At 38.6% G+C, this 72,089-nt stretch overlaps 1 non-coding gene across 1 annotated transcript; it reads left to right on the forward strand.

The window, feature by feature from the left end:
• The first annotated feature begins 25,042 nt into the window (after window positions 1-25,042).
• Window positions 25,043-25,149, forward strand: LOC127117068 (small nucleolar RNA R71). The gene has a single exon (XR_007801830.1). It is a non-coding gene; the product is annotated as a small nucleolar RNA R71 (small nucleolar RNA).
• The last annotated feature ends 46,940 nt before the right edge of the window (window positions 25,150-72,089 follow it).

Consider the following 72,089-nt stretch of genomic DNA (forward strand, 5'->3'; position numbering starts at 1 on the left):
CATATTTGATAATTAGCCTATATTTGTGAATGATATATTGTTATGAATGTGTATATGTACCATTGATGGATAATTCATAGAGTTGAATTATGGTGATATGTGGAATGTTAAGATGGTAGAGATGATCTTAATTGCACATGTGTTGGTATTTGTACATTCATTCATGGCATTGGTCGGCTTCATTGTGGATGCGGTGAAACTGTGGGTTCATATAGACGTTGATCCTTAATTGGAAATAGGCATAGCATACGTTGATCCTTAATTAGAAATAGGCGTAGTAGTGGCTTGGATTCTAGATATTGAATCGGAAAGCGGTGAAATTGTGGGTTCACATAGACGTTGATCCTTAATTGGAAATAGGCGTAGCATACGTTGATCCTTAATTGGAAATAGGCGTAGTAGTGGCTTGGATTCTAGATATTGAATCGGAAAGCGGTGAAACTGTGGGTTCACATAGACGTTGATCCTTAATTGGAAATAGGCGTAGCATACGTTGATCCTTAATTGGAAATAGGCGTAGTAGTGGCTTTGATCTTGTCCAGATCGGAAGCGTGGCTTGGATTCTAGATATTGAATCGGAAAGCGGTGAAACGTTGGGTTCACATTGAGGTACCGCATGCATAGAGTCACATGTCTTGCATTGAGTCACATTAGAGTTATGTGATAATTGAGTGTATGCATTATTGTGATTGTGATGTGTGTATGAGATATGGTAATTGAATTTGGTGATGTTTGAGTACATAACTTGGCAAAATATGTGATTATGTGATAATTGTAGTTATGTGTATTTTTGGGAATATAGTATTGGATTTTAATATTGTACTCCTTGGGTTTTGATGGATGTTTGAAACATGTGAAATAAATGTTGATGAATATTATTTACATGGTTATACGAAGTGTGATGAATTCCTTTAATTGTTGATTTAATCATTGTGCCTTGAAATTCTGGTATAGTCAGAGTTCAGATGTTCTACACGAAGTCATGACATCTGATCCAACATTGTTACTAATATAGTAAGACAATTATAACAATTAGAGTCTAGTACTCATATGCACTCAGTCACAGATGTCAAGACATCTGCTAATATACCACCATGGAAAGAAGAACATCCAGTTTTATCCATCTAGTGCAAAGACACAGTAGAAATCAAACATAGCCCTTATGTTTATTGATCCTGCCCAGTTATCAAAATGATGACACAACATTGATTTGAACATCACCTGTCCCAGCATTACAGATGGGTGAACTGTAACAGACCAACCAGTCTATCAGTATCAGCAGTCAATGATGAATGTCATAACATTCTATTTTGCATTCAGACTGCAGGCTATGTGTTAGGTTTGTTATTCCCTTCATAAACAGACTCAAAACAGACTGAGTTATAACAAACAAAATATAGTGTGCAGAAGGTAAAAACACCAGTAATTGTTAACCTAGTTCGGTACAATGTTACCTACTCTGGGGGCATACCAAGCCAGGAAGAAGATCAACTATTAGCAGTATTAATTCAGAGTTAAACTCCCCGGTTTACAACTCTTCACTTAATCCCTACCCAATGCAATCTATACCTAGGCACTCCTAGATAGAAACCTCCAGTTTCCATTCCTATCATTACAAGTACCATGTAATGTTTAAACAACTTGAACTTGCTTCACAGCTTCGTTCAAGAACATAACCAGTCTTGCCTACAGGCTTTGAGTTAAAAATAATCTCATGCTTTCAAGCACTGAGAAACAGCTGGTAACCTTCCCATAGGTTGGGAGGTTTACCTCACACACACACCTCTAATTTTTACATTGTTTGAGGCTTACAAAACTTAGGTTACAATCTACTATTTATAACCTAATCACCCAACTGGATTTGGGCCTTCATAAATCGCAACAAATCTTCTTCTTTGCTGTTACAGAGCTGGCAGAAATCTTCTGCTCCAATCATGGTCTTCAATCTTTTATTTCCTAAAAGATCTCCATATTTGGGAACTGTATATTCACCAAATATATTACCAAATCTTCTGATTGAATCTTCAAGATCTTCACATACGAGATAGGATATTCACCAGATCTCCTAATTAATCACAAACCAAACCAGAATTAACTGATTCAGTTTGATACACATGTGAGATGTCACAGTCCCGATGTCGTGACATCTTACATGACATGTTGGTCCAGATGTTGAACTTCCTCAACCCAACATATTAAAACAACAAAGGTGATTACATATTATTTGTTTTACAAAATTAATGCCAATCTTAAGGTACTAACAATCTCCCCCTTTGGCAAATTTTAGCTAAAACAAATAACCCAATATGGGTCTGCACTTCCTCTTTGTCCTTGACAGCCCCAATGCCACCACCACTGTTGGTGTACATGAGGAAGAAGATGTACAAGGATCAGCTCCACCATAGCCCTTCCCCTCAGCAGTAGGGCTTCCTGAAGAATATGTAATGCTGAGTACATATGTAATGTAACTCAGATCACAAGACACAACTGTCTTCTTAACTCAGATCACAAGACACAACTGATATACCCAGTTAGTGACTTTTGTGTCTGAATCCATCTTCTCCTTGCTACCAGATATTGCTTGCTTCTGGTGCATCCTCAGGACAATGTATTTCTCCCCCTTTTTAGCTAAACATTTGTATATGACACCTTCACAAAACCAGATCCAGGAGCAGTACGCCCAGATTTTAACAAACCCCATGGTTGGTCAAGAGGAGTGCTGAAACTTCCTTTAAATAGGCCAGACCATGCTTAAGAATTAACGGTAAGAGTAAATGCTTGGTCAAGATTCATATATATTTGCTGAGAATCAGTCAAAGAATCACCACCAATATCCCAGACAATCTTTGAATACCTTTTACAGCTCTTGACTGTTTCCAGAAACAGCAGTTCCAAGATTATTCCATAAATGTTGTCAGACACGTTACAAGCTATGTCTTAACATTTGATACTGCTTTTGTTTGCATTCTCCATATATTCTCCCTGTCACCATTCCCTAAGACCACTTCTCACCTCCAATGATAGCTTGACATCTGGCACCACACATCCATATTTCCTTATATAACTTCCAATAGGAACATAGGATATCTTATGTTAAGACATCACATATGACATCTTGTGAATACTCTGTCCTTTTTGTTCACAAGGCAAACTAGCAGCACTTAAACCACACACCAGTAGTTTAATCACCAGCAGAAGCAGAAAACAAATACTAGCTATGGCTACTAGTAATACACACATGCACAAGGGTACTTTTCCTCCCCCTAAATTTGTGCAACAATCAGAATTACTAGTTATGGATGTAACTAGTTGTCGCGGCGGGATTTTTCACGAGATTAAGTATTGATTGAACTTAACCCGTTTGAAAAATATTTTAAATGCAAGAGTCGCCACCGTCTTTTATTTTATCCAAAAAAGGAAGGGAAAAATAACGATAAATCCCTTTAGAGTTACGGGTTCGGGGGTTGGTTATGCAAAGGGAAGGTATTAGCACCCTCTACATCTGTGGTACTCCACAGGAACCTTTTTGCTTATGTTTATGTGAATGCTTTGCTTTTTTTGCTTTGATCGTTTGATTGGGGAGATGAGAAAAGAACTTGATTTTATTGTTTTTGGACTCGATAAAGTCGTAGACTTCATGCCTACGTATCTCTAAGGCGCAATGGAGAAATCAGAATCCACGTAGTTCTCCCAAAAGAAAAGGGGAAAGTCTGTTTTGTTGATTTTATATTGGCGTGTCTTGCCATCTCTTGCTCGACCTAGGCGGGAGGCTTCGAGACTGACACGTCCTTTTGAAAATGTTTTTGAACTGAAAAGCCAAAGCTGACAAAAGATTTGAATGAGCCTAAACCCTGAAACAATACATAAATGGGCTCATTATAAGGAAGCCCAAGAGTAAGCTTGTGAGTGTGTGAAAAGGGTTTCTTAAACGGCGACCGTTGGAATCGCATCGGGTTTCTCTTTTTTGGATTTTTCGATTTTTTAACATAAAACGTGAACAATACAATTAAACACACAATACAGAACATAAAAAATGCGAGAAAGTAAATTATTACAACACAGTTAGCTATGAATAGTTAGTATTACGAATAGTTAGTGGAGTTAATCAAGCTGAAACTTGTGTGAAGAGGATGAACTTCTGATCGTCCAAATGATCGACCGAAAGCTGGAAACCGTCACCGACGCAGTGCTGGCTGCCTTCGTGAGTACCTGACTTCAACGTCGCTTTTGATCGGTGAAACGACGCCGGAATGAAATGAACCTTGGATATTTGTGACCTGGACTCAACGAACTTCAAAGATATGAAATCGGTTTTGTGTTTCGGTGAATAATCGGGACGATTTTGGGTTACCGAAAATGAAGAACAAGTGAAATACGGTAATGCTTTTGGAAAAATATTTCTTTTCAATTCTCTGTTTCTCTCACCACCCGATTTTTCCTTACTGATCCACCTTTCCTTTTCTTTTCTTACTAACAACATCTATATATATATATATTTAGATTACTTAAACAATAGGAAACCTAAAAAATATCTAACATAAATTAATAATATATATTTAGATTACTTAAACAATAGGAAACCTAAAAAAATATCTAACATAAATTAATAATATAATTTATATATTATATAATAATAATAATAATAAACTAATATAATATTAATCCTAATTAAATAAACTAATTAACAACTAAACACAATTAATATTAAGCACAAATAATATTAAACGGCACACGATTAAAATACGATAAAATCGAGCGACACGAACGCGATAAATACGATGACAATTTGCACAGCAAAACAGACAAATTGATAAAACCAATAAACCAGTAAACCGGTAAACCAGTAAAATCAACAACACGACTCAAACAGACTCGATTAAATCACACGGCACAACACGTAATTAAATAAACAACCCTAGGCAATAATAAAATCAACACGACATCACGAAAACACTGACAAACACAATCACAAATAATCGGACAATACGAAAACTCTAATATATTCGAAATACAGTCAAAATACCGACAAACAAACAATTAAATAGATAAAAATACACAAAACCTAATCGAAGCGATGCCACGCACAAAAGAGATAAGCGAGATAAATACGAGGCAACGATATCGGCCAGGTTTTGCTAAAACAACGAAATACAACACGGTAAGCAACGAAAACACACAAAACCTAATCAAACCAGTTGTCACGCGAAGTTTAAGAAATTGAGATGAATACGAGACAACGAGATTAATCAAGATGTGGTCAACAAAGCCAAAGTCAAATTTTGGGGTGCGACACTAGTAAGACACACAAATGCACAATGCACCAGGGTACTTCTTCTCCCCCTAAATCTGTGCATTCATAAAAAATAGCTACTGAAAACTCCAGCACCTGTACCAGCCAGACTGTCATACTGACATCTGCTTCCATATTTCCTTATGACTGTAAGTTTCAGAAGGAAATAACAGTTTTGTCCAAGGCAATGTCATGACATCCGGTCAGACATTCTTCTGCTCACTCAGCCTTGACACACACCACATCATCCCACTAACTAACAAGGTGCAATAGCTTATTATCTGAGAACACATAGACCACAAGCTTGATGATTACTTGCAGTGCAAAGACAGAACTCCCCCTGTCATGAACAACCAACTCTCCTCTTGAAACTTGGAGATGAACATATCCAACACCCCAAGGTTGGTCCTTTACAAACTTCCTGATTCAAGGAGAACCCAGACCACTTGATGAATGGAAAACATAAGACGCATCTTCATGTCTTCAAGAGCACGCCCTCTGTTCAACCTTCTTGGATGAACACATCCACACTCTGTGACAATCTCTCTTCTAACCAGAACAGAAAATAACATAACACCATCTGATATTCTTCAGATATCACTGAATCACAAGCTTGATCCACAAGAAACCAGACACAAACCTTAGCTCTCTCTCTAAATTTCGCTCAGTCTTGGTTGTGCTTTCAAACAGGTTTTCTAAGTCCCTTTTTATAGAGGCATTGGACATCTTGAAAACCCTCAATATATTTTCCAATCAAATCTTTATAACAGCTGTAAAGATCATCCTGGAAAATAAACAAATCTGGTTGAATACCCTGATAGAATGCGCCAGCTAGCCGTATCTTCAATCAACCAATGATTGCCATTAATTATGCAATCACAAAACACCAAACATTCACACTGAATGTTCTGTGTACAGGATGTCATGACATCGGGAAAAATCCTGCATAATCCAGTTTCCTTTTATAGCAGGTACAGCCATATCAGTTACCATGATAATGAGTATGTCACCTGAAACAATCCTGCAGCATATGTCTTCCATATAAGCTCCAGCAGGTACAACCAATATCAGAAGCCTTAGCATTGTAAGTGGCATTCTGAAACAATCCTGCTTGCATATGTTCTTCAACTCCAGCAACAAGCTCCAAGAGATGACTAGAAAACACCTCCTTTTGTCTTTAACTTACTACTTTTCTGCTCAAAAGTAACTTGTCTCAGACTATCTTCAAGAATAATCAGTTGCCATATGTAGATTATCTTGAATCTTCGAACTCACTTCAGAGATAGACCAATTGCCACTGGTTGATTACCTCCTTCATGAATCCTCATATGAAAAAGTGAAATGCCATTCTTTTGACCTCTCCACGTTTATCAAACTTCTCCCAAAGACATTCTGACCTTCCAAGTGCGACTTGAACTTCAAGCTTTTTGAAGTATCCAATCTACAACCCTGTAGGCCTTTCTATCTCAAGTTGATGTGCCACTTCACCAACTAAGATTCTGAAGTTGAACCAAATGTCATAACATTGTGTTTTGACATCTAGCTGTTGAATTCAACTCCTTCTTCTGCCACTTGAAAGAACTTCCTCCCTTCACAGAACAAGAGTTCAATGTTCTCATAGACTTGATTGTGGAACCAAGTTTGAGTAAACATCCTCCATCCTGCAGGTTTGCAGTTAAGTCATCCAAGCTCACACCTTGATGAATCCCTGCTTCTTCTCCAAAGACATCAGACACTCTGATGCATGAGTCTTCAGAAGGACCAGTTAGAAACTATCCCTTCAGCTATACCAAGGATTCCACTTCCTAAAGCAAAGTTGTTTCCATGATGTCAAGACTGCTGCCACTTGTTCTTGACTCCATAGTGTGCATTAGCTAATGCACTTCCTTACCTAGATCAGAAGTAAACTGATCCAAGTAACCACCATCAGGACTATGATGTTTTCTTCTTCTTGTACACACCAAGGCTGAACATGTTTCTTGCCAGGAAACCTTTTCAGAGATCACATGCTTTTGCTGCCACCAAAGTGATAGATCATAAACCAATGTACTATCCTTCCTGTGATTCTGCACAGGATCTTGAAGATGAGATGTTCCAACATCTTTCAAAACATCATTTATCTTGAGCTCCAAGGATAATCAATTAAATACTTGTACTTGGCACAAGTTGACATTGATCTTAAATCCTTTCCCAATATTCCTTTCAGATACTTACACCATAAGACTACTTTTGAAAATACTCTTCTAGTGTCAACATCTTTTGCTTGCAAGCACCTCAACAGTTTTGAAAATCTTCCCAGATTAAATTCACCCTTAGGAATGAGAGAGATGAATTCTTCCTTGCAAATGTGTCACACAACCGCCAGAACCCATGTGACACAGGTCAACAGCCAACCAGACCCTAGGCTGACCGTCAGTACTAGTGAAAGAAAACAACACCAGTCAATAGTAGATATGCATTGCCAGAGCATACTACCTCAACCAACCTCTGAATCTTCATATTCTTACTCCTTGAAAGAACTGCCACTTCTGAGCGTGGTGTTTGAATAACAAGATTCATGGTCCCAATCCTCTTAAATGAAATAACAATCAGGTTACCCCATTACTGACTTCTAACATCCAGGGAACTTGTCTTCCAACACAACATAGTACTTCAGGGAACAACAATCCAATCCTGATCAATCTATAGGAATAAGACAGACAGCAGGAAATTGCACCGTGTCACATCTCAACCAGCTCCACTTCTAGAGATCAGACGTCTAAAAGTGACCTTCTTGAGCACACAAACAGTTGACCCTACCCTTGTCAACTTAGCACCCACAGATGTCTCCTCTCCCAGGTCAGGAGTAGGTTCCAAACAAGGTATCCCTTTGTTTGACACCTAAGCACATCTGCTCTTCAACCAGTAGTTGCATACTTGTTGAACAACATGTTCTAACATCGCATAGAGCATTAGTTCCACCCCCTTGGAACAAACCCTCCTTGAAACACTTCAAGGTCTTTATATACACTACCCAAGAGAGTAAAAGAATCAGTGATCAGGTGATTCTTACCATCCTGAAGTGAGAACGTCATGATGAGTGGACTTGAGGAGACTCAAGTATCTTTGACATCTTTGGTAGATTATGATGAAATCTTGAATACAGCAGCCTTTCATCCATATGAGGGGAACCTTCATCAGAGTTTGAGTTTAGCCAGGTATTATGCAGCGGAAATCATAATACAACTCAACCTATGACCATGCACTTCACCAGATCAACCTCCAAGAACATACCAAGTTTGAATATGTTTCCATACTAGCACAGTTGTTCCACACAAAGGCCAATTACCAACCTCCAGAGACAGGTACACACAGTTCCTGTCGTGAATAGTCCATCCACCTACTTCAAGGGACCATTCAGGGAAAACACAGAACCTTCCACAGGTTCCAGCATCTGTACTAACATAACTCCTTGCAAGATACCAGAAAGTATCACCCATGGATCTCATCCAGAAACAGAATAGGATGCCTGCTCTGATACCAATTGAAATTCTGGTATAGTCAGAGTTCAGATGCTCTACACGAAGTCATGACATCTGATCCAACATTGTTACTAATACAGCAAGACAGTTATAACAATTAGAGTCTAGTACTCATATGCACTCAGTCACAGATGTCAAGACATCTGCTAATATACCACCATGGAAAGAAGAACATCCAGTTTTACCCATCTAGTGCAAAGACACAGTAGAAATCAAACATAGCCCTTATGTTTATTGATCCTACCCAGTTATCAGAATGATGTCACAACATTGATTTGAACATCACCTGTCCCAGCTTTACAGATGGGTGAACTGTAACAGACCAACCAGTCTATCAGTATCAGCAGTCAATGATGAATGTCATAACATTCTATTTTGCATTCAGACTGCAGGCTATGTGTTAGGTTTGTTATTCCCTTCATAAATAGACTCAAAACAGACTGAGTTATAACAAACAAAATATAGTGTGCAGAAGGTAAAAACACCAGTAATTGTTAACCCAGTTCGGTACAACGTTACCTACTCTGGGGGCATACCAAGCCAGGAAGAAGATCCACTATTAGCAGTATTAATTCAGAGTTAAACTCCCCCGTTTACAACTCTTCACTTAATCCCTACCCAATGCAATCTATACCTAGGCACTCCTAGATAGAAACCTCCAGTTTCCATTCCTATCATTACAAGTACCATGTAATGTTTAAACAACTTGAACTTGCTTCACAGCTTCGTTCAAGAACATAACCACTCTTGCCTACAGGCTTTGAGTTAAAAATAATCTCATGCTTTCAAGCACTGAGAAACACCTGGTAACCTTCCCACAGGTTGGGAGGTTTACCTCACACACACACCTCTAATTTTTACATTGTTTGAGGCTTACAAAACTTAGGTTACAACATACTATTTATAACCTAATCACCCAACTGGATTTGGGCCTTCATAAATCGCAACAAATCTTCTTCTTTGCTGTTACAGAGCTGGCAGAAATCTTCTGCTCCAATCATGGTCTTCAATCTTTTATTTCCTAAAAGATCTCCATATTTGGGAACTGTATATTCACCAAATATATTACCAAATCTTCTGATTGAATCTTCAAGATCTTCACATACGAGATAGAATATTCACCAGATCTCCTAATTAATCACAAACCAAACCAGAATTAACTAATTCAGTTTGATACACATGTGAGATGTCACAGTCCCGATGTCGTGACATCTTACATGACATGTTGGTCCAGATGTTGAACTTCTTCAACCCAACATATTAAAACAACAGAGGTGATTACATATTATTTATTTTACAAAATTAATGCCAATCTTAAGGTACTAACCTGCCTTATTATATTTCTTCATAATGATTTGACTTCTCACCCTTTCTGTTTGAATGTTACCTTTACATGGGTATCGCGTAGATACTCAGGAGTAGTATTGCTGAAGTAAGTAGAAGGTAGCTCATTCGAGATTAGCCGGAGAGTTTCCGTATTTTAGTTTGAAGACTAGGTAATGAGTCAATGCTCTGGTCATGTAACACTGGGTAGATTAGTAGTATTGAACTCATATCTTATTTGGATACGTATTATGTTATTACTTGTGAACATTTTTTATTGCAATTGCTGTTTGAGATGCCATAGTGCCAAATATTCTGGATATGGTTTTATTTTATCTTGAGGAGATTATTGAGAGATGATCATGGTATGGGACGTGGATCATTTTATGAAATACATGAGTATTCGTTATTTTCCGCTGCGAACGCATATTCTTGAATATTCATGATAATTGAAATGTGTTATTTTAAATGACCAGGTGTATTGTGTATTGATGATGAATGATGTTTGGTTTTTGAAAGCTTTTAGTTTTTGAAAACGTCGATGTGATGCCCTTTTGTTTATATGCGTGCTTATTTACTCCGATTATATGTTAAGTATTTTGGGGTAGAAAAAGGGGTGTTACATTAGTGGTATCAGAGCCTGGTTGGTCCGTCCGGCCAGGTTGTTTAGTTATGTTTGTTCCCGAGTATGCGACATGTGTGTGAGAACACTGCTGATGCTTGTTTTATTTTCCATTTGCAGGTTGGGAATGAGATAAGTGGGGGAGAAGCGTCTGCAAGAGTCCAGTGTTGGCTAGTTAACCTATTTGGAGAATGATGTGCTTTTCCTGAACCCGAAGAGAGGTCGAATTCGAGGATGGGGTTGGTTAGAAGTTAATCGGGGGTATATCAACTGTTTCGAGAAGACGGTTATTTTTCCTAAGGTTGGTGCTAAGGAAGATTGGTTTGTGTCTGCTAAGCAAGTTGATGAATCGGTGCAAGATGGTGCCGAGTTGTTTATGTTGTTGGCAACTTTGGATATTCGTGAGAAGAGGACGATTGAAGAATTGCCAATAGTTTGTGAGTTTTGGTTGAGTGAAGTAAGTTTTCTTGGACATGTGATTTCGAGTGGTGGTATTTCTGGGGATCCTACGAAGATTGAAGTTGTATCTCAGTGGGAAGCTCCTAAGTCTGTTGCTAAGATTAGAAGTTTCCTTGGTTTGGCTGGTTATTATAGGAAGTTCATTGAAGGATTTTCTAAGTTGTCGTTACCATTGACGCAGTTGACTAGGAAAGGTCAAGCTTTTATTTGGACTTCGCAGTGTGAAGCGAATTTTCAAGAGCTTAAGAGAAGATTGACTACGACTCCTATTTTGATTTTACCGGATCCGTTAGAAACTTTCGTTGTGTATTGTGATGCTTCTTTGTTGGGTCTATGAGGTGTTTTGATGCAAAAAGGGCATGTGGTAGCTTATGCTTCAAGGCAACTTAAAGTTCATGAGAGGAATTATCTGACGCATGATTTAGAGTTGGCAGCCGTTGTGTTTGTGTTGAAGCTTTGGAGATATTATTTGTTTGGATCGAGATTTGATGTGTTTAGTGATCACAAGAGTTTGAAGTACTTGTTCGATCAGAAAGAATTGAATATGAGGCAAAGGAGATGGTTGGAATTCTTGAAAGATTATGATTTTGGTTTGAATTATCATCCTGGAAAGGGGAATGTTGTAGCTGATGCATTGAGTAGGAAGTCATTGCACATGTCTATGTTGATGATTCGAGAGTTTGAATTGTTGGAGCAATTTAGAGATTTGAGTTTGGTTTGTGAAGCGACGCCTTCGTGTGTTAAGCTTGGTATGTTGAAGCTTACGTGTGGCATTATTGACGAGATTAGAGAAGGTCAGAAGTCAGATTTGAAATTAGTCGATGTTACGACATTGATTAATCAAGGCAAAGGTGGTGACTTTCGGATTGATGAGAATGGTATCATGAGGTGTCGTGATCGAGTTTGTGTTCCGGACGTTGCGGATTTGAGAAAGAGGATTCTTGAGGAAGGGCATAGAAGTGGTCTGAGTATTCACCCTGGTGCTACTAAAATGTATCAAGACTTGAGAAAGATGTTTTGGTGGAAAGGTATGAAGAAGGATGTAGCGGAATTTGTGTATTCATGTTTGACTTGTCAAAAGTCAAAGACTGAACATCAAAAGCCATCTGGTTTGATGCAATCGTTATCTATTCCTGAGTGGAAGTGGGATAGTATCTCTATGGATTTTGTTTCGGGTTTGCCTAGAACATCGAGTAATTGTGAGGAGATTTGGGTCGTTGTGGACAGGTTGACGAAATGTGCTCATTTTATTCCGATGAGGATGGATTATTCGATGGAGAGACTTGCTAAGTTGTAAATCGAAAGGATTGTGTGTTTGCATGGTATTCCGTCGAGCATTGTTTCGGATAGAGATCCGAGGTTCACTTCGAGATTTTGGGAAGGTTTGCAAAGTGCTTTGGGTACGAAGTTGCGTTTGAGTTCGGCATATCATCCGCAAACTGATGGTCAAACGGAGAGGACTATTCAGTCACTTGAAGATCTTTTGAGGTCTTGTGTTTTGGAACAAGGAGGAAATTGGGATAGTTTCTTGCCTTTGATCGAGTTTACCTATAACAACAGTTTCCATTCGAGTATTGGAATGGCACCTTTTGAGGCTCTTATGGTAGAAGGTGTAGAACTCCTTTATGTTGGTACGAATCGGGAGAGAGTGTTGTGGTTGGACCCGAGTTGATTCAAGAGACTACGGATAAGATTAAGATGATTCAGGAGAAGATGAAGGCTTCTCAGAGTCGTCAAAAGAGTTATCATGATAAGAGGAGGAAAGCTCTTGAGTTTGAGAAAGATGAGCATGTGTTCCTTCGAGTTACGCCAATAACGGGTGTTGGTAGAGCTTTGAAGTCGCGTAAGTTGGCGCCGTGTTTCATTGGTCCTTATCAGATTTCCGAGAGGATAGGTGAAGTGGCATATTGGATTGCATTACCACCATCACTTTCTAATCTTCATGATGTGTTCCATGTGTCTCAATTGAGGAGGTACATTGCGGATCCATCGCATGTTATTCCATTAGATGATGTTCAAGTACGGGATAATTTAACGATTGATAAATCACCTATGCAAATTGAGGATCGAGAAGTGAAGAAGTTTCGTGGTAAGGAGATTGCCTTGGTGAAAGTGATATGGGACGGAGTCGTCAATGGCAATATTACTTGGGAACTCGAGGATAAGATGAAGGAATCGTATCCGGAGTTGTTCGTTTGAGGTATTTTTGAGGCCGAATATCTTTTAAGTGAGGGAGAGTTGTAACAACCCAATTTTAGTAATAATTTCTTATATTATTATTATATTATATTTTATTTATTTGGAGTGTTAATTAATTAATTGGTTGTGAGGTAGTATAATAATCGATTATATTAATTAATTTGGTATGTTAATTAATTATTTAGTGGATATGAGATATAATGAATAATTGAATTAATTAACTTGGTATGCATATTGTGTTAGTTAATTTAATTGAACTAAATAGAGATATTTAAATATTAGGTCTTATTGGGCCTATTAATTAAATTATAGGTATCACTCTTTAAGCCCAAAAATAATACTAGTATATAAGAGGTGAGGAGAGTGAGGAGTAAGATTATTTGGATCATTTGACGGTAATAGAGAAAGAGAAGAGGAAAAGTAATGAGAAGAGGGGAAGAACAAGAGAGGAGCTAGGGTTTCCAGAAAATTGAAGAGGTAAGGGGGGAATCCTTATTATTATGGGTTAGTATGACCGGGTCAATGGGTAGATGTATGTTTAGGTTAAAATCCCTAATTTTGTATGGTTGTTTGAAATTGTTAGGTTTGATGAGTATTCTTGATTTGTGGTGATTTGATTGTGTTAAACTGCAAATTAACGTTATATACTTAGAGTAGTGTATGAGTCATAATTTTCTGAACGTTTGGCTTTTTACGGAATCGAAATCGGAGGTGCGAAAGTCCTCCAACGATGAAAAACGCAGAAAATTATGCATTTTGTTTTGTGTTAACGCAGGAATAGCATTCTGTTTTTGCGTTAACCGGTTAACCAAAGGCGTTAACCGGTTAACGCTGTTGAAAATCTGCTAGGAATTTCTTTCTGTTACGTGTTAACCGGTTACCCATATGCGTTAACCGGTTAACACTATTGAAAATTGCCAGGGAGTGCGTTTTGGTTCGCGTTAACCGGTTACCCATATGCGTTAACTGGGTAACACTGTTTGAAAAGTGAAAAATGGAGATATAAATGCTGTATTCGTTTTGGAATGAAATCTGTGTGTGCATATTTGATAATTAGCCTATATTTGTGAATGATATATTGTTATGAATGTGTATATGTACCATTGGTGGATAATTCATAGAGTTGAATTATGGTGATATGTGTGGAATGTTAAGATGGTAGAGATGATCTTAATTGCATATGTGTTGGTATTTGTACATTCATTCATGGCATTGGTCGGCTTCATTGTGGAAGCGGTGAAACTGTGGGTTCACATAGACGTTGATCCTTAATTGGAAATAGGCGTAGCATACGTTGATCCTTAATTGGAAATAGGCGTAGTAGTGGCTTGGATTCTAGATATTGAATTGGAGAGCGGTGAAACTGTGGGTTCACATAGACGTTGATCCTTAATTGGAAATAGGCCTAGCATACGTTGATCCTTAATTTGAAATAGGCGTAGTAGTGGCTTGGATTCTAGATATTGAATCGGAAAGCGGTGAAACTGTGGGTTCACATAGACGTTGATCCTTAATTGGAAATAGGCATAGCATACGTTGATCCTTAATTGGAAATAGGCGTAGTAGTGGCTTTGATCTTGTCCGGATCGGAAGCGTGGCTTGGATTCTAGATATTGAATCGGAAAGCGGTGAAACGTTGGGTTCACATTGAGGTACCGCATGCATAGAGTCACATGTCTTGCATTGAGTCACATTAGAGTTATGTGATAATTGAGTGTATGCATTGTTGTAATTGTGATGTGTGTATGAGATATGGTAATTGAATTTGGTGATGTTTGAGTACATAACTTGGCAAAATATGTGATTATGTGATAATTGTAGTTATGTGTATTTTTGGGAATATAGTATTGGATTTTAATATTGTACTCCTTGGGTTTTGATGGATGTTTGAAACATGTGAAATAAATGTTGATGAATATTATTTACATGGTTATACGAAGTGTGATGAATTCCTTTAATTGTTGATTTAATCATTGTGCCTTATTATACTTCTTCATAATGATTTGAATTCTCACCCTTTCTGTTTGAATGTTACCTTTACATGGGTATCGCGCAGATACTCAGGAGTAATATTGCTGAAGTAAGTGGAAGGTAGCTCATTCGAGATTAGCCGAAGAGTTTCCGTATTTTAGTTTGAAGACTAGGTAATGAGTCAATGCTCTGGTCATGTAACACTGGGTAGATTAGTAGTATGGAACTCATATCTTATTTGGATAAGTATTATGTTATTACTTGTGAACATGTTTGATTGCAATTGTTGTTTGGGATGCCATAGTGCCAAATATTCTGGATATGGTTTTATTTTATCTTGAGGAGATTATTGAGAGATGATCATGGTATGGGACATGGATCATTTTATGAAATACATGAGTATTCGTTATTTTCCGCTGCGAACGCATATTCTTGAATATTCATGATAATTGAAATGTGTTATTTTAAATGACCAGGTGTATTGTGTATTGATGATGAATGATGTTTGGTTTTTGAAAGCTTTTAGTTTTTGAAAACGTCGATGTGACGCCCTTTTGTTCATATGCGTGCTTATTTACTCTGATTATATGTTAAGTATTTTTGGGTAGAAAAAGGGGTGTTACACCAGATACCTCTGAACCAACTAACAGCGGGTGAGTTTTTGTTTTTCTTTTTGTAGCAAATTTTTACAACTCTTTTGGTTTAAATGACTTTGTGAGGGTCACCTATACCATATTTGTCTTTTTACTTTCTTTTATTTATTTCACTGGATCATTCACTTATGTTCATCGGTCCCCTATGTAGAGGATGCGTAGGCCGGAGCTGTCTGCTGGAATAAACTACTAAGGACTTATACTGAAATGATGATTAAGGCCATGGTATATGGGGTTTTGGAAGTGATTCCTATATTTATGAAGTCTATGGTGCTAAAACAATACTGATGTTTCAAAAAGTTCTCCCAAGTCACCGCATCCTTACTCAAACCAGTCTTTAAAACCCAAAAACTTTCAGAATAACACTGTTTTCTTTTGCAAAAAAAATTTGGTAGGGCTAAAGGTATGAGGAGATTAGATTGTACTAAAGATACACTATATTGGTGACTCGTCAGACTCATGCATTATCTAAAACACTAAAAGCAAAATAAGCAACTAAAAAGAAATAAATAAAAATAAACAAACTATCTAAAAACAACAAAGAAAATAAACAAACTAACTGAAAACAGCAAAGAAAAGCGATAAAGAAAAGCGATAAAGTCTCCTCCCACACTTAAATCGAACATTGTCCCCAATGTTTCGAAATAAGATAAGGGGAGAGTCACCTAACATCCTACTGCTGACCACTGGTGCCTTCGCCATCCTGAGGTGGACGACGGGATCGGGTACGACGGCGGTCTCTTTGATCCATCCTGGCCTGTAAGGCATCCTGAGCAGTCCTCACCTCTCTAAGGTTACCCAAAATGGAACCTTGAGTGGCTTCAATGAGTGCAGTATGTTGACGGTGGTATTGCTGCTGACGGGCTTGCGTATTTGTGATCATAAGCAGGGACTGTAAAATAGTGTCATAGGATCTATCTATCCTCTGTTGCGATTCTTGCATGAAGCTCATGTTATCCGCCAGTTGTTGTTGGATGGTAGAGAGTAGGTCATCACGCCTTTGCTCTCTAGCCATGTGGTCATGCCACATCTCCTCTGTAATATAAAAGCCAGGGGCATAACCTGCAAAAGAAGAAGATGGTACGGTGTGTGGTGGTGAAGGATGATGGGGGGACACATGAGGTACGGGAGATCGCTCTCGCTGATCATATTATTCATCAGTGTCGTGTCCCTCCTCATCAGGAACATTAGGAGGAAGTGGACCCAAAACAGGTGGAGCATATAAAATGTAGGTTTAATTCCTTTCATCACGTACATCAGTACGTCTAGTGCATGGTAAGACAACAGATGGGATAGCTACACCATGAACCATAAGCACATAGCCTCCTTCTCTCCTCAATCGACACAATTTCATATCTCTCAGAAATTTTAGGTTGATTGTGCGAGGAGGTAAGGGATCTAGGGTAGCTATCTCATTGTTCAGGTTAAGCGCCCGAGCAATAGACGTAATGAGTCCTCCGAAAACAATCGGTCCCGCTTTGTTAAGAGTTAAAGCCATATGCGCGAGCATAAACGTGACCGAATTAATTTTTCTATTTGTGAGGCTTACTTGCAAAAATAGAAGCTCTCGAGCATTGACCTTGTTTGGATTCTCCCGGCCAAAAATAGTACATGCCAACAGATATCTAAAAACTCTGATGGTAGGGTTATGGATGGTCGAGGCAAGAATTCCTTCAAAAGAATTTATTGAAGTGTTTGACAATCTCTGCCAGAAGGAAAACACCTCGGCCGACCACTCTGAATCCAAAGGGGCCTCACAAATAGCACCGTCCCCATAACGGATTCCTAACAGGCCTGCTAGTGTGTCGGTAATGAATTCATATTCAACAACAAACATTATAAATCGGACAATACCAACAGTGATAGCAGTGCTAGGATTGACAATATAGATTAAAAGAACTTAAAAATTCGATTGTCAATCGCTCAAAGGTAGGTTCTTTGTTTGAAAAAATACTATGCAAACCTAAATTATCTAATAAATAAAAAATGCTATGGTAGATACCCAAATTGTAAAGACAATTTTCATCAAGATACCTTGTCGGGAGGATCTCCCGATTTTGCAACCGTTCGATAATCTTCCTTTGCCTATCTCCCGATTTCCCTTCACGAAGGATGAATCCATTGAACTCCATTATGTAGCTCTTGCAATGTGATGAAGAAGATGAAGATGGGTTGTAAAAAGGTTGGATTTTTATGAAATTCGACGGATGAAAATGAAAATTGGGAAAATGATTTGTATGGTGTGAAGATGAGAAATGTGGGAGCTTTTGTGGGGTTCAAGGACTTTTTCGGAAGGTGAAAAGATGGGTTTTGAAGGTTTTGAAGGTGTGAAAATGGTGAAGAATGGGAGTCTGCCCCGAGCTTATACAGACGCTGTGGCGGGCGCCACAACATCTATGGCAGGCGCCACAAGGAAAAATTCGGCTGGGCCGAATTTTGGTCATTTGGCTTGGGCTTCTCGTTCTCTTTTTGGTTGGGGGTCCGGATAACACTTGCATTGTATTTTCCTAGTAACATAAGGCTTGCATAATTTTATAAAAATAACATTTAAACATTAGACTAAAAAATAAATAAATAATTAATATAATTAAACTATAATAAAAACATAAATATAATAAACAAACATAAAACATATATATAGATAGATAGATGTAGAAATATCAATGTGCTAAACATAGTTAAGAAAAATATCCCAAATGCAATGATATAAAATAAGTTATGTAAATGCAAAAAATATAAGCATAAATGAGACGAAATAAAATAAGATGGTAAGATCATATAGTAGGGGGTTCGTCTTCAGTAGATCCACGGAGCATGGCTATCTCCTGGCGAAGCTCGGCGATCTCCTGGTATAAACAGTCGGCCTCGGTAGCGTGTGTGAGATCAGATACTCCCATCTGTAAGGTGAGGTCAGCCACCTCCTGTCTAAGCCCGACAATCTCTCGACGACACTCTGCGATCTGGGTGCGGATGTCTGGAGTCTGCAATGATAAATTGTTAGAGAATACAGTGATTCTGGGCGAAGGCGGTGTAGGGGTATACTCAGCAATAGGTGGGGATCTCGGCTCCTCGATAGTCTCTCCCTGGCCCTCCAAGGCATAACTCCAGTTAGCTGAATCATGCACACTAGTCATCATAGGATCAGGCAGTGTAAAATAATTAATCGCCTCGCTATCGACCAACAATCTGAATTGACTTTGGTGGAAGGAGGATCTCCTCATCAACCCTCTGGTCAAACAAAAGTCGATATCCATGGTAGTGTAGCCACAGTAGGTCCGAAGATGTAACAACTTGCGAGATAGACATAAAGCGATAGCAATCTGTGTGATGATCTCTCCTACATGAATGACTCCTTCGGTCGATCCTGAAACACCGCTGAGACCACACAACAGAAAGTTCCCACATCCTATTGGGAGAGACTGGGATGCACAAAATAGTAGGAAGATATCCTCCTCACTCAGTAATGTCTCAGCATCCGGTCTTCCTAGGAAGGAATGTGCCAGTATCATCTGGAAGTATCTAAAAGCAGGGTTATGTATAGCCTAGGACAACTGCGTTGAAGGATCCTGACTCCCTCCACCTGATATATCACTCCAGAACTTTTCCACCTCCTTACCCAGAAAGTATCCCATAGGTGTCTCAGGGATAGCATTAGGGGTGGTCTGGAAACCCAATATGTTACTAAACTCTTTCTGGATGAAAGAGTACTCAACTCCAAAGAGCCTGAAAGCAGCATACCCATCTGGTCTAGAATAAGGGTCATAATCAAATGAACTGAGGAACTCCAATGTCAAGTTTCTGTAGGTGTTTCTCAGGTCGTCAGCGAACTCGTCCCAATGGAGCTGGTGGCTCAAAAATCGGATACTCGGCTCGATACCTAGGGCTTTCATGCAGTGCTGATCTGGATAGCGTGTGGGCGCCATAGGGCGCTGGTAAAGAGCTATGTAGCGCTCTCTCTGAGCATCATCTCTATAGGCTACGTGCACATCGTCGAAGTCCTGCATCCTGTAAAAGTTAGGAAAAGGGATCCTGAAAATACAAACCATTCAAATATTTAGTCCTTGTGAAAACATGATAAAAATAAAAATTAAAAATAAAATAAAATAAAGTAAATGCAAAAAAAGCAAAATAAAATAAAAAAACCATGGGTTGCCTCCCAAGCAGCGCTTGTTTAACGTCATTAGCTTGACGATCAGAATTTATACACCTGTAGTAGTAGGAATCGGTGGATCAATCAGAGTGTGGCTTGAGTAGTCTGTTGGAATGTCTCCTCCTTCGTAGAGCTTCAATCTTTGTCCATTTATAATGAATGGACTACAGGTTCCGTTCTTGATTTCTACGGCTCCGGATCTTAGAATCTTGGATACTTCGAAAGGGCCAGTCCATCTTGAGCGCAGCTTCCCTGGGAAGAGTCGTAACCTAGAGTTGAAGAGGAGAACAAGGTCGCCTATATTGAAGTCTTTCTTTACTATTCTTTTGTCGTGCCAGGCTTTTGTTCTCTCTTTGTAAATTTTGGCATTCTCGTAGGCGGATTGCCTAAGTTCTTCTAGTTGGTGAATGTCCAGGATACGCTTTTCACCAGCGGTCAGGTAGTCTAAATTCAAAGTTTTAATGGCCCAATAGGCCTTATGCTCTAATTCAAAAGGTAAGTGACAAGATTTTCCATAGACTAGTTGGTAGGGAGTTGTTCCTATAGGGGTTTTGAAAGCGGTTCGGTAGGCCCATAATGCTTCTTGAAGCTTCTAAGACCAGTCTCTCCTAGAGATAGAAACGGTTTTTTCTAGGATTTGTTTTATCTCCCTATTGGATACTTCTACTTGGCCACTAGTCTGTGGGTGGTATGGTGTTGCTACTCTATGCCTAACTCCATATTTTCTTAAAAGTTTATCAAATATCATCGATATGAAGTGTGATCCTCCATCGCTTATGACTAAACGTGGTGTTCCAAATCTAGGGAAAATATAGTTTTTAAATAGCTTGATCACTACCCTAGTGTCGTTTGTGGGTGCGGCTATAGCTTCAATCCACTTAGACACGTAGTCTATAGCTACTAAGATATACTTGTTTCCTAAGAATTGTGGGAAAGGTCCCATGAAATCTATACCCCATACGTCGAAGAGTTCTACTTCCTGAATGTTTCTTAGAGGCATTTCGTCACGCCTTGAAATGTTTCCAGTGCGTTGGCATCTATCACATTTGACAATGCAAGCATGGACATCGCCACATGGTAGGCCAGAACAGGCCAGCTTGAAGAATCTTGGCGTATGTCTTAGAGGTGCTCGCGTGTCCACCATAGGGTGCAGAGTGACAATGCTCTATTATACTATTTACCTTCTCTTTTGTAACGCAACGGCGAAAAATGCCATCTTTACCCCTTTTGAAAAGGAGCGGTTCGTCCCAATAAAAGTTTCTCACATCGTTGAAGAACTTCTTCTTGCGGTGGTAGTCAAGATCAGGGGGTACGATATCAGTAGCTAGGTAATTAACAAAGTCTGCATACCATGGTACGTTACTTACTGCTAAGGAATTTTGGAAGTGCTCATGAGGGCCTAGGCTATCGTCTTCAATGGTTTCTAGTCTAGCTATTAGTCTATCGTAGGCGAAATCATCATTTATGGGTACTAATCTGGTTTTAGATGTTCTAGCCTAGAAAGGTGATCGGCTACTACATTTTCAGTGCCTTTTTTATCTCTTATGTCTAAATCAAACTCTTGTAGTAATAGAATCCATCGGAGTAACCTGGGCTTGGCATCTTTTTTACTTAATAGGTAACGAATGGCAGCATGATCGGTGTAAACTAAAATTTTGGCTCCTACTAGATAAGATCTAAATTTGTCTATAGCCAAAACTACAGCGAGTAATTCCTTTTCAGTTGTTGCGTCGTTAAGTTGGGCAGCGTCTAGGGTTCTACTGGCATAATAAATTGCATGTAATTTTTTATCTTTCCTTTGTCCTAGAACGGCCCCAACCGCATAATCACTAGCATCGCACATTATCTCAAAAGGTTCTGACCAATCAGGGGGTTTCATAATAGGTGCTGATACTAATGCTTGCTTTAAAAGATTAAATGCGTCATTACATTTTTCATTGAAAATGAATTCAGCATCTTTCATTAAAAGGCCAGTTAAGGGCTTAGTTATTTTGGAGAAGTCCTTGATAAAACTCCGGTAGAATCCAGCGTGTCCAAGAAAACTTCGGACTTCTCTAATAGTTTTGGGTGGTTTTAGGTTTTCTATAACTTCTATCTTAGCTCTATCTACCTCTATACCTTTTTCGGAAACTATATGTCCTAAAACAATTCCTTCGGTCACCATGAAATGACACTTTTCCCAGTTTAGCACGAGGTTCACCTCCACGCATCTCTCCAGGATTTTCTCAAGGTTAGCAAGATAATTGTGGAAATCAAATCCGCAAATCGAGAAATCATCCATAAACACTTCCATGATACCATCTAGGTAATCTGCAAAGATTAACATCATGCAGCGTTGGAAAGTAGCTGGGGCATTACAGAGGCCGAATGGCATTCGTCTGTAGGCAAAAGTTCCATAAGGGCATGTAAAGGTAGTTTTTTCTTGATCTTCGGGGTGGATAGGTATTTGGAAGAATCCAGAGTGTCCATCCAGATAGCAGAAGTAAGAGTGTCTGGCTAGACGCTGCAACATCTGGTCTATAAATGGTAAAGGAAAATGATCCTTCCTGGTTGCTTTATTTAATTTTCTATAATCTATACACATCCGCCATCCTCCTTCTAACCGTTTTGCTACATGTTCGCCTTTATCGTTTTGCACGACTGTGATGTCTCCCTTTTGAGGTACTACATGCACAAGGCTCACCCACTTACTATCTGAGATCTGATAGATTACACCTGCCTCAAGTAACTTAAGAACTTCCTTTTTAACAACATCACTCATTATAGGGTTTATTCTTCTCTGATGTTCTCTGGAGGGTTTTGAATCTTCTTCTAGCGAAATCTGACGCATGCATACGGATGGGCTTATACCTTTCAGGTCAGAGATATTATATCCTAAGGCTGAGGGATATATTCGTAAAACGTCTAAAAGTTGGTTTATTTCCTCTTGGCTCAAGGTAGCACTGACTATAACTGGACGGTTCATCTCTTCATCGAGGAACTCATATCTCAGGTTCTTAGGCAGTTCCTTAAGTTCTAAGGTTGGTTTCTTAGGGCATGACATAGGATTTGGGGTAAGGGATAAACATTCGTAAAGGTTATCATCGATGTAGGGTTTTCTAAAGTCATCATCTTCCATTATGGGGGTTGATGGTAACTTAATTGTTTTTATGATTTCTTCTTGTTCTAATTCCCTAACGCATTCATCAATGATATCTAAGGCATAACATGCGTCTCCCATCACAGGTGCCATAAGAAATTTTGAAAGTATAAATTCTATTTTCTCGTCACCTACCTCAAAGGTCAACTTTCCTCTCTTGACATCTATTATGGCTCCTGCAGTTGATAAGAATGGTCTACCTAGAAGGATTGGTATATCACTCCTCTTTGATGTCCATGACAACAAAATCAGTAGGGATAAATAACTGACCTATCCTAACAGGGACATCTTCTAAAATGCCTATCGGATACTTACCAGATCTATCGGCTAACTGAAGTGACATCTTAGTAGGTTGTAATTCTCCTAAGTTTAACCTCTCACAAACCGCTAAAGGCATTAAGCTCACACTAGCTCCTAAGTCTAGAAAAGCTTTTTCGATGACATGACTTCCCAAAAGACAAGGAATGGACAAATTTCCAGGATCTTTTATCTTTTTTGGCTAATTTATTCTCGGAAATGGAATTACATTCCAAGGGTTTCGGATCGTCAAGTCTACGTTTGTTGGTAAGGATGTCTTTGAGAAACTTTGCATAAGAAGGTATTTGGGTGATGGCTTGTGTGAAAGGGATTTCTACATGAAGTTTTTCTATAACTTTAATAAATTTTTGATATTGGTTATTGATCTAGGTTTGTTTGAGTCTTTGCGGATATGGTATAGGTGGTTTATATGGCGGGGGTGGTAAAAAGTTGTATCTTTAGGTATTTCTCCTCTTTTTTTACCTTTCTGTTTTATAGATTCCTCTGGTTCCTTTACTTCGTCCGTGGGTTCGGTATATTCCTTAGAAGTTTTGGGTTCACTCAATCTTGGGTTTGGTAGCTCATCATAAGCGTTCCCACTTTGTAGGGTAATGGCATTGGCTTGTCCTCTCGGATTCTGTTGAGGTTGTCCAGGGAACTGTCCTCCAGGTGTAGTCTGAGGGGCTTGGTTTACAGCTACCTGAGAGATCTGGGTTTCAAGCATCTTGGTGTGAGTAACTATTTGGTCAACCTTGGTTCCTAAATGATTAATCAGTTCGTTAACATGAATGTTTTGGTTCATGAACTCTTTGTTTTGTTGGGTTTGAGCGGTGATAAAATTTTCCATAATTTTCTCAAGGCTCGGCTTTGGTGGTACAGGTTGCATAGGTTGATTTGGTCTTGGGGCTTGATAACCAGGTTGTCTCGGAGGTGCATTATTTTGGATAGGGTTATTGTTCTTATAAGAGAAGTTCGTGTGATTCCTCCATCCAGGATTATAAGTATTCGAATATGGGTTCCCTTGGGTGTAGTTCACTCGCTCAGAGTGGGTTTCGTTTAATAGACTGCATTCTGTAGATTGGTGTCCTTTGGTTCCACATATCTCACAATCTGACGAAACTGCGGCTGTAGTGTTCGGGTTTATGCACATATGCTTGACCTTGAGGACTAATGCGTCCATTTTAGCTTGCATCATGTCTATAGAGCTTAGTTCATGCACTCCTCCTTGGGCTTCCTTCTTCTCAACTGTCGCTCGTTCGACTCCCCATGATTGATGGTTTTGAGCCATATCTTCGATGAGGGCACTAACTTCAGGATAAGGTTTGTTCATCAGCGCACCGCCTGCGGCAGTGTCGATGGTCATCTTAGTGTTATAGGGAATTCCATTATAGAAGGTTTGAATGATTAACCAATTTTCTAAACCATGATGTGGGCATGCTCTTAACAGCTCTTTATATCTCTCCCAAGCTTCAAACAGCGATTCTCCTTGGTTCTGGGTAAATCTAGTTATATGGTTTCGAAGAACGACGGTCTTACTTGGGGGAAAGTATCTAGCAAGGAATACTCTTCTAAGGTTATCCCAAGTCGTAATGAAATTGGGTGGAAGGGAATCTAACCATGATAGGGCTTTATCTCTGAGGGAAAAAGGGAATAATCTTAAACGTATTGCCTCAGGAGAAGCTCCATTGGTTTTAAAAGTGTCTGTTAATTGGAGAAAGATTTTTAAATGTTGGTTTGGATTCTCATTAGCGAGACCTGCGAATTGTCTCTGTTGTACTAGTTGCAATAGGGAAGGTTTAAGTTAGAAATTATTAGCTGGGATGGTAGGGTTTACTATACTAGAACTAATTTCTTCGTTGGATGGTTGGGCGAAGTCCTTAAGAGGTCTTTGGTTTTGATCTTCGGCCATAACTCTCCTAATTCTATAAAAGAATAAACATGCGCGAGCGTAACGTTCAGGTTCCGCTAGAGGGTATACTAAACTTCCGGTGCTACGAGTTCTTCGCATTGACCGGCGGGTAATAGCCTAAGTCTAAATGATATAACAACAGGGTATGAAATTTGACGAAATTGTTCCTCGGCAACGGCACCAAAATCTTGATGCGTGCTTTTGGCAAGTATACGAACGCGCCAGAGTAATATAAAAGATTGTCGAATCCACAGAGACCAAGTGTCAATCTATCGTTATCTATTGTTATGGTGTTTATCAAAGGTAATCAAAATATGGGTTTTTAGAGTGTGCAATGAAAAGTAAAGTGTTGAATAAAGTTCAATTAATAAAGACAAGCTCGAATGTAATTCACATAATCAATTAATAATCCAAGTACTTGCTAATAAACTACTTATGGGCAGTGTTTCCTACTTTGAAAAGAATCAATTTAACAGGAACTGTCGCTTTCGCGTATTCAGAACCGAGTTTTACTCCCTAATCAAACCCTCTTATTGTCACTTATAAAAAGGCACAAATTGCGTTAGAGTAGTAAACCTATTTTTAAGAAATATAGTATCTTGACTAAGTTGAAAAGTATTTTAACCTGGATTTCTTAACCAAAAGAGGTTCTCACGAACCAGAATCTAAACTTATAAACGCGTCCGAAAATAGTTTTAAAATCTCTTTTCTTCCTAAGTTAAAAACTCCTAATGAACTAAACAAAGCGCTTTCGTTGTATTTGAAATAGTTAAAAACAATTAAGTTTAAATAGACGTTGGACGGCTTTCGATCTTACCCAACAGAAATTAAGTGCGGGAAAACTTGAGTTGAAAGTCAAAATAGCCCTTAAGTGTTTCTACGAAAAATTATACGGATTATCGGTTCAATTACGATCCTTACATTCTAACCTTATAGGTTTAGTTAGACATGGTAAAGTAAAGGTGCATTTAATTTAAATAAAAGTAGTGCGAGTGCGGAAAGTAAATAAAAGTAGTGCGGGTGCGGAAAGTAAATAAAAGTAGTGTGAGTGCGGAAAATAAATGAAAGTAGTGCGAGTGCGGAAAATAAATAAAGTAAAGCGAGTGCGAGAAATAAATAAAGTAAAGCGAGTGCGGGAAATAAATAAAGTAAAGCGAGTGCGAGAAATAAATAATGTAAAGCGAGTGCGAGAAATAAATAAAGTAAAGCGAGTGCGAGAAATAAATAAAGTAAAGCGAGTGCGAGAAATAAATAAGATAGAGACAATGCAGGAAAGTAAAGTAGATAAAGGTAAAGCAATAAAAACCTGCTCCAATCGGAGGGTTGAATAAAATGCGAAGCGGAAATGAAAATGGCGGCAGAATTAACTTCCTTCCAAAGTGCTCCAAACTCGATCACAGACTTGATTACACAATTGTGGTAACACCCCAATGCGAAGTGATTACCACTTTAAAATACTAAATATATGCCTAACTGAAACTAAGTTTTCTCTAAGTTTGCATATGCTATAAGTTTGGATGATTAAACAAATGAAAACGAGTTTGTATTTATAGGCAAGTAAAATAATGGAAATGACAAGGATGCCCTTCAGTTTTAAATTGGGAGGGAAAACTTTTCCTCTTGTGGCGCCCGCCACAAGTCCATGGCGCCCGCATAAGGCCAAATTATGGCGCCTTAGTGGAAGTAGTGGGGAACGTGGCAGTTGAGGGAAGTTGAGCTGTGACACGTCATGGCTGGTCCTATGGCGCCAGCCACAGTGGGAGCCACTAGTGCAAAATGCTGAATTTTAGTCTTTTTAGCTCATTTTCACTCCTTTTCTCGATCGGGGCTCCGATTAAAGTAAAAACCTGAAAACAAAGAGAAACATAGTAATAACACAACAAAATAACAATAAAACCACTAAAATGCATGGGAAATCGGAGTCGAAAATACAGTGAATTTCAGTGTCATCAATAAATTTCAGCAATGCCTTGCGATGAGCCTCAGAACTCAATAGCAAGGACAAAATTGATATTTTGGAGGGAGTCTGATTCACTTGGTTAACGATTTTGAAATCACTTTTCTTGATCAATTTGAGGAATTCTTGGCTTTCCTCAAAAGTGATACTCTTCTTCTGATCTTCAACTTGTTCTTTCTCAACCATCGGCCCTTTACCCTTAGACGTTTCAGATTCTGCAGTTTTATTGTCAACAACCTTCGTCAGCATCGGGGCAGTCGTCACGCTCGGAGTGGCAGGTATAGTTGCCCCTGCTTGCGTAGTCGGCGTAGGAATGTCTTTCTCCTTAGGCGAGATAACTGTGGGTGCTATAGACACCCTAAGAGTGTATTTTGGAGCGAATACACGGCCACTCCGTGTCATGCCTCCCGTTCCAGCAATGTTGATGATTTCTGTGTCAGGAATGCATATTTCTTTTCCTCCTAAATACGATGTAGTCTCATAATTTCAAGGCACTACCTTGGTATTCTGATACAGGAACAGAGTGGGAACACAGAAATGAATCGGCTGGATCCTCTTGGGAGGAGCTTCAATATTCTTCTTTTTGTACACAATTGTTATTGGTTCAAATACTGCCACCTCTTCTGCTGCTTTAGACTTGGAGAACTATATTAAGCCTTGATCCATCAGTTCTTGCATACAACCCCTCAGCTTGTCGCAATTGTCCGGATCAAACTCACATACTACGCAATCATCATGTACACCTTCTAGAAACCCAAATTGTTCAAGCCTTTGTAACACAACTGACATCGGAGTCTTCACCTCTTCGGCCCTTAGTATAGATTCGGCATTTCCTTCTTCGATCACAACATTGACTATTGCGCCACCGTGGTTTGGCAAGGGATTAGTATTCACATTGGGCTTTTCCTCGGAGAAAGACAGAATCTCTTGATCAATTAATTCTTGGATCCCCTCTTTGATAGCCCAAAAGTCCTCGGTAGAGTGTCCTATGTACCCTGCGTGGAAAGCACATATGGCATTAGGATTGTGACTGCGATTAAAGGGAGGAAAGGCTGCTGGGAGTTCTCTTGGTACGATAGCCCCTACGTGGATCAAATATAGCACCAACTCTGCATACGGTACCAAGATCTTATCAAATTGGGGACGATTACCAAAATTTCTCCTATTGTTCTGACCTCGACTTTGTCCTTTGTTGTCACGATTATATTGCTGGTTCGGATTTCTCTGAGCAGGTGTTGATTGTTGATTACCTTTTTGTGGTTGGTACTGGAACGGCGGTTGCTGATATTGAGCTGCGGCGACGTATGGATACGGGTAATATCGCATGGGGGCCATCGAAAATTGATATTGGGGGCGAGCACTCGTCGTCACAGTGTTTTCTTCCCCCTCCTTCTTCTTTGCGAAGCCCCCATACGACCTCTTGTTCGTTGTCTATGGAGCGGTCATGTCTTTGATCTTCCCCAATTTCAGCCCATTCTCTACACGCTCCCCAATAGTTACCATATCAATAAATTTTTTTGATGAACTACCGATCATCTTCTCATAATACAACCCTTGCAGTGTACCCATGAAGATATCTACCAATTCGTTGTCAGATAATGTTGGTCGGACCCTAGATGCCATTTCGCGCCAATGTTGAGCATACTCTTTGAAGGTTTCATTAGATCTCTATGACTGATTATGTAATTGAAGCCTTGTCGGAGCCATGTCAAGGTTGTACTTGTACTGTTTCAAGAGTGCCTCGGGTAGATCCCTCCATGACCGGATCTTTGTGCGTTCCAAACCCATGTACCAATCCAGGGAATCCCCAGACAGGCTATCTTGGAAGCAATGGATCAGGAGGTTGTCATAATCGATGTATCAGGCCATTTTCCGACAGTACATGGTGATGTGGTTGCGAGGACAACTGAGACCTTTGTATTTTGGAAGGTTAGGCACCTTGAATTTCTACAGGAGTACCACATTCGGGACCAAGCAAAGGTCTCGAGCGTCTATGCAGAAGGCGGAGAAACCCTTGATGGCCCTTATTCTGTCGTCCAAGAGATGATAATCTGCAGGTCTGGCCGGATCAGCAGCGGGAGAAGCAACCTGACTGGTTGGTCGAGAGGTTTCTAGAGCGATTTGTGTGGGCATGTTTGGAGTAAACCATATTTGAGACGGGTAGGAGAAACCCGGAGGCACGATTTGGGCAATGTGAACCATCTGAGGATATTGTCCTCCAGCCTGAGCATTGGGGGCCTGAGGTGCCCCTGTCTGCACATGCTAGAGTGCAGGATTGGCAGGTGCGTAAGTCAGCATGGGCGTGGAGGTTACCGCAGGATAGCCAAATGGAACGACCGGGAACTAACTTGTGCTCGCAGGTTGAGCAGTCTGAACGGGGATCTGAAAGTGGAGGCGCAGGCCTCGATTGTCATCCTCATTATCAAGGGTGTCGTCAAGGACCTAGAATTGGTTAGTCTCCAGATTGGCGGCATCGATCAGAGGAGTTTGAACAATGGGGTCACCCCACAGGAAACCAGTATTTCCAATAGCAGCAGAAGCAAAGAGAACCGGGTGAGGGAAGAAAGCCCCCCATTGGCGAGATGAGCAGCAAAGTATGAGGGCATTCCCCAAGGGTAGGGAGCAGTAGGCCTAGTTGAGTCAGCAGGGACCAATTGACGGTTCCTAGTGGTCGGCACCACAGTCTCCACCGGAGTTTTGACGGTAGTGCCAACAGAAGTAGTAGGATTGGTCACCCGAGCAACATGGGTGACATTGGCAGCAGTAGAGGTAGGCCCCCTCTGAGTTTGAGGAATTTCCAGGATGGTCTCCATGTTGCCCCTAAAGAGGTTCATCTCGCCTTGAACTTGGGCGAGGGATTCGCAGACAATAGCATTGTCAGCTTCGTAATCAACCATTATCCTTGACTTGTTAGAGCGTGTGAAGTATTGATGATGAGTCGTCATTGTTGTTGTGGAAAAACAACGAGAGTAAGCATTTTATTTTCTGGTGGCTTATGACAAATAAATGCATGAATGCATGTATGTATGCGAAAAGATTGATGTGTACATATTATTTTTACGTCATGTTCATTTTTTTGTAAAGGAAAATAATTCCAAGGAATCCATGAGTTTGTTTATCTAACATAAGCAAATACAAAGCATAAAGAGAGACAGTTTATGAAGCCAATAGCCGAGAAATTCTTTTATTCAATATCGAGAAGAGGGAATACATGTACATATCAAGGAACTGCCCGTTGGGCTACAAGAGTATCAACATTGACCCTATCAGACATCAACCTAGTGGACAAGAGTGAATTAAAAATCAAACTTAAAGAGTAGTAATTAGAAACATCTTGACAACAGCTCTTCGTAATAAGTCTGAGACTTCAGGGACAGGCGCGAGCCCCATTTTCCTAATATTGCACTCCCTTCAGGTGGTAAGTCATGATCAAGCTCGCTTGGAACACTGCTCATAACTATTTTCTCTCGGTTGGGGAGATCTTCAGGATGCTTATTCACTTGTGGGAGTAGGTTGGTATCTTCCAGGTTCTTATGTGATTGCTCCTTTAGTTCGCGAATCTCCTCTAGTCTATGGTTTAGCTCGTACTGATTCTGGAGAAGAGTGACCCTTAGCTGCTTGGTGCGACTTTGCTCATCCTTCAGCTCTTTCTTGCAAGCTTCTAGCAGACTTCTGAGTTTCTTTGTTTGTTCCATGTGATTGAGATCTGCTTTGCTAGCCCGGTATTGAGTTTCTCTAATTGCTTCTTCTTGGCTGTCAAACTGGCATAAGTCCATTTGAGTGTGTCACCCACTTTGATTCTTTTGAATACCTTTGTTGCACCTCATCATCTGCTTGACGAACCCTATCTCTCTTTTGGTTCAGATTGAACTTCAAAGTTTCTTTCTCCAAGGGGATCTTACCAAGTCTAGATTTGAGATCAGCATTCTCTTTCTCTAGGGTCTTGATAACCTTTTTCAGTTCATCAACTTTAGAATTTTGATGGTTTACTGGTTCAAGAGGCTTGATGTTCGTGGACGGTTCAGGCGGAAACGGAAACAAAATCTCACTAACTCTGTCTTTGACCCATCTGGTGTAAGCTTCATTGGTAATGTAATTTTTCTTACCCATTTCTGCTTTTCCTTGAGGACAAATTGCTCCTCAAGCCTTGACAATCTTCTTGACTAGTTCTAGATCTTCGACCCCTTCATATAAGACGAACCCTTCTACACTCTTGAGATCAGGCTTGTCCACCATAGGGTATCCCAGTTGTCGTAGTGCTAACCTCATATTGTAATTGATTCCCCCTTTTGTACCAAGAAGAGGTACATTAGTAAAATCTCCACAATTGAGGATAAGCTTGATACCGTCGTAGACTCGAGAATACCAAGAAATGTCTTCGACATTCAAGGACATGATCTGCTGGGACCACTTCAAGTTATCTTTGTTCTCAACAAAAGGGCCTTTGCTGGATAGGTGTGAAATAAACCATCTATATAGAAAAAGGGCACAACAGACAATGGTTCCTTTCTTCTTCTGAGTCCTCACGTGGATGGAGTAGTAAGTATCAGCAAGAAGAATAGGAATAGGATTCTAAGTTAGGAAGATATGAATAGCATCTAGATCTACGAATTCTTCCATATTCAGAAACAATACGATCCCATAGATAAGTAGAGCTAGATTGGCGTTGAAGGCCGTCCAACTCCCAGCTTCTGCGAAGGCAATAGCTTTGTCCAATAGAAGCTTCGAGGTGAAGCCATGAATTCCACCCTTAGGTTTCAAGTGTAGTTCCACTTCCTTCATCCCTATGTGTAGAGCTTCAGAAAGGTCTTGATATTTGGGAATTTCCTTACTGTGAACATAAGGCACTTGGTTCTTGATCCTAATACCCAAAATGTGTGAATACTCTTCCAGTATAGGTGCCAATTGGTAATCTCATAATGTAAGACATCTTAGCGGAGGATTGTAGAATTGCACCAGAGTGTGCACAACAGTGATGTTGACTTCGGTGTTCAGAATGCCCAAAAGGTTACCATAAGACGCCTTGAAATCATCTTTGTGTCCCAGATCTAGACGTACCCTAATTCCTCTCAAGACAGCCAACTGAGGTTTCACGAACTTGTAATTGTGAATATTCTTTCTCTCAGGATTCATGCTTCACTTTGAGTGCTTGGTAAATAAACTAGACTCTTGGATTCCTGGAAAAGAAATGCATATGCAAATTTTTTGTCATGATGAATGATAATGTAATGATGGGATGATATAAGTCACATGGATTCAAAGCTCTGGTATGTTTTGAACTATCTGTATATGCCATTTGTTGTAAGTTCAAAGGTTCAATGTAACATGAGTATCAAGGTAGGTAGAGTCTATGGCTTCCTGCAATAAAAACCCATATCCCCCTCACAGGTGTGGACTATGCTCCAAGGTGGTCCCTAGAAGTTCTCCTAGAGTCATCGACTCGAAATGGAAATACCCTTCCGTAGTGAATACTCACAGGACAAAAGTACTTCTAAGTGAATCTAGTCTGGGTGTGGCTCTCGTGACAACCCAACGTGCGAAATGCAGGCGTACATGACTATCCACGAGTCTAACCTATGTGTATACTAAGCTTGGTTACAGAGCTTTCCTCTCTTGTAGTCTATCCCATCCCAACAACAACACAATAGATAATATCCATAATGTAAAGCGAATAAGAAACGCGATAAATAAAAGCGAGTAAATCTATAAAGGTAAACACCTAAAACTAGCGAGGGAACAACCTAAACTAGGCTCGAATCCTTTTAGCGACTAGGAAGTAGTCCAAGCAGCAAAGTATCCCCAACAGAGTCGCCAACTGAAGCTAGCGGAAATATATCTGAATGTATCGCACGCTCGAACATACAACAAAGTCGCCATCGAACTTTATTTATCCCCAAAGGGAAGGGAAAACATCGATAAAACCCAGGGAAAAGAGATATGTTGGGTAAGTAAGTCGGTTATGCAAGGGGAATGTATTAGCACCCCAAACATCTATGATACTCCATGAGAACCGTTTTGATTGTTCTCGCTTGAATATGTGTGATATCTAAGATTGCTCGCAAAAGAATGGGGAAAGGAAAAGAAATAGATAGAGTTCTCGATGAGGATTAAGGCCCTCATGCCTACGTATCCTTATAGTGCCGAGGGGAATTCAGAGCTTCGTAGTTCAAGGAACTAGAGGCGGAAGGTGGAAAGAAGTGGATCAAAGTATGGTTGAACCAAAGAATAATGTTTTGAGCTCCAACAAGGGGTGAAAATGTGAATCCAAGAGTAAACAGGTATGAACCAACAAGTGAGGGCCTACAACGTTGTATCACTATACTGGAACAACCAAAAAAGAGAGGAATTAGGTGTTTGGGTTAAGGGCCAAACAACTCTTGGTTCACAAGGAGGTACAAGATGGAGCACAAAGGTGTAATGTATTTGGCTCAAAGAATAAGGTATATCACATGAAGTGAATGAAGGTAGAATATGAGTGTATCATGGAGATGAACGGGACGAAGTGACCAAAGTCAAAAAATTGAATATTTGGTGATAAGTGGCGGAATAATTATTGTTTGAAATTGAAAGGTGAAAGTGTATTGGAATCCATAAGAGAAATGAGGTTTCTACCATAGAGGGAAACAACTCTAACCGCTACGTGGACTAGCAGGTCACCACTATAAGGTGTTTAGCTAAAAAAAGAATTAAGTGTTTGGGTTAAGGGCCAAACAACTCTTGGTAGAAACACAGACTATTCGTTAGGCGTCCTAAAAGGATGTATTAGAATTCTAAAGAAAGTGTATTTCGATGTCAAAGAGACAGTATGTCACTGGATGTTTAGCTAAAAAAAGAATTAAGTGTTTGGGTTAAGGGCCAAACAACTCTTGGTAGAAACACAGACTATTCGTTAGGCGTCCTAAAAGGATGTATTAGAATTCTAAAGAAAGTGTATTTCGATGTCAAAGAGACAGTATGTCATTGGGTGAATGATTTATGATCGAAGGTAGATAATGAATAGTGAAAGATATGAGTGGTGCCCTAAGGCGAAGGAGGAATAATTAGAAGTATGCTCGCCAAGGATTCACATCCTCGTGCCTATGTATTCTCATTGTGCAATGAGAAAGTCAAAGCAATCGTAGTTCAGAACTATGAGAATAGAAAGCGAGAGATATTTGTCTAAGCAACGAGGACTCACAAGATAAACACCTCGTCAAGGAAGGATTGTAGTACTGGAGTGCAAGGAGTAGTGTATCACTTGCTGGGGAATCAACAATTTGAGATCAAATAAGGGTAGTATCTTGGATTCAAGAGGAGGATAGACTCTTAATCGAAGAGCAAAGTGGCGTCTTAGCCGAAAAAGAATGAATTAAATGTTTGGGTTACCGGCCAAACAACTCTCAATTAAGGAGGTGGACTATTGTTATCGTCCTAAAAGGATAAATAAGGAGTCCAAGGAGAAGTATGATTGATCTAAAAAAGATGGTATAATTGAATAAATGAAGAACGATTGATTCATAAATGGATGAGGTAGATTGATAAATAAGATAGCTCGCGAAGAACTGGGTTCTCCTGCCTACGTATCATTATATTGCAATAAGGAAATTAGAGCTTTCGTAGTTCAGCCCACTAGGGTTAAAAACAAGATGATGGAGGAAAAAGAAATGGATTATTGAAATGATTCAATGAAAATGATTAAGAGAGTTGAATAGAATGGAGAATGGTAGACTTGATTGTTACTCGATGAGAATCACATTAAAGTCTATGAGTAAAGGTGGATACGATAAGCAACGAGCCAAAAGTCTCGCACCCAACGATATCTAGAATGAGTGTAGGAAAGCTCCAGTCTCATTCATTCTTTACCACTTAAGGCTCATGGCATGTAACTATCGTCTTAACTTTCAAGTAGAGAGAGAAGAGTCTTTGTAGTTGTTTCTTGCATTGAAGATGAAGACCTTATCAATCGTTCGATTCAAATTTCACTAAAGTCTATGAATAGAGGTGAATACGATGAGCACTGGATCATACGTCCCATACCCAAAGATACTCAAAATGGAGTAGGAATATTCCAGTTCCACTCCTTCTCTATTTCCGAATGCTCGTATCGTACAAATTGATTCATGATTGATAAGTTGTTGAAGTAGTCCTTGCTTGTTGTATTGCTTTATAAAGAGAGAGAGAGACTTGTCAATCGTATGATTAGAATTGTGCTAAAGTCTATGAATAGAGGTGAATACGATGAGCGTTGGGTCATACGTCCCATACCCAAAGATACTCAGAATGGGGGTAGAAATACTCCAGTCTCACTCCTTCTCCATTACTTAAGGCTCGTGCCACACACTTCTACCTTTGATTTGACAAGCTTTCGTAGTTTCCACCTTTGATGTTCCTGAATAATTTGTTGCTTGGTGTGACTGAGGATGCCTTGATTGATGATCTTGACTTGAGGCCTTGAGCTCTACAGTTTGGAAGAAAAGTCTTTCTAAGTGACCAACGGTCTTTTGGTCACTCAATATAGACTATGGGATTATACAAGGTCAAAGGATTTAATCAATCAAAATTGCTTTTGAACAATTTAATCATGGGTTTTATTTTGGTTATATGGAATTAGGTTAATTATATTTTAGAAATTAGTAATTGTTAGAAACTATCCTAAGGGATCATGCATTGATTGATTAAAATTGATAGAAAATTCCAAGTTATAAACCCTAACGGAGCATGTACGTATTCATCAAAATCTTGATTAAAAATCCTATGTATAATTCCTAAGGGAACCCCCAATTGTTAGGAAATGATTAAAGTTATATGTCAAATCCTATTTTTAATGGGATCATGCCATTCTATAACAAAATAAGCTTATAAGGGAAAATTGGTCATTTACAAAATATGTCCAAAACTTAAGTCTAATCAACCTAATTAGAACCTAAAATGGTAAATTCCTAACAAATGATTTAACCTAATGTTGAAAATGATAGTATTCTAAATTTAATCAAAGGCTAATTATCCCTAACTAAAATCTAATCAAAAGTCCTAATTAAAATCCTAATTAAATCTTAATGAAAATCCTAATTAAAATCCTAATATCCTAAAATCAAGATTTAATTCCTAATTGTCAATTATCAACCTAATTAATCTAATATTGACCTAATATCAATCTAATATTAAAATGCAAAACAATTAAAAAATAAAAAGAATGAGATTGGTAGGGAGGTGTGAATTGAACTGGAGGTGTAAAATGGAATTATCCTAATGGGCTGCAGACAAGCCCAACACAGTTTTTTTTAGTAACAGAATGTAGGTTCCAAAAACGAAATGGGGAGTAAATATGGTACAGGGGTCGCGTCTAAGCCCAATGTCAATTCACTCATTTCCTAGGAGGGGTGTATGTTCAAAACGCAGTGTGAGACGACCAAAAGACCAATGGGCTTTGCTAAGACCAATTCTCATTTCCTTCACCATTCACTGGGGGTGTGTTAGCAATGTTAGTGTGTCCAAAGGAGTTTTGGTGGGCCTGAACAAGCTAAGCCCAAATACTCATCCATGTTGACTTGTCCAAGTCAACAGGTTTGAACTGAACTTTATTGCGCGCTAAACTCTCTTCCTTGGTCTCACCGTCTGTCCGCCTTAGACCACCGCGTCGGCGGCTATCGCCAGCAACGGTGGTGGCCTAACCTAAATTTCCACCACCATCAGATGCACGAAGTCATGCTAGACATGAATATGGTAATGAATTTGGGGAACGGTTGTTGGATTGATCGTATAGAACGAAAAGGTGGAGGAACCATAGCCCCCTAAGTCCAAATTAAATGGCCTTTGGCATGAATCGGTCTCTACCACCATGGGGCTTGCATGCTCTGACCTAGATACTACACTCTGGTAAGCTTAAAGCAGGAAAACATTACAAAAGAGAAACGACTTACCGGAGAAGGCGACCGGAAAATTCAACAGGTGAGTTCTTGAACTTGATCCGTCCTCTTCTTTTTCCTCTTTCTTCTTTTTCTTCTTCTTCTTATGAACTTGGAAATGATGAACTGAGATTATTGTGGCTTAGCTCAAGCAGATTGAAGCTTCAATTTGAAGCTTCAATGGCTTCTAGGAATGAGAGCTTTGAGTAAGGTGAGCGAAGAGAGGTTGCAGTAGTGAGAGTGAAGTTTCAAGCAAATGCTAAGGGTGATTCAATGTGTATGATGAATTTCTTAAATAGAAGTGAGGTTTGGGAATTTGGTTAGGTTTGGATTCAGGTCTGGAGTTAGTTAGGGGATGCTTGGAATTAGTTGGTGTTGACTCACTGAGTTAACTGAAAACTCAATTAGTTAGGAAATGGAAACTCAGTTAATTTAGTTAGTTTATGTTGGTTAATGTATGAATGACTTGAAACTTGAAACTGGCTATTGTAGGTTGTGTTTGAATTGCAGTCATGTGGAATAGGGTTTATAACCTCCTTAGCATGTTGCAGGTTATCATTTAAGTGGCTTTGGCCTTGCACTTTGATCCTTGATTGGCTGAATTGGTGAGTGTTATTTTTGCTTATGGTTTGATCAATGCCACACATGTTTATTCCCACTGCTTGTACTCATTCCTTTGCTTTGCTTCATATAACCTTATTGGTTTTACTGTAGAATTATTGTATAGCAGGGAATTCAATGGGCCAATGGTCACTGTCTGCTCTTACCATTCAGTGGCAAATCATGTTCAAATTTGGGTTTAGTTGTAACTGACAGTGGTGGCATTTTGATGCAGGCTTGGAACAGAGTTTTGCTTTGAGGTGTGTACTTCACTATTATAATGATGCACTACTGCTTCAGGTTCACACTTGGCTTCGCAATGCATATGGGTGAATTATGTTGAATCCTCCTTCCAGTTCAGCCTGTGGTAAGTTGTTATGTCTGGTATTTTATTGAACTGCAAAGTAACAACCATGTGTGCTTGAGTTGGAAATAGGTTAGCTTGGTATGGATTGGTTATGTTCTGGATGTACAGGGTGATGCTTGTGAGCTTATGTTGTGATCTTGTGGCTTGCAGGTCATGTCTTGTTTCTACTTCCATGGTTAGTGGTTTTGCTAGCAGGATTTAGGGACCATCTTAAGTGGCAACAAGTTTTGGTGTTGTGGATTGGTACAAGTCAAGGACCTTTGCAGCAGGTTGGTTTTGGCTTTGGTCAAAGGACTACTGCAGTAGGATGGTTGGAAGCTTGGTTGATTGTGTAAAGATCATGTTGATGTCTTGACTGCTGCAGGATGCAGGACCAATGTATTGCCAATTGTACCTCACTTCTAAATTCCTGCATCATGGTTTTGCAACCCTGTATGATTTTGACTTGGTTGTCTGCAGATTTTATGGCTAATGCAATGGATGCTCAACATGGTAACAGGTCTTGCCAATCCACTGCCCTGGTGTGGTCTTATTTGGATTATTGCAGCATAATATGGTGTTGCATAGTATACAGGACATTAATGCTTTGATGGCCATTTTGGTAACAGGTGAGAAGGTTCATAGGCTCATTGGTATATTTATGCAACATGCTGTTACTCAAGTTTTAGCTCAGCTGGTGCTTGATGAGGCTTGGTGCTAATGTACATTGCAGGGTCCTTTGTCAGTCCCTCATGACCTTGTTTAGTGGCAACAAAGCAAGGTAATGGTGTGCTGCAAAATGTTGAATGGTTTGCTGCAACACCAGGGCCAGAACTACAGTACCATGGATTCTCCAATAGTGAAATCGTGTACTCCCTTGGCTTGTCCCGTTGTCTTTGGCTTGATCAATGAATGGTGGATCGTAAGGGATAATGTTGTACTGCGTTAGAGCTTTTTGGACTTGGTTTGGGGCAGACCAAGACCAAGGGTTAGTGAGCCAAAATGTCAAGATAAGCATGGTGTACACAAGACCATTTACTTGGAATTGAAGCAATAAAAAAAAACACAACCAAACATGAAGATTTGGTGAAACATCAAAGAAAAAGGCTAGGTTAAGTTTGGATGATCAAGAGCATGTGAGAGTTGACTTTGGTCAAAGTTGACCAAAAAGTCAACTATTGACCAAAGTCAACAAATGATCCAAATTCAATTTTCTTTGTATTTTTTCTTGTAAATGGACATTGCAAAGATGATTATGTGTGATTTTAGGGTTTAGGGATTTTGGGTTAACTTTGGTCAAAATTGACCAAAAAGTCAACTATTGACCAAAGTCAACAATTGGTCAAAATTATCAAGACTTGTAACTTTTCATGTAAAATCAAATGTGATGGATTAGAATGGTGTGAAATGGATTGACATGGATTGAAAAATGGTTTGAAATTGGTTTTCCAATTGTTTTATTTCATGACTTAAATGCTTGACTTTGAAAAGAACATGACTTGACTGGTAATATATATTATCATGGTTTATGAACAAAATTATGAATTGAGGGCATAGGATTAGGGTTTGAATGAAACATCCATGAATAAATGGGCATGACTTACAACTAGGTTGTGACACAAGAGGTTTGGTTGTTTGGATGACCAAGGCCAAAGATATACCAACATTCAACTGGACAACAATAGGTCATTGAGACCAAGATGGATTAGACCAAGTACATTGATAATGGTTGAAAATTGGGTGTCATGGATGCAAAGTCAAGCTACCATGTCCATCATATCCATTATCTCCTTGATTAGGGTTTTCCTGAGGCTTGCCCCTCAAGCAAGTCTTTTGGATCAAGCCATATGCTCCAACTATCAGTCTTCCAGTTTGTGAGTCTGCATTAGGGTTTTGAAGGCCAAGACAAGGCCTGGGAAGCTCCATGAGACCCTATTATCACACCTTGAGGAATTAGGGTTTTGAAGACCCTAGAGGATTGGCTGGACAAATCCTTATTGAATCCAAGCCTCTACCATCACAATTAGGGTTTCACATCCCCTATGCTTGATGGGATAATCAGGCCAAGCTTTTGAAGCTTGATCTCCACACAAACCCTAGCTTCACAAGCCCAAGGTTTTGAATCCATGATAATCCATTAGTGAAGGAATGATGTAGATGAATGAATTATGAACGTATGCAAGTGATTCCCAGACCAAGTGGTTGGATAAATAATTAGGAAAAAGGGGAGGGAAAATTTTGGGGTACAACAGTCAGCAAGATGAAACTGGAAAGAAAGAATATTCTATTTACTACCTCAGTAAGAAATTCACCGACTATGAGACTCGATATTCTATGCTTGAAAAGACTTATTGAGCATTGGCTTGGGCTGCTAGGCGTTTGCGTCAGTATATGTTGAATCATACTACTTGGTTGATATCCAAAATGGGTCCAATCAAGTATATTTTTGAGAAGCCTGCTTTAATTGGGAGGATTGCCCATTGACAGATGTTGTTATCCGAGCATGATATCGAATACCGATCTCAAAAAGCTATCAAAGGTAGTGTCTTGGCTGACCATTTGGCTTACCAACCAATTGAAGATTACCAGTCAGTGCAATATGATTTTCCTGATGAAGAGATTTTGTATCTGAAAATGAAATATTGTGATGAACCATTACTTGAAGAAGGGCCAGAACCTGGTTCCCGTTGAGGCATCGTATTTGATGAAGCTATTAATCAGTATGGTAATGGCATTCGGGCAGTAATTATCACTCCTCAAGGCACTCAATTTCCGTTTACAGCTAGATTGACTTTCAAATGTACAAACAATATGGCTGAGTATGAAGCTTGTATCACGGGGCTTGAAGAGGCCATTGATCTCAGAATCAAATACCTTGACGTCTATGGAGATTCAACTTTGGTTGTGAATCAGATCAAAGGTGAATGGGAGATGAATCAACCCGGTTTGATACCATATAGAGATTATGCGAGGATAATATCAAGTTTCTTTACAAAGGTTGAGTTTCATCATATCCCTCGAGATGAAAATCGGATGGCAGATGCTCTTGTAATGTTGGCTTCAATGATTATGGTAAAATTATGGAATGAAGTTCCTAATTTGACCATGATGCATCTTGATTGGCCAGCTCATGTGTTTGTTGTTGAAGAGGTCAAAGATGAAAAGCCGTGGTATTTTGATATCAAGTATTTTCTCCTAAGTCAGATTTATCCGCCTGGGGCATCTTTGAAAGATAAGAAGACTTTGAGAAGATTAGCTGGCAACTTCTACATGAATGGTGATGTGCTTTACAAGAGAAACTTCGATATGGTTCTGCTTAGATGCATGGATAGACACGAAGCAGACATGTTGATGACTGAAGTCCATGAAGGTTCCTTTGGTACTCATTCCAATGGATATGTTATGGCTAAGAAGATGTTGAGAGAAGGTTACTATTGGCTGACAATGGAGTCCGACTGTTGCAAGTTTGTGAAGAAATGCCACAAGTTTCAAATTTATGCAAATAAGATTCATGTTTCTCCGACACTGTTGAATGTCATTTCCTCTCCATGGCCCTTCTCCATGTGGGAAATTGATTTGATTGGCATGATTGAGCCCAAAGCTTCGAACGGATATCGTTTCATTCTAGTGGCTATTGACTACTTCACAAAGTGGGTTGAAGCGGCATCGTATGCAAATGTAACCAAGCAAGTTGTTGTAAGGTTTATCAAGAATCAGATTATATGCCGTTATGGTGTGCCAAGTAAGATCATTACTGATAATGGATCGAACTTGAATAATAATATGGTAGATGCCCTTTGCAAAGACTTCAAGATTACACATCATAATTCTTCTCCCTACAGGCCCAAGATGAATGGGGTTGTTGAAGTTACGAATAAGAACATCAAGAAGATCATTCAGAAGATGGTTGTGACCTACAAGGATTGGCATGAGATGCTCCAATTTGTTTTGCATGGGTACCGTACATCCATCCGCACTTCAACAGGGGCAACCCCTTTCTCACTTGTTTATGGCATGGAAGTTGTGCTCCCAGTAGAGGCTGAGATCCCATCATTGCGTGTCTTGATGGAAGCCAAGTTGACTGAAGTTGAATGGTGTCAGGCCAAATATGATCAGTTGAATTTGATTGAAGAGAAGAGGTTGACTACCATGTGTCATGGTCAATTATATCAGTAACGAATGAAGATAGCATTTCATAAGAAGGTCAGACCTCGTGTGCTCAGAGAAGGTGACCTTGTGCTCAAGAATATTTTATCGTTCAAACCTAATGCTAGGGGTAAATGGACTCCTAATTATGAAGGCCCATATGTTGTTAAGAGAACCTTTTCAGGTGGTGCTTTGATTCTTACAACTATGGATAGTGAAGAGTTCACTCGTTTTATGAATGCTGATGTAGTCAACAAATACTTCGCCTAAAAAGGAAAATAACAGCTCGATAAGTTGAAAACCCGAAAGGGTGGCTCAGGCGAAAATGAGCTTCTCGGTGGATTGAAAACTCGAAAGGGCGATCCAGGCAAAAGTTAGAGACATAAAACAGAAAAATTTATCCTGATAGACTGAGTACCCCACCTTGGGGAAATTTATGCAAAAATTAGGGATTATGACAAGTAACTGCATTCGGTTGATCTCCAGTCTCGAGCAAGTCAGTCAACTTAGATTCACCATTTTCAACCAAAGCCAAAAGCATAGTGGATATTGAAGTTGGTAGAAGGATTAGTGATCATTGTATTCAATGTATCCATTTTCCATGTAAATTACCATTTTCAGCTTTTGTAAAGATCTATGGAGTCTTGTCATTTACAGGCTACCATTCTATTAAATAAAGTTGAGCTTTTTATCCAATTGTTTCTACTCTTATTTTTCTTTCAGCTAAATAGAATTGAATTTTTATGATGATAATTTTGAAATATTTAAAATAAAAACCATTTTTCTTAAAATAATAAAAGCAATTACTTCTAAAAAGTAATCGACTTCATTCAAGAAATATCAACAGCAACCTGAGAACATGTGAGTCCTAAAGTGCGAAGGATTGTTGGTCCTCCTTAAACATATGGTTTGGCCATCTTTTCTTTGCCAACGGAAATTCAGTTTCTCCAGTCGAGTTTTGTGATCGCCTCCCCAGCTGAGCTATATGCGCGTATTCTCAACAGTTTACTTGATCCTGCACAAAAATTTTATTCCCCTCAGGTCGCCAGCAAAGTTCACTCCTGAACCCCGCCAGCACTGATTCTTGAGCGGTATTTCTGGTCCTCTGCAAGGTTGTCTCCTATGTGGCATGGTGTTGACTTAAAATTCCCCGCAGAGTTGATGATTCAAATCCTCATTAGATCTTTTCTATCTCCCCAGTGAGGGTCGAGTGGTTTGTGATGGATGGTTTATGTTTATCCCTATCTTTTTCTCTAGTTGATGCCTCCATCCTGTCGAGATTAGTCGATTCTTGTAGCGATGATTCATATCAGTGACATTTGTATCCTTTGTGATTATTTTGTCAGCATAATCATCAGTCATATATATATATATATATATATATATACATATACATTCATACATCAAATATTTCATTATGCATTATTATTGCATTTAATTCCTTATTTTTCCGATCCTCTACTATGGTGATATCCTTTCCCCACGCAGATTTGGTGCGTATGTCCTCCCTCAATTGTAGAGTGTCAGCCACTTAAACAGAAAGAATTTAACCTTTCTCACTCCCCACTGAGTTATTTCCTCATGGATGATTATTACTTAAGTTTCCTCCCCAGTTGATTATCTGGATGGAACCACTCCTCTTGAGATATATCCTCAGTGGGTAGAGTCATTTGTTTGACCGTTTCTTTCTAGCTCTTACCTAGATAGATTTCTTTTGGTCCCTCGAAAGTTTGTTACCTAGTAACTGGTAATATTCTTCTCGATTTGCGAGTACCTTACTCTTACCTAATACCTGGTAACAGTAATCTACTTCCTCTTGTTTTTCCCAACAGATTTGTTTTACGTTTCCCCAGGTAGTCTATCCTTGATATGTTCATCCTAACCGATGACAAATATTCTTCCCTTTGTGTCTATCCTTGATATGTTCATCTTAATTGATGACGGATATTATCTCTTTGCGATTTTCTACCTAGTAAAAAGGTAGTTGTAATCCCTATTTCTTTCTCAGAGAATTAATCCTTGATATGTTCATCCTAATCGATGACAGGTTTTCTCCTCTTTGCGGTCTTCTGCCCAGTAACCGGTAGTTGTAAATCCCGCTTTCCCCTGCTGAGTCTATCCTCGATATGTTCATTCTAACCGGTGACGGATATTCTCTTTTCAGTATTCTATCCAGTAACTGATAGATATAATTTCTATTTTCTCCCCGACAGTATATCCTTAATATGTTCATCTTAATCAATGACAGATATTCTTCCCTTTTAGTTTATCCTTGATATGTTCACTTTAACCGGTGAAAAATATTCTCTTTCTTCGGTCTTCTGCCCAGTAACCGGTAGTTGTAAATCCTATTTGGCTTTTCCCCAACAGGTTATTCTTAACCAGTAACCGGTAACGAATACATCTCCTGTGTCCCTCAGCGAGTCATCCTTGATATGTATACCCTAACCGGTAACAGATGCCTCTCTATCAGATTATGTTATCTCCTTACCCAGTAACCGGTAAATAGATAATGTAGTTCTGGTACTCCTTTGTTGAAGTTCATTCTTCCCCAGTTGAGTTTGGGTGTGTATTTCCTCAGTGAAATCTTCGTTCCCTGTTTGGTTAGAGTATTTCAACTTTGTTTTGATTCACCCGTTTCCCTTGCAGACTTTCCCCTTTTTCCCCGACCGAGTCCTTCCATCGATTTATTTTCATGGAATCCTCTTGTGTATCCAGCAGTTTTTAGTCGTAGCCTGACCTACGCACAACCTTTTATCCCCATAGTCTCTGTCTCCCTAGTGAGTTTTCCTTGTGGAATGCATTATTCTCATGCGGACATTCAATCTCTCGGGATTCTTTTTCTTTGTGGCAATATCCCCCCCCCCCCACGCACACAAAGATTCCTTTTAACATTTATATCATATGCATCATGAGGTCTCTTAGGGACTACATTTTGTTTCTATTTGTTGTTATTTAAGTCCATTCTACTGAGTCTATACGAAGATTTTAACCTTCACCTCCTCATCTAAAATATCCTTAAATAGGGGTAGCTGTAAGACCCCAATTTTGACCCTAAGATCCCTCATGCCATCTCATCATATGTATTGGAATTCAGCTTACACCTTGGCATCCTCCTTACCCCTCATTCATTGGGTTTTCATTGAGAGAGATCACAAAGCACATTTGATTGTATCATACTTTGTTTTTCATTATTTACTAACCAAAATACCAAAAATATGTCAATGTATAGTTTAACTCTTTTGTAGGTAATGTGTGTGCTCATCTATGCTCCATCAAGCTCATATCTAGGATTAAGGCCCTAAATGCAAGAAGCTCAATCAATAAATGGTTTACATTGGTTCTAGGCATCATATATGGATCCCTATGATCTTAGCATATCATTTTGATCAAGAAATCATTAAGAGTTTAGAGTTTGTTTGCCGTGGAAACCCTAATTCATTTGGGTATCTTGTGTGACTTCTTCACCAAGTTTCCCCACCATTTGATCAAATAGTTCAAGGGATACTTCATATTTAATCATATTACACATATATGATCCTCCATGAGTCCTAAAAATCAAGAGAATCTCAAGCAAGCAAGATGGTTCATGGTGGTTGACCAGAGAAAGTCAACTGGTCAAAACTGGGGTTCCCTAGAACCTATCTCCTACATGTTTTGTCAGATGAAAATGATTCCAAGCACAAAGTTACTCAAAATGATATTCCAAACAACTTTCATTTTGAAATCAAGAGCTAGTTTCTCTTGGAAAGTAATTTTTTATGGTGAAAGATTATAGGTCATTTTGTCTGAACCCTAGTTTGGAGGTCAACTTCCCAAGACCATAACTTGCTTAATTTTCATGTGATGAAATAAATTCAAATTCCATGATCAAATTCAAGATGTCTACTTCAACTTTGATGTTTGGAGGAAGTTCAAATTCAACTTGCAAATGCATGTGCCAAGAGGAAACATTATAGGTCATTTTGGGCCATTACCATTAAACAAGTGATTTTCCTCAACTTCTAAAATGCATAACTCCTTCATGCCAAATCCAAATATGGTCAAATTTATGACTAAATTGAATAGGTTTGAAATCGGTACAACTTTATTGAAGGAACTTTTCTCATTTGAAGTCGATAGAAAAAGTTATTTAAGGTGGAAGAAGTGAATATTTGACTTGGGACTTAGAAAATTTTCAAATATGTTTGATTTACCAATTTTCCACCTCATATTTCATCATGATCCAAGCTTCAAATGAAAATGTGTCTAACATGAAAGTTGTTCACCTTGATTTCACCTTTCTAAAAAGTCCAAGATCACCTCATTTGGCCAAAGAATGAAGGACTTGTGCATGGGTGCAATGTGAGGATCCATTTGGATGATTTTCATATCCATATTTCATACACTATTGCATGGCCACATGACATGATTTCAGCATGATTCTCACTTATTTTTGGACCTGAATATATCACTTGATGGGCCTATCACACGCCCATGCAAGCATGCAAAGAGAATTACTCATTTTTGCCAAATTTGGAAGTGTGTGGAAATGAATATCCTTGGCTATAAAATTAAGGACCTCATGCCCAAGCTTTGAACCTGCAATCCAAACCCTCTCCATTAAAGGATAATCTTGAAGGTTTTCTTTGGAAAATCTAGTTTCAAATCTCCATCTATTTTAAGATTGAAACTCCAAGAGTCCATACCTTTTCTTGATCCTAATCACTTCCAACAAGCATTTGAAGCAAGGCCAAGCACAATTTGAATCAAGATCAAGCAAGTTTGAAGCTCCATTGAAGGTGAATTTTCAGAAACTTCATCTCTTCGATTCTCTCTCAATTCTTCACTATTCTTTATGACTTTTGGTTGTCTGAAGTCCTATCAATGTAGGCAAGAAGATTGAGTTGCTTTGAGGTCAAATTAAAGCAACTCAGTTCATGATCCTCAAAATTCAAATCCCTATATCTTTTTATATACTTGGAATTGGAGAAAATTCAGGCCAAATTCGAGCTCCTGAGCATTTTTTCTTTGAATCCATGTCCTTGTTTTTCATTTTGGTGATGGTTGATGGTGGACCAGTCCGGAGAGATCCACTGGAGAAGAAGACCGGAGCCCTAGCTCCGCTGGTGTGTTGTCACACCTCAGCCACAGAATCCATCTATTTTGTTTTAATCTCAAACGTCCATTATGATTACCAAGCCTGCAACGCATTGACTAAGGACCATTGTGGAACGCGCACGCTTGGCCATCAGTTCTGCCACCTCAATTAATGAGGGAGATCTGATGGCCCTTGGTTTTTTTATTTTCTGATTTTTATGTTTAATCCATTTATTTTAATTATTTCATATCAAATTCATTTTTAATCCAAAAAATACGAAACTTTCACCAAAAATCTTTAAATATTGTCCTCTTTCATTTTCTAAGTTAAAATTATTTTTTGGATTAATTTTGATATTTTTCATGAACTAATTGTTTTTGTGCATATTTTTTAATTGTTTAAAAATACTTCTGACTTTTCAAAAATTATGAAATTTTTGTCTAAGGTCCTTTGACCTTGTTTGACCTAGGATAAATCTCTTGGCCGTTTATTTGGTATTTTGAAGAGGTTTTAGATTTTGACCAAACTAAATTTAATTTAAATGCATTTTTAATTTGTGTAGAAATTATGTTGAGCCATTTTTATTGATTTGTGAAGTTTGACTATGTGTTTGGGCCTTGGTCAAGGTTGATTTGACTTTTGTTGAGTTAAAATCATTGGATTTAGGGGATTGATGAAATATACATTTCATCTTCTAAAATGAATGAATGATTTTAATTTGATAAAATGCCTCCCATGACCAATTTGTCTTTCTCTTATCTCCCCTCCCTCTTTATCTTCAATCCCATTATCTCCCATCCTTTCCATTAACCAATGAAGTCTCAATATCATAAGGCTAATTGGTTTATCAATAACTTTGTGTTAGATGAACCAATACAAATATGGATGAGATAGGTCCATCCTTTGATCTTTTTCTCTTTGTGTGTGGTATGTTTTAGGAGTATGATTCATTATACCATATCTCTAACATGCATTAACACCAAAATTCCTATTGCCCAGCCTCAGATAGTTGTGACTTCTACATAAGTCCAATTATGTTTGCTTAAAATATAGCTAAATTTTGACCCTAAAGGCATAACATTCTAGTAAATGAGATTGTAAGCCTCCCCCCTTTCATGGTATTGTGTGGAAACTTGGAATTTTTTCCTTCCTTTGGAAGATGTCTTGGTTCAAGGATTCATGATTGTGAATAGAGAGTTGAGTGTTCTCCAAAGAATGACTTAATCAATTGAAAATCAAAACATCACTAACCTATAATCAACTAACATTTGACTAACTTTTATTATTATTGCTTTTATTTTCAAGTCATTTACTTTAGTCAATTTAAATTCAAGTCATTTACCATTTCATTTGTCATTTACATATCATTTAACTTGTTTATATTCATGTCATTTTCACTTTGCTCACTGGAGCCATATATTGTGATTGTATATTTTTGTTTGTGTATTTTATTTGTGTTTGTGGTCTTAGGACCTTAAAATACTTAATATTTGATCTGAGCTTTTGTACTTAGAATTAGGCAACATTCCATATGCAAAAGGACTTAGCCAATGCCAACATTTCTGAAACCAAGTTATTATGATTTAAGCTTTCATCTGATGCAAGTATTAGGATCCTCATGAATTCATCTGCTACATGGTTTTGATGCAAATGTTACTTTGAACCTGTGTTTAATGCCTTACTCTAAGCTAATCAAGGAGTATGTCATTTGATACATGAGAAGATAAAGAAGACTATTAGATGTGAAGTTGCTTACTGGGATGTGGCCATCTTTATTTGATACCTTGCTCTTCGTATTGCTATTTGCTTGTTGATATTGCTTGATTCAAAGTCCAAAGGGAAAGTGGGTTTTCTATATGACATTGTTGTCTGTTGGATTGCATCCCATTGGTCAGATCTTTTCAACTCTTAACTTTTAATTTTATGCTTAGGATTAGTCTCTTCATCTCCTCCCACTTCTTAAATTTCAAACCTCTCCCCCTTTTTAAAAACCTTCTTTCTTTGTGATTTTAAGCCTTATTTCAAATTAAAAACTTTATCCTTATGCCATTGCGTTTTTAAACTCTTTTCTTAATCAAACTTATAAATAAATCTAATCATATTGACTTAAAATTTCAAAAGACAAAAAGAACTAACACTCATTCAAACTCTTTTAGACTCCTTTATGCCTCTTTTAAACTTAATTTTTTATTAAAAGCAATCCACTCATTTTGAAATTGATACCATGAACTACGAGGTTTTGATCCCTCATTTTTATGTTGGTACGTAAGCACAAGTCAGAAGGTCTTGACAAACACAAAAATATAATTAATGAATTCTTTCCTCATCCCCACACTCTATTTATTGCAAACATCTTTTATACCAAAAACACATACACACATAAAAAAGGGATCCCTAGGAGTACCCAGGACACTTTGGATGCTAACACCTTCCCTCTGTGTAACCAACCTCTTTACCTGTAATCTCTGGCATTTTATTAGTTTTGATTTGAAAACTTCTTATCTTTGGGTTTTGTTCGTACTTTTCCCTTTTCCTTTGGAAACAATAAAAGCGCGGTGGCGACTCTGGTTTTATTGATGTTAAGTTTATCCATAACTTAATGGTCATGAATTTACCGCTACAGTGAGGTACCACGCGCTTAAGTGATTTTGGCATATCATAAGATATGAGCCACATACACTTAAGTGGGATTTTTATCTTGCAGCCCACAGAAGTGGTTCTATAAATAGAACCCTTGTGCAGAAGCATTTGCGCAGGTGACATTTCATTTCTCTCTCTCTCTCTCACTCACTCACTCTTTAGACCGAAAGGCATCACTCTATAACAGAATGTTCCCCATGGTGTAAAATATGGTCTTCTTCATATCTTCAAGTGCCATCTTGATTTGATTATAACCGGAAAATCCATCCATAAACGAAAGTATTTTGAATTTAGTTGTATTATCTACCAATATATCAATGTGTGGCAGAGGAAAATCATCTTTCGGACTAGCTTTGTTCAAATCTCTATAATCAACACATATACGAACTTTTCCATCCTTCTTAAGAACAGGCACAATATTGGCCACCCACTGCGGATACTCGGAGGTTACAAGAAAACCAACATCAATCTGCTTATGCACTTCCTCTTTGATCTTTACTGCCATATTAGGATGAGTTCTTCTCAACTTTTGCTTGACCGGACGATATTCTGGCTTCAACGACAATCTATGCTCCACAATCTCAGAATCCAACCCAGACATGTCTTGATAGGACCAAGAAAACACATCAGAATAATCTCGGAGAAGATCAATCAACCCCTTCTTAGCTTCTAGACACAGTTGAGACCCAATCTTGGCTTCCTTCACATCATCCTCGGAACCCAAGTTGACTAATTCAATCTGCTCTTCAAACAGATGAATGGCTTTTTTCTCGTGCTCAAGCAAACAAGATAATTCATCATATACTTATTCATCATTAATCTCTTCCTTAGCTTCAAACACAGGGAAATCAAAGTTTGGAGAAGGAGTAGGATCATTGTATTCAATGGGTTTGAGAACCAACCTGCATAATGATTTGATAGTTTGATTTTAGAGAAGTGGAGTGCGGACAAATATTATGCAGATATAAGATTATTATTTATTTATGTTTTTTGTGATTACCATTTCCAGAAAAAGCAAAAAGTGAAAATAAAACATCATAGATGTGGATGAATAAAATTGTATTTTATTGACGATAATAAGGAAAATGCCCAACCATGTTCACTTCTCCCTTAGGCATAGTAGAAGGTTTTTTTCTTAAAACAATAAAAAATAAATTACTTAGAACGGTGAATGACAACAGGAACATCAACAGCAACCCAATAGTTGCAAGTGTGGCCATGCATCACAAAGTTGGCACAAACTTCGTCTTCATCACTAATGTCTTCAATAATGGCAGCTGAGTGTTGATCATTCTCATGAATGAACCCTCCACTTCAGAAAATTGGTTGCATAACTTTGACTTTGGAGTTGAACGGCCCTGGTTGAAATCCTAGTTCGACTATGTTCTTGTTTTCAACGATCTCAACAACATGACCCCACTTGTCAATACTACCAGCCTGAATAGCCTCTTGCGCATCTTTTAAAGAAGACATGGGTGCCCTAGTTTTCTTTAACTCATCAGCAATAGATAAGGCTTGGAACGACATTCCAACCTCCTCCTCAGCATCAACATATGTGAAAGATGACAAATGGCTTACTCACAATGTCTTCTCTCCACCAACAATGACAAGCTTGACGTTCTTCACAAATTTCAGCTTTTGGTGTAAGTAGACGTTACAGCTCCGGCTTCATGAATCCATGGCCTTCCCAACAAGCAGCTATAGGTCGGATGGATATCCATTACCTGGAAAGTAATTTGGAAATCACTCAGACCTATCTTCACTGGAAGATCCACTTCTTTAATAATGGTTTTACAAGAACCGTCGAACGCTTTGACAATTACGCTGCTATAGCTCATTGGGGCGCCTTGATAAGAGAATCTTGACAAAGTTCATTTCGGAAACATGTACAAAAATGACCCTATAACAACTAACAGATTAGACAAAGCGTCCTCCTTGCAATTCATAGAAATGTGCAGTGCCAAATTATGATTCCTGCCTTCCTCAGGAAGCTCTTCATCACAAAAACTCAAATTGTTACAAGAAGTAATGTTGGTAACTATGTGGTCGAACTGATCCACGGTAACATCATGCTTAACATAAACATGTTCCAACACTTTCTACAATGCTTCTCTGTGCGCTTCAGAAATCATCAGTAGTGACAACATAGAGATTTTTGACGGAGTCTGGAGCTGCTGCTTTATAACATTGAATTCACTTCTCTTGATTAGCCTTAACACCTCATCATCATCATTAGTCTTCAACTTGCTGGACTCACCAGACTGTCATGTTGAAGCACTAACCGGATTCACTACTGGAATCTCTGCCTTCTTACTTACTGAATATCTTCTACTATCTTCAAAAATACTGTACTGAACACACGACCGCTACGGGTCACCTTCGTAATATCTGCAATATTTACCATTGAGTCTACAACTGGAAGAGGAACCTCTTGACTATTTTCAATCATAGTGGCATTATATTGGTATGGCACAGCTTTATCGGATGAGTAGGGGACATGGCCCGCCAACCATATAACCAACAACGATACTGATCTATTGACATTATTGTTGATGCTTCTATCAAACTGAATGACTACCTGCTCAGGGGTCTTGAATACTGGCACAACCACATTTGCATCATCTCCTATATCCCTCGACTATTGAATCTGGATTACATTCTCATCCATCAACTTCTGGATATCCCTCTTGACAATCATACACCCACGTGGGTTAACACTGCAAATGACACAACCATCATGGTCATGTTCACAGTCATTGATTAAACACAGATTCTTATGCATCTCCACCAGAGATCATTGGATACGTCGTACATAAAAAAACTCTAAAATTCCCTGGACAGTCGTCCATGATGTTGACAAAAGCGTTACCATGAGTAGGCAACAAATTGGCTTTCACATTTGGTGCTTTGTCCTCAAAGGATACCATACCGCTCTTTACCAGCTTCTGAACTTCATATTTTAGAGGATAACAATTCTCTATATCATGACTAGGGGTTCCCTGGTGAAAAGCACAATGAAGATCAGGCTTGAACCACCATGATAGTGGCTCAGGAATTTGCAAATGATTTATTGGCTGGATGAGATTCTTGAGAACCAATGATGGGTATAACTCTGCATAAGTCATAGGAATAGGGTCAAAGGAGACCTCCTTCCTCTCAAAATTTTGTTGGTGATTATTGTTGTTGTTGTCGTAGTTGATTCTTTGTTGCAATTGTTGATGTTGTTGTTGAATTGGAACTGATTCATTATTGGAATTGTTGGAAAAAACCGGAATTACCGAGGAAACTTGATGTTGATGTTGATCTTGACGAGGTTGAGAACTCTTTCTGACATGAGGCCTCCTCTTCCTCCCCACTGACACTGAATTAGTTTCTTCTTCCTTCCTCTTGGAGAAACTCCCACCATATTTCTTATTGGCTGATGCCTCTTCTTTAGTCAAACGTCCTTCACGGGCTCCTTCTTCTAGCCTCATTTAGGTAAAATCATTGGGGGAACTTGCAATCATACGTTTGTAATAAAACGAACTCAGCGTCTTCAAGAAGATCTTCATAATTTCCTTCTCTTCAAGAGGTGGACTTATCTGAGCAGCCAATTCTCTCCATCTCTGGGCATATTCTTTGAATGTCTCTTTATCCTTTTGAGACATAGACCTCAACTTGTCTCTATCAGGCGCCATATCCATATTATACTTATACTGCTTGACAAAGGCCTTGCCTAAGTCATTGAAAGTGCATATGCTTGCACTGTCCAGACCCATGTACCACCTCAAGGCAACTCCAGTTAAACTGTCTTGGAAATAGTGAATCAACAATTAATCATTATCAGTCTGAGTAGACATTTTTCCTGGCATACATAACAAGATGGCTTAGCGGGTAAGTATTCCCTTTGTACTTTTCAAATTCTGGGACCTTGAATTTTACCAGGATCTTAACATTGGGGACCAAGCAGAGTTCAGCAGCACTCTTAGTGTCTTCAACTCTTTGCGCAGCTCGAAGAATTGATCTTTCATCTCATCCATCTTGTCATACACATCTGAACGCTCATACGACTCAGAGTGTTAGATAGTGTCCTCAACACGAGGAAGAGTGTGAACAACTGGAGGTGGCACTGACATGACCGGGCTAAATGCCGGTATAGAAACAAATGTGGACGCATACCCTTCTGGCATAAAATTTGACGGCATTCCCCAAGGGAATCCAACAGGCATAGAAGGAATGGATTGACTGGAAGTGGTAACATGAACAGTTGAGGTAGCAACCTCAGAAATGACGTTCTCTGAGGAGGAGTTGCAGGAGATGGCGATGACTAATTCTGGGAAGCAATCACATATTCCATCAGCGTCGTAAGCTTGTCGATCTCATGCTCCAGCTCTCGATTCTCTTGCTCTAGGTGCTCCATTCTCGTCGTTTGATTATCAGGGTATTATAGCGGTGAGTCAGTTTGGCTGATGCACAGAAGAAGAATTGATAAGACATCTGGTGACAGAAAGTTGTTATGCAAATGATGCATGAAATGTAATGTTTTTGATTGTTTTTAATTTCAAGGAAAATATGAAGTCCTGTTTTGGAAGGATTACACTGAGTATGATTTCAGAAACCAAAATACAAATACAAGAGAAAAAGAAACTATCATCCTAAGGATCCCTAACAACGGCATCATATGATCTGGCTATGGGCGCATACTTCCTTCAGATGCATCGAATCTCGAACTCGAAGGATGTCTTCATCTGATCCTTCTCAAGAACTAGCTGATCAACAATCTTCTTCCAAGCACCGGAAGGTTGAGGCATACTCAAGGAAGATAAACCCTCTGGATCTCTCTATCTCTTTACTGCATGGTCTTCAAAAATCTCAATAAGTGCATCTTTTTCTTTCGACTCAAGCTGCAACTCTTCATGCTTTCGGCTCAAAGCATGGAACCGCTCTTCCCACGTATCTTTCTCTTGCTTCATCTTGGTGACTGTGTCTTCCAACTCCTCTACATCTTGGTTAGGGAGAGTTGATGGCTCAGCCATAACCAAAGACATAGGTCATTCACAGGCGTACGACATCTTCAGCTCCAAAGCTCTCTTCTTCACCTAAATAGTGTAAGCTTCCAAAGCTACACAGTTACATGGACCAAGCTCGGATCTTCCTTTCTTATGCACATTATGTCAAGCATGTATCATCCTCTGCTTAAAATATTTGGGATCTTTATCCTCTTTATAAAATAGACCTTCCAACTGAGTGTTATTAGGTTTATCTCTCAAGGGGAACCCAAGTTGACAACGAGCCAAAGCAGAGTTGTAGTTGATTCCTTCTTATGTACCAATAAGAGGCACATTAGAGAACTCACCACAACTATCAATATGTTCATACTACCTAATGCAGAATTATACCAAACAATATCATCATTAATGAGGGACATAAGTCTCTGTGACCACCGTAGACATTGCTTGTTCTCCAAAAAAACAGGCGTCTGAGGCAAGTGCAAAATAAACCACTTGCATAGAAGAGAAACACAACACACAATAGTCCCACCACCTTTATAATTCCTAAAATGCAAAGAGAAATACATGTCACCCAACAGAGTCGGAACAGGATTCCCAATCAAGAAGATTCTAATGGAGTTAACATCAACAAAACCGTCAATGTTAGGGAACAAGGCTAGACCATAAATGAGAAATAAAAAGATGGCTTCAAAAGCATCCATACTATTGGCTTGAGCAAAGGCAATAGCTTTTCTAATGAGGAACTCATAAGTCAACCCAAGAATACCTCCTTTCTTCACTAATTGAGCATCAATCTCAGATTTCTTCACATCAAGAGCTTCATCTATGATATGAGATCTGGGAATCTCCTCCAATCCACTAAAAGGTACCTTGTCAGATACGGGTATAGCCAAGAGATGGGCATACTCTTCCAATGTAGGCACAAGCTGATAATCAGGAAAAGTGAAGCACTGGTAGATAGGATCATAGAACTGAACCAAAACACTCAGAAGTCCATCAACCACATAAGCAGATAATACAAACAAAATATTCCCATGATGTTGCTTGAAGTCCAAGGGATCTAATACAATGGATGACAACTTCCTTAGCTCTTTTAAATCAGAACGTCTGAAACTGTACTTATTAGTGTTCCTTCGTCCATAATCCATGGTCTGAAAATATTTGCAAACAAGACCTCAGTTTCCTTGAAATTTATTTTTCTCTGATGAATGTTATGATGTACATGTATGCATGAATGCAACAATCACAAACAAAGGATCACACATAAGGAAAACATAAACAAAGGTTAAGGGATGGATCAAGTCATCATCAAGATCAATCATCCACTTTGGTGGATTATGGTTTTCACATTATCAACACCCAAGTTCCATTGATATTAACAAGACTTGATCGGATCAACCAAGAATCAAAGAGTTTATTGTGAGTCACGAGCATGGAGTCGGGTTAAGAACCATCCTAAAGGAGTGTACTAAGGATAAGAACCTATATATCATGTTCTAAAAAATTCCCAGAGTCTTAATCCCATCTATCGGATATTATAGGTTAGGACGACTGACTCATCAACCCATAATATTCTCAAGAGAAACTCGTCTGAGTGTAGTATCGTGTAAAAACTGTGATCAAGTCTACACCTGAACAGTCTCTACACTACGTCATAAATACGCCAAGTTGGGTTAAATGTTATATGGTCCTTAGCTTCTCGGACCCCAAATCAGAGAAAGTAATGCCTATCCACAAATAACTTGTGTGACATCAGTAACTCTAAAGAGGTCTCCACTGAGTAGATGGGTCTCAATCCAACTTGTTAAGGACTACTCCACACAAGTTGAACATGACTATACCATCCTCCTATCTTAATTGCACTCAATTTCAAGTTAGAACTTATCTCACCACTCAGAGATCACCCAGCACAACAAATATATTATATCATACAAACAATATACAAACATCAAATATACAAATATATACACATAAAAAAGTAGGCTAAACCCACTGACGATCTACCTGTTTCCCCAGCAGGGTCGCCACATAATTTCTGTAGCGGTAAATTTATGACCATCAAGCTATGGATAAACTTAACATCAATAAAACCAAAGTCTCCACCGCACTTTTATTTTTTCCAAATGAAAAAGGGAAAATTATGAACAAAACCCAAAGATAAGAAGTTTTCAAATCAAAACTAATAAAATGTCAGAGATTACAAGTAAGGGGGTTGGTTACACAGAGGGAAGGTGTTAGCACCCAAAGTGTCCTAGGTACTCCTAGGGAGCCCTTTTTTATGTGTGCATATGTGTTTGGTATAAAAGATGTTTTAGAAAAATAGAGTGTGGGGTGAAAAAAGAATTCATTTATTACATTTTTGTGTTTAACAAGACCTTCGGTCTTGTGCCTACATACCAACATAAAAATGAGGGATCAAAACCTCGTAGTTCATGGTAAAAATTTCAAATAAGTTGGTGAATTGCTTTTAATAAAAGTTTAATAAGAAAAGGCACAAAGGGCCAAAATTTTGGATGAAGTTGTTAGTTCTTTTTGTCTTTTGAAATTTTAAATCAATATGATTAAGTTTATTTATAAATTTGATTTAAGAAAGAGTTTGAAAATTTAATGGCATAAGGCCAAAGATTCTAATTATTAAAAAAAAGTTTATGTTTGAAATCACAAGCAAAGAAAGTTTTTGAAAAGGGGGAGAGATTTTGAAATTTAAGAAGTGGGAGGAGATGAAGAGGCTATCCTAAGCAAAAACTTAAAAGTTAAGAGTTGAAAAGATCTGACCAATGGGGTGCAATCCAACAGACAAGAATGTCATATAGAAACACATTTCCTTTTGGACTTTAATCAAGCAATGATCAATAAGCAATGAGCAATATCCATACATCATGAAGATCAAGGAATAAAATAAAGATAGTCACATCCAAGCAAGTACTCCAATAGCTAGCAGTCTTCATTGTCTTCCAAAGTATCCGATGAAATATTCCTTGATCAACTCAGAACAAAGCATCAGACACAAGATCAAAATAACAATTAAGCACCCAGACAGAGTAGCAGATGAATTCAAACAATTCCCAAGTTTTGCATCAGATGAAGGCACAATTCAAAATAGCTCAGTGTCAAGATGTTGGCATTAGCCAAGTCCTTTTTGCACAGGGCATGTTGCATAATCCTAAGTCCAAGAGTTCAGATCAAGTTCAACAGTCCACCAGATGTTTTTAGGGTTTTTATTGTTATTGGTTATTTTAACGTCCTAAAACTACAAACAAAATCAAAACACGCAAACAATATATACAATCACAAGATATGGCTCAAATGAGCAAAGTGAAAAGGACATAAACATAAACAAGTTATATGAAATGTAAATGGCAATGAATGATAAAAGACTAAAATTTAAATTGCATAATAGTAAATGACTTGAAAGTAAAGCAATATTAACAAGAGTTAGTCAAATGTTAGTTAAAAGTTAGTCAAGTGTTAGTGGTGATTTTAGTTGATTAAGTGATTCTTTGGAGAACACTCAACCATTCATTCACAAACATGAATCCTTAAACCAAGACATCTTCCATGAGAAGGGCTCCAACTTGGATAATTCAACAAGCATGTCACTAGCTCCTATGAAAGGAAAAAAGGTCAAGTCTCCATACAATGCCATGAAGAATGGGAGACTTATAATCTCACTTACTAGAATGTTATGCCTTGAGGGTCAAATTTAGCTCTATGTTAAGCAATCGTAATTAGACTTATGTAGAAGTCACAACTATCTGAGGCCGAGCAATAAAAGTTTAGGTGTTAATGCATGTTATATATTTGGTATGGAGAACCAAACTCCTAAAACATACCACACACTAAAAGAAAAATATCAAAAGGGAGGGACCTTTCTCAGTCACACTTGTATTGATTCATCTGACACAAGGTCATTGATGAATCAATTAGCCTTTAGACATTAAAGATTTCATTGGTCAAATGATGGAATGGGGAAGAATAGGGATGAAGATGAAGAGGTAGGGGAAGATAGAAACACAAATTGATCATGGGAGGACTTTCATCAAATCAAAACCATACATTCATTTTGGGAGATGAAATGTACATTTCATCAATCCCCTAAATCCAATGGTTTTGATCCAACAAAAGTCAAATCAACCCTGACCAAGGCCCAAACAGAAAGTCAAACATCACAAGACCACAAAAATGGCTCAACATAATTTTCAAGGATTTAATCAATTTAAAAAATGAATTAAAATACATTTTAATTTGGTTAAAACCTAAAATCCCTTCAAAACACCGAATAAGTGGCCAAGGGATCTATCCTAGGTCAAACAAGGTCAAAAGACCTTAGACAAAAAATTTCACTATTTTTGAAAAGTCAGAAGTACTTTTAAACAATTAAAAAATATGCACAAAAACATTTAATTCATGAAAAATATCAAAATTAATCCAAAAAATAATTTTAATTCAGAATATGGAAGAGAAAATTATTTAAGGATTTTTGGTGAAAGTCCCATATTTTTAGGATTAAAAATGAAATTTATATGAATTAAACAAAATAAATGGATTAAATGAAATATCATAAAATAAAAAGAAATTCAAAAAAACAAGGGCTTCAGCAAACCAATAATCAATCAAAATAGATGAGAAATATTCGAGAATCGAAGAAGAAAAGTTTCTGAAATTTCACCTTTGAGGAGCTTCGAATTGGCTTGATCTTGCTTCCAATTTGGCTTGGCTTGACTCTAGAAGCTTGTAGAAGATGATTTGGATGGTTAAAAAGCTTGGACTCTTGGAGTTTCAATTCAAAAACAGAATGAGAATTGAAACTCGATTTCTCAAGAAATCTTCAAGTTTATCCTTTCAATGGGGTTTGGTAGAGAATGGGGACAGAGCTTGGGCAAGAGGGATCCATTTCTGAGCTCAAGGCACTTGTATTTATAGGCTTGCTCCTTGCTTTTTGCATACTTCAAGTCAAAATCCAAAAAATAGCAATGATCTCATACATGCTTGCATGGGCGTGTACAAAGCTCAATCAATGATCTCAAAGGGTCCAAACTTAATTCCAAATGATGTTGAAACAAAATCAAGGGACCATGCAATGTTGAAATGAAAATTGGTTACAAATCTTTCGAAATGGGGCCATGCATTACACCCACGCGCAAGTCATTCAAACCTTGGCCAAATGAAGTGATTTTGGACTTTTTAGAAAGATGAGATCAAGGGGGGCAACTTTTATGTTGAACACTTTTCCATTTGAAGCTTGGATCATGATTAATGTTGAGGTGGAAGTTTAAAAAATCAAACATAATTGAAAATTTTCTAAGTACCAAGTCAAATGTTCACTTCTTCCACCTTAAATAACTTTTGCCATGAGCTTCAAATGGAAAAAGTTCCTTCATCAAATTTGTATCTCTTTCAAACCTCTTCAATTAGGTCACAAATTTGACCTCATTTGGATTTGTCATGAAGGCCGTATGCATTTTAGAAGTTGAGGAAAATTGTTTGTTCAATGGTAATGATCCAAAATGACCTATAATGTTTCCTCTTGGCACATGCCCTTGCAAGTTGAATTTGAAGTTTATAAAAGAATAAAAATTGGAGAGGACATCTTGAAATTTATCATGAAACTTGGATGTCCTTCATATCATAAAAATTTAGCAAATTATGGTTCTTGGAAATTGACCTCCTAACTAGGGCACAAACAAAATGACCTATAATCTTTCACTATAAAAAATGACTTTCCAAGCAAAACTAGCTCTTGACCTAAACATGAAAGTTGTTTGTAATGTCATAAGGAGTAACGTTTAACTTGGAATCATTTTCATATGACAAAAATTGTAGGAGATAGGGTCCAGTGAACCCCAGTTTTGACTAGTTGACTTTCTCTGGTCAACCACCATGAACTAACTTGCAAACTTGAAGTTCTCTTGATAGTTTGGACTCATGGAGGATCATATATGTATAATATGATATACAATGAAGCATACCTCTATATATTTGATCAAATGTTGAAGAAACTTACTGAGGAAGTCACACAAGATACCTAGATGAATTTGGGCTTCCAAGGCAAATAATCTTCAAACTCTTGATGAATTCTTGATCAAAATGATAAATGAAGATCATAGGGACCCATATATGATTTCTATAACCAATGTGAACCATCTCTTGATTGTTCTCTTTGCATTTAGGGTATCAAACCCTAGTTGTGAGCTTGATGAGGCATTGGTGGATGCACACACTACCTACAACAGAAACAAAGCTATACATTGACATATTTTTGGTATTTTGGTTAGTAAATAATGACAAACAAAGTATGATACAATCAAATATGATTGGTGATCTCTCCCAATGCAAACCCAATGAATGAGGGGTAAGGAGGATGCTAAGGTATGATCCCAAAGCCAATGCATATGATGAGATAGCATGAGGGATCCTAGGGTCAAAATTAGGGTCTTACAGCTGCCCCTATTTAAGGACATTCTAACTGAGTATGTGAAGGTTAGAATCTTGGTATCAACTCAGTAGAATGAACTTAAATAACAACATCTAGAAACAAATTTTGGTCCCTAAGAGACCTCATGATGCATATGATATGAATGTTAAAAGTAATCTTTGTGGAATATAAATTGCCACAAAGAAAAAGAATCCGGAGAGACTGAAGGTCCACAGGAGCATAATGCATTCCATAAGGAAAACTCATTGGGGAGGCAGAGACTCTGGGGGATAAAAGTTGTGCGTAGGCCAGACTACGTCTTGAAAACTGCTGGAGGCACGAGGGGATTTCCATGAAAATAAATCAATGGAAAGACACGGTTGGCGAACCAGGAAAATCTGCAGGGGAAATGTGTAGATCAGAACAAAGATGAAATACTCGAATCAAACAGGAAAAGGCGATTCCACTGAGGAAATATGCACTCAAACTCAATTGGGGAAGAATGAACTTCAACACAGGAGTACCAGAGATATATTATCTATTACCGATTACTGGGTAGAAAGATAATATACTCTGACAGAGGGACATCCGTTACCAATTAGGGTAAACATATCAAGGATGACTCACTGAGGAGAAAGAGATGTATTTGTTACCTGTTACTGGGTAAGAATAACCTACTGGGACGAGAACTCAAATAGGATTTACAACTACCGGTTACTGGGCAGAAGACGAAAAAGCGAGTATACGTCACCTATTTAAAGTGAACATATCAAGGATAAACTCAAAGGAAGAATATCCATCATCGGTTAGGATGAACATATCAAGGATAAACTGCCTGGGAGAAATGAGAATTATATCTATCAGTTACTGGATAGAATACCAAAGAGATAATATCCATCACCGGTTAGGATGAACATATCAAGGATAAACTCTGCAAGGAAAAGTAGGAATTACAACTACCGGTTACTGGGTAGAATACCGAAAAGGGAGAGAAAATCCGTCATCGGTTAAAGTGAACATATCAAGGATAAACTCTCTGGGAATAAAATAGGGATTGCAACTACCTTTTTTCTGGGTGGAAAACCAAAAAGGAAGAATATCTATTACCGGTTAGGATGAACATATCAAGGATAGACTACCTGGGGAAACGTGAAAACGAATTCGCTGGGGAAAACAAAGGAAGTAGATTACATTTTACCGGGTATTGGGAAAAAGTAATATACTCAAAAATCGAGGAGAATATTACCAGTTACTGGGTAATAAACTCTCAGGGGATCAAAATATCTATCTAGGTAATAACTAGAAAGAAACGATCAATTAAAGGCTCAACACAAAGAGGATCTAACTCAAGGGGAGTGGTTCCATCCAGATAATTAACTGGGGAGGAAACTGAAATAGTAATCATCCACGAGGAAATAACTCAGTGGGGAATGAGAAAGGTTAAATTCTTTCTTCTTAAAGGGATGACACTCTACAATTGAAGGAGGACATACACACCGAATCTGCCAGGGTAAATAATATTACCGAAGCAGGGGATCAGAAGAAAAAACAAATGCGATAAAATGCATAATGAAATATCTGATGATGTGTTTTACGCTTGAATATGCATGTATATGATCATGATTATGCTGACAAAACAACACAAAGGATACAAATAACAAAGATTTGAATCACTACTGCAACACTCGGCTAATCTCAATAGGATAGAAACACCAATTGGAGAAAATGCTAGGGATGAAAATAAATCATCTAGCGTTGAATAAATCAGTTATGGCTGGGAAAGTCATAGTGAACATGATTCCAATCAATCATGACAAACTCTATGGGGAGAGTACTGCTGAAGGATGATCAACCAAACATGCCGAGGATAGAAAAAAGGTCTGTTGAGGATCCAAATTGTCAACACTGCGGGGAATTTTAAGTCAACACCATATCATAATGGGAGACAACCTTGCAGGGGACAAAAAACAAACACTGCTCAGAATCCAATACTGTCGGGAACGAGGGATCTTCATATCAGAAGATGAACCCTGCCGGGGAATACAGAAGGTAAAACTCTGCATGAGGATTTAAGCAAATTGTTGGGGATGCTATGACCAGAACCATCACATTCCTTAATACTCATTGAATTCTTCTTAGAAAATGTGAAATAAACCAATTCTAAGGTAAAGATAACCAAAATTGATTCATACAGAGGAGAAACTGCCGAAGTTATGCCACAATCAAATGCAAATGGAAACCAAATAAAGGTTCCGGATCTCTAGGGTCCAATCATAAATCACAAACTAAGGGAAAACAAAACATGAGCACCTCAGCTGGAGAATATGAATTTGCAAAGGGGACCGATCGTCAGCTCAACTAGAGATGATACCCACCGTCTCTACTGGGGATGAGAAATCACTCGGGGAGAGAACTCATCAACCAAGCTGGGGATAAATGATGAACTGTTTGGGAAAAACTACCAAACCCAACTGCTTAGGGAAGACCAACAATGCTTCACACTTCAAGACTTACCCGCTCTTAGATTGATGTTGACATTCCTTACTGAAATGGATTGTTCTTAAAGTGATTGTTTTAATAAAAATAATTATTCATTAATTTAAAATTATCATCATAAAAATTCAATTTTATTTAGCAGAAGTAAATAAGAATAGAAATAATTAGATAAAAGCTCAACTTTATTTAATAGAATGGTAATCCGTAAATGACGAGACTCCATAGATTTTTACAAAGTTTGAAAATGGTAATTTACATGGAAAAAGGCTACATTGAATATAATGATCACTACTCTCCATACCAACTTCAACATCCATTGTGCTTGTCTTCAGTTGAGAATGATGAATCAAAACCAAATGACTTGCTCAAAACTGCTTCCATGATTAGGACTAACCGAATGCACCTGCCATAATCCCTAATTTTTGCCTAGATTTCCCCAAGGTGGGGTACTCAATCTACCAGGATAAAAAATTTGTTTTATGTCTCTAATTTTTACCTGGATCTCCCTTTCGGGTTTTCAATCCATCGAGACGCTCATTTTTGCCTAAGCCGTCCTTTCAGGTTTTCGACTTAGCGAGCTGTTCTTTTCTTTTTAGGTGAAGTATTTCTTGACTGCATAGGCATTCACATGACACGTAAACTCTTCACCATCCATAGTTGTAAGAATCAAAGCACCTCCTGAAAAGTCTCTCTTCACAACATATGACCCTTCATAATTAGGAGTCCATTTTCCCCTGGCATCAGGTTTAAAAGATAAAATCTTCTTGAGCACAAGGTCACCTTATCTAAACATACGAGGCCTTACCTTCTTATCTAATGATTTCTTCATTCTTTGCTGATATAACTGACCATGACACGTGGCAGTCAATCTCTTCTCTTCAATCAAATTCAACTAATCATATGTGGTATGGCACCATTCAGCTTCTGTCAACTTGGCTTTCATTAAAACACGCAATGATGGGATCTCAACCTCCACAGGGAGCACATCTTCCACGCCATAAATAAGAGAGAAATGGGTTGCCCCTGCTGAAGTGGGGATGGATGTACGGTACCCATGCAAAGCAAATGGGAACATCCCATGCCAATCTTTGTATGTCACAACCATCTTCTGAATGATCTTCTTAATGTTCTTGTTTGCAGCTTCAACAACCTCATTCATCTTAGGCCTGTAGGGAGAAGAATTATGATGTGCAATCTTGAAGTCTTTGCAAAGAGCTTCCACCATATTATTGTTCAAGTTCAATCCATTATCAATAATGATCTTACTTGGCACACCATAACAGCATATAATCTGATTCTTGATAAACCTTATAACAACTTGCTTGGTCACATTTGCGTATGATGCTGCTTCAACCCACTTTATGAAGTAGTCAATAGCCACCAGAATGAAACGATGTTCGTTTAAAGCTTTGGGTTCAATCATACCAATCATATCAATTCCCCATATTGAGAAGGGCCATGGAGAGGAAATGACGTTCCACAGTGTCGGAGGAACATGAATCTTATCTACATAAATTTGACACTTGTGGCATTTCTTCACAAACTTGCAACGGTTAGATTTCATTGTCAGCCAATAGTAGCCTTCTCTCAACATCTTCTTTTCCATAGCATATCCATTGGGATGGGTACCAAAGCAACCTTCACGGACTTCTGTCATCAACATGTATGCTTCGTGTCTATCCATGCATCTGAGCAAAACCATATCAAAATTTCTCTAATAAAGCACATAACCATTCAGGTAGAAGTTGCCAGCTAACCTTCTCAAAGTCTTCTTATCTTTCAAAGATGCCCCAGGCAGGTAAATCTAACTTTGGAGGAAACATTTGATATCAAAATACCAAGGATTTTCATCTTTAACTTCTTTGACAACAAACACATGAGTTGGCCTGTCAAGACACATCACAGTCAAATTGGGAACTTCATTCCAAAATTTCACCATAATCATTGAAGCCAACGTTGCAAGAGCATTTGCCATCCGGTTTTCATCTCGAGGGATATGATGAAACTCAACTTTTGGAAAGAAAGTTGATATCCTCCTAGCATAGTCTCTATATGGTATTAAACTGGGTTGATTCGTCTCCCATTCACCTTTGATCTGATTCACAACCAAAGCTAAATCTCCAGAGACGTCAAGATATTTTATTCTGAGATCAAGGGCCTCTTCAAGCCCCATAATGCAAGCTCCATACTCAGCCATATTGTTCGTATACTTGAAAGTCAATCTGTAGATGTTTAATTGGCTGCATTGTATGGTAAAACACTAGCTGGATTCTAATGTCTTGACTGATGTCATGACATGCTGTGGAGATGTTTGTTTGACTGCATTGTATGTTAGAATATCTAGTTGTACTCTGATGGCTTGGCTGATGTCATGACATTCTGAGTAGTGTACTGCAGGTTTAGCTAATACAGCATTTATTGAATGTCAAACTGGATGTTATGATATTCATCCCTGTCAGCAGATACTGAGGAATAGAACAGTGGGAGTTCTGCTATAACTCAGCATTTAGTTTCAGACTGTTTATCAAGAGGATAACAGACCTGGTATAAGGCCTACTGTCTGGATGTCAAACTGGATGTTATGACATTCATTGACAGCATTTACTGAACAATAGGCAGATTGGTTTTCTGCTACATTTCAGTATACAACTCAGTCTGCTTATCAAGAGGATAACAGACCTGATGTAGGGCTCTATGTGTGAATGTCAAATTGGAGGTTTTGACATTTATTATTGTGCGCTGATACTGAAGTATGGACAGATTGGTTCTGTACAGTACAGCAAATTGTACAGTTTGTTTTCAGGAAAAACAAACTTAGCATATGGTTAATGTTTTGGATGTCAAACTGAATGTTGTGACATTCATTCCTGACAGCATATGCTAAATTGTAGGTTGTTTAGTTTTTCTGTTTCAAGATTTTTCTCAGGCTATTCTTCAGGAATCCAACAGCTGATCTAAAATCCAGGAAATTAACAACTGAGCTACAATTAAGGAACCTAACAAATAGCCTATTTGTTAGCACACTAATATGTGGAAATTAGTTAGAATCCTATGTGGCATTATTTGTGGAGGTCTTGAGACATTTTAGGAACTAAATATGGAGATATTTTAGAAACTAAATATGGAGATATTTTAGAAACTAAATATGGAGATATTTTAGGAACTAAATATGGAGATATTTTAAGAACTAAAAGATTGAAGACCTTGTTTGTAGCAGAAAGTTTCTGCTGAATTTGTAACAGCAAAGGAGAAGTTTGTTGCGATTTTTGAAGGCCCAAATCCAGTTGTGTGATTAGGTTATAAATAGCATATTGTGACCTAGTTTTTTGTAAGCCTCAAAGAATTAAAATTTAGGGGTGTGTGTGAGGTAAACCTCCCAATCTATGGGAAGGTTACCATGTGTTTCTCAGTGTTCCAAAACTGAGAGTATTTGTGACTCAAAGCCTGTAGGCATGAGTTGTTATGATCTTGAACGAAGCTGTGAAGCAAGTTCAAGTTGTTTAGCATTACATTGTATTTGTAGTGATAGGAATGGAAACTGGAGGTTTCTATCTAGGAGTTCCTAGGTATAGATTGCATTGGGTAGGGATTAAGTGAAGAGTTGTAAACGGGGGAGTTTAACTCTGAATTAATACTGTTGATAGTGGATCTTCTTTCTGGCTTGGTATGCCCCCAGACGTAGGTGATGTTGCACCGAACTGGGTTAACAATTACTTGTGTTATTTACTGCACTTACTTTTTAAGTTCTGCTTAATTCTTGTCTGCGCAGAATTGGATGTCATAACAACTCGTGTGACATCGAAAGTGACAGAACTGGGTGTTCTTCCATTCTATGGTGATATAGTAGCAGATGTCGTGACATCTGTGAATGTGTGCTTATCAGTATTGGGTTTTAATTTGTATAATTGTCTTGTTGTATTAGTAACAAAGTTGGATTAGATGTCATTACTTGAATTAGAACATCTGAATTCTGACTATGCCAGAATTTCAATTGGTATCAGAGCAGGCATCCTGTTCTGTTTCTGGATGAGATCCATGGGTGATACTTTCTGGTATCTTGCAAGGATTTATGTTAGTACTGATGGTGGAACCGGTGGAAGGTTCTGTGATTCCTCTGAATGGTCCCTTGAAGTAGGTGGTTGGACTATTCATGACAGGAACTGCGTATACCTGTCTCTAGAGGTTGGCAATTGGCCTTTGTGTGGAAAAGCTATGCTAGTATTGAACCATATTCAAACTTGGTAAGTTTTTGAAGGCTGATCTGGTGAAGTGCGTGGTCATAGGTTGAGTTGAATTATGATTTCCGCTGCATAATACCTGGCTAAACTCAAACTCTGATGAAGTTTCCCCTCATATGGATGAAAGGCTGTTGCATTCAAGATTTCATCATAATCTATTGAAGATGTCAAAGATACTTGAGTATCCTCAAGTCCACTCATCATGACGTTCTCACTTCAGGATGATAAGAATCACCTGATCACTGATTGTTTTACTCTCTTGGGTAGTGTATATGAAGACCTTGAAGTCCTTCAAGGAGGGTTTGTTCCAAGGAGGTGGAACTAATGTTCTATGGGATGTTAGAACATGTTGTTCAACAAGTATGCAGCTACTAGTTGAAGAGCAGATGTTGTTTAGGTGTCAAACAAAGGGATACTTTTGTTTGGAACCTACTCCTGACCTGGAAGAGGAGACATTTGTGTGCGCTAAGTTGACAAGGGTAGGGTCAACTGTGTGTGTGCTCAAGAAGGTCACTTTTAGACGTCTGATCTCTAGAAGTGGAGTTGGTTGAAATATGACAGTGTGCAACTTCCTGCTGTTTGTCTTACTCCTATGGATTGATCAGGGTTGGATAGTTGTTCCCTGAAGTACTATGTTATGGTGGAATGTTGGTGTAAGCCCTAGAGGCCAATACTTTTTGGTACTTGTATCGAATTAATAAAAGGCTTTTTCTTTATTACGTTTGTTTAATAAAGTCCCTAGAATAGCTAATCTGTTTAATGTATCAAGTATGACTTAATCATGAGAACACATTAAACATAAGGACACTATTCTTAAAGTATCCGTAGTCGAGCTTTAGTGTGAAGTGGGATAACATTAAAGCATTAAGACTATTATGTTTGTAGACTGATGATCACATCTCATGGATCATGGATAAAGAGTTATCAAGTCTTAAACATAGGTATGAATATTAAGAGTAATATTTATACCGGATTGACCCGCTATGAGAATACTATATAGAAAGTTATGCAAAGTGTCATAAGTTATTCTCATGGTGATAATAGTGTATTCCACTCTTCGACCTGAAACCACTATGGATCCTAGATGTAGAGTCGAGTGCTTTATTGCTGATCCAACGTTGTCCGTAACTGGATAACCATAAAGACAGTTGATGGGTACTCCACAAAGCATGCTGAGGGACATGAGTGTCCTAGATGGAATTTGCCCATCCTGCGTAACAGGATAAATGTCTATGGGCCCAATATTGAACTGAACAAGGATGACACGGTCTATGCCTTGTGTTCAATATAGACATAAGGGCAAAAGGGTAATTATACACATAAGTATTATCACAGAAGGAATTGTCAGATCACATGACATTTTCGTGTCTTGGGTAGCAGTGATGTGTTGCTAGATACCGCTCACTGTTTATTATGTTAAATGCGTGATTTAATATAATTGCCAACGTCACGAAAACCTACAGGGTCACACACAAAGGACGGATTGATGAGAGATAGAGTAACTAAGGAATACCGTAAGGTACGGTGCCCTTAAGTGAGTTATAGAGCATCGTAAGGTACGATGTACTTGAGTAGAATACGAAATATGGTAAGGTACCATGAGCTTAAGTGATTTTGGGCATATTATAAGATATGGGCCAAAATACACTTAAGTGGGCTTTTAGCTTGAAGCCCACACAAGTGGTTCTATAAATAGAACCCTTGTGCAGAAGCAAAAATTTGCGGTTGCATTCTTTTCGTTTTCACTCTCTCTCTCTCTCTCTCACTCAAAGCCTTCATTCGTACCAGCTAGCACTGAGATTGAAGGAACCCGTTCGTGTGGACTGAGTAGAGACGTTGTCATCGTTCAACGTTCGTGATCGCTTCGTGGATCTGCATCAAAGGTTTTGATCGTCACAAGAGATCTGCACCAAAGGTTTCAACCGTCACAAGAGGTAAATACTCTATCACTGATCATGACCATTCGTAAGGATCTCTAAAGGAGAAAATTTTAATTTCCGCTGCGCTTTGGGTCGCAAATTCTCCTTCAGTGGTATCAGAGCCACTTACGAAACCATGAATCGGATAGCTGTTTAATTTCTGTATTAATATGATTAAAAGACAGAATGAATCGATTAATTAAAAGGGTAATTAAATTTGGCATCATGAGTGTACGATTTGGATGATTGATGTTGACTATGCTTCGGAATCCGACATTAGTATGGTGAAGCAGCGATACATCGATCGTCCATAGGTTACGCAATTGAGACCGATCAACTTATATATGATATAAGTAATCCTAATGCAAAGTACGGTATATGTGATATATTGTTTCTGTTTCATTCATTCGAACACTAAATGATTGTTTTCCTTTGAGAGATCAATGGTCATTTGCTTCGGAATCCGACATTAGTATGGTGAAGCAATGACCTGTTGATCAATCATACTGAATCAACAATCGAGGTGTGTTTGACGGTCTGAAATTGGCGCATTAGGGTTGGTGACGGCGCAAGGGTTGTGCCGTCAAAGAGTTGTGAATTTAGGGCTTTTGGAACACGTCTGTTGACTGTTTCAAAGTTTGTTATTTTGGCTGCGTGAAGCTCGTGTGACGAGCGTGTTGACTGTTTCAAAGTCTGTTATTTTGGCCGCGTGAAGCTCGTGTGACGAGCGTAACAAGCGTAACAAACTGGATGTGTGACGGTCATAACACGCCCATGACGGTCGTAACAAGGACGTGACGGTCGTCACACTCACAGAATTCTAGGCGTTTTTGTTTTTGACCTGTGACGGTCGTAACGTGTCCTGTGACGCTCGTCACACTCACATGGCCTGTGACGGTCGTCACACGCCTGTGACGGTCGTCACACTCACAGAGTCAAAATTTTGGGGTTTCTGATTTTGTGCCTACGCAAGAGTTGTGTTGATGCAAAAACAATGTCCATTTTAAATGAATTGTTCATTAAAATTTTGGACATGGGCGCTGCCCCTCCAACCCCGCAAGGGCGCTGCCCCTTGACCCCGTCCGCTGATCGGTCAGCGGAACCACCGTCCGCTGACCGGGCAGCGGAACCCCCGGCTAACTCTGCGTAGAGTGATCGGTCGCCGAAATTTAATTTGGTTTTAATTAATTAAAGGAATTAAAATTTAATAATAACAATGTGTTTATTATTATTGCCTTGTGGTGATCAGTTATGGCCTTAGTTGTCCTTTATTTTGTTTTGGGTTTTTTTAAATACGACCTGCGTGTCGTGCCTCTCCTTTTGATCTCTTAATGTAACTTCTTTTCTCATCTCAAACCCTCGTATGTAAAACGAGTTTCTTCTGTAATGTAATGATATGAAGAAAGAGAAGAATTCAATATCAAAGGAGAATAATGATATGAAGAAAGAGAAGAATTCAAGATCAAAGGAGGACAACCTTGAAGATCTTGCTTGGAGAAGCTTAGATCGTTATTAGGTTAGCTTAGGTTCTCTCATTGGCTTGGGAGAACAATTGCGCTAGGGGCCATAACTGTTTCATTGTGTATGTATGTTGATGCATGTGAATGTATGTGAATGTATGTTGATGCATGTGAGAGACGATTTATATGATAAACAAGCCGGTGAGATCAGTATAATTGCAATTCCCTCAAAATTAAATATTAAGTTTATGCTTTCCAAGTTTTAACACTCATCAAGACTAGTAATGGATAATGTAGGTTTCGCCTACGCGAGGTGCATGATCTATATATTAGTAAGGTGCGATGGGATAATTGTAATATCCAACTGTTAAAACAATGGGTCAA

The sequence above is a fragment of the Lathyrus oleraceus genome, chromosome 1, assembly GCF_024323335.1.
Source record: "Lathyrus oleraceus cultivar Zhongwan6 chromosome 1, CAAS_Psat_ZW6_1.0, whole genome shotgun sequence".
Lineage (NCBI taxonomy): Eukaryota > Viridiplantae > Streptophyta > Magnoliopsida > Fabales > Fabaceae > Lathyrus > Lathyrus oleraceus.